This window comes from Aegilops tauschii, chromosome 6 (assembly GCF_002575655.3).
Source record: "Aegilops tauschii subsp. strangulata cultivar AL8/78 chromosome 6, Aet v6.0, whole genome shotgun sequence".
In the NCBI taxonomy this organism is placed as follows: Eukaryota; Viridiplantae; Streptophyta; class Magnoliopsida; order Poales; family Poaceae; genus Aegilops; species Aegilops tauschii.
This window is the reverse complement of record NC_053040.3, coordinates 380443911-380515999: the sequence shown is the minus strand read 5'-3', so window position 1 is coordinate 380515999 and position 72089 is coordinate 380443911. Positions and strand designations below refer to the sequence as shown.

At 45.0% G+C, this 72089-nt stretch overlaps 2 protein-coding genes across 3 annotated transcripts; one reads left to right on the top strand and one right to left on the bottom strand.

The window, feature by feature from the left end:
• Positions 1 to 20222: 20222 nt before the first annotated feature.
• On the top strand, positions 20223 to 28833 carry LOC109744848 (dual specificity protein kinase YAK1 homolog). Of its 2 annotated transcripts, none has more exons than XM_020303991.4 (18): positions 20223 to 20960; positions 21756 to 21955; positions 22308 to 22461; positions 22536 to 22645; positions 22745 to 22814; positions 22900 to 22982; positions 23083 to 23164; positions 23261 to 23301; positions 23416 to 23538; positions 23722 to 23866; positions 23973 to 24081; positions 24735 to 24823; positions 25013 to 25087; positions 25464 to 25538; positions 25623 to 26422; positions 26501 to 26641; positions 27770 to 28032; positions 28546 to 28833. In XM_020303991.4, the coding sequence occupies exons 1-18, from the start codon at positions 20784 to 20786 to the stop codon at positions 28623 to 28625; spliced, it is 2817 nt and encodes a 938-aa protein (XP_020159580.1). In that variant the 5' UTR covers positions 20223 to 20783; the 3' UTR covers positions 28626 to 28833. The 2 variants fall into 2 exon arrangements, with proteins under 2 accessions (XP_020159580.1, XP_020159579.1); XM_020303990.4 differs by having other exon boundaries at positions 25464 to 25541.
• A 255-nt stretch (positions 28834 to 29088) lies between these two features.
• On the bottom strand, positions 29089 to 33114 carry LOC109744849 (pectin acetylesterase 8). Its single transcript, XM_020303994.4, has 12 exons — positions 32596 to 33114; positions 32430 to 32512; positions 32205 to 32334; positions 31959 to 32038; positions 31640 to 31726; positions 31422 to 31546; positions 30466 to 30526; positions 30167 to 30220; positions 29989 to 30066; positions 29793 to 29892; positions 29563 to 29708; positions 29089 to 29460 (listed from the first exon to the last, which is right to left on the bottom strand). The coding sequence occupies exons 1-12, from the start codon at positions 32798 to 32800 to the stop codon at positions 29362 to 29364; spliced, it is 1248 nt and encodes a 415-aa protein (XP_020159583.1). The 5' UTR covers positions 32801 to 33114; the 3' UTR covers positions 29089 to 29361.
• Positions 33115 to 72089: the final 38975 nt, after the last annotated feature.

The window sequence follows — 72089 nt, the reverse complement described above, 5'->3', positions numbered from 1 at the left end:
CTATTGCTCAACTCAACTTGGCCACTAGACTGAGGATGATAAGGTGATGCAATTCTATAGTTGACATCATATTTAGCAAGGAGTTGACGGAAAGCACCATGAATAAAATGTGAACCACCATCAGTCATTAAATATCTAGGGACTCCAAACCTCGGGAAAATAACTTCTTTAGGCATTTTGATAGATGTGTTATGATCAACACTACTAGTTGGAATAGCTTCTACCCACTTAGTAATGTAATCAATATCAACTAGAATATGAATATACCCATTAGAGGAAGAAAAAGGTCCCATATAATCAAATCCCCAAACATCAAATGGTTCAATAACAAGTGAATAATTCATAGGCATTTCCTGACGTCTACTGATATTACCAATTCTTTGACATTCATCACATGATAAGAAAAACTTACGTGCATCCTTGAAGAGAGTAGGCCAATAAAAACCAGATTGTAATACCCTATTGATGTTGCTTGATACTGCGTCGGTATTTCCCCAAAGAGGAAGGGATGATGCAGTACAACTACGATAGGTATTTCCCTCAGTTATGAAAGCAAGGTAGCAATCCAGTAGGAGAACCAAGCAACACTATGTAAACAGTACCTACACACAAAGAACAAATCATGCAACCCGACGCTTATGAGGGGTTGTCAATCCCTCCACGGGTAACGACGCCAGAAATTGTCAAGTTGACGGGATAAAAATTATGTAGAATGGATAAATAGATCTCGATAAAACGCAAAATAAAATAAGTAATAAAAAAGTGCAGCAAGGTATTTTTGGGTTTTTGGAATAATAGATCTGAAAACAAAAGCAAACAAAAATAGATCTCAAAGCAAATATGATAAAGAATAGACCCGGGGGCCGTAGATTTCACTAGTGGCTTCTCTCGAGAAAATGGCATACGGTGGGTAAACAAATTACTGTTGGGCAATTAATAGAACCTCAAATAATTATGAATATATCCAGGCAATGATCATTATATAGGCATCACGTCCAAGATTAGTAGACTGACTCCTGCCTGCATCTGCTACTATTACTCCACACATCGACCGCTATCCAACATTCATCTTGTGTATTAAGTTCATGGAGAAATAGAGTAATGCAATAAGAATGATGACATGATGTAGACAAGATCTATTCATGTAGGAATAGCCCCCATCTTGTTATCCTTAATAGCAAGGATACATACGTGTCTTGCAGCCCCTTCTGTCACTGGGAAAGAGCACCGCATGATCGAACCCATCACAAAGCACCTCTTCCCATGGCAAGAAAAATCGATCTAGTTGGCCTAATTAAACTAAAGATCCGAAGAAGAAATATGAGGCTATAAGTAATCATGCATATAAGAGATCAAAGAAGACTCAAATAACTTTCATGGATATAGATCTGATCATAAACTCAAAGTTCATCCGATCCCAACAAACACACCGCAAAAAGAGTTACATCAAATAGACCTCCAAGAGACCACTGTATTGAGAATCAAAAAGAGAGAAGAAGACATCTAGCTACTGCCTACAGACCCATAAGTCTATGATGAACTACTCACGCATCACGGAGAGGCACCAATGAGGATGATGAACCCCTCCGTGATGGTGTCTAGATTGGATCTCGTGGTTCTAGAACTTGCGATGGCTGGAATTGTGTTTCGTCGACTCCCTGGGGTTTCTGGAATATTTGGGTATTTATAGGGCGAAGAGGTGGTGCCCTAGGCCTCCAGGCGTGCCCTGGTGGGTTGTGCCCCCCTCGGGGCTCCCCTTTGGTACTTCTTTGGCCCATCTTGTGTCTTCTGGTCCAAACAAATTCTCCAAAAAGTTTTGCTGCGTTTGGACTCTGTTTGGTACCGATATTCTGTGAAGTAAAAAAAGAGCAAAAAACAACAATTGGCACTGGGCACTATGTCAATAGGTTAGTCCCAAAAAATAATATGAAGTTGCTATAAAATGATTGTAAAACATCCAAGAATGATAATATAACAGCATGGAACAATCAAAAATTATAGATACGTTGGAGATGTATCAGCATCCACAAGCTTAATTCCTGCTTGTCCTCGAGTAGGTAAATGATAAAAACAATTTTTTTGATGTGGAATGCTGCCTAACATGTTCATCACATATTCTTTTCTTTTATAGCATGGATATTTGGACTTTTATATGATTCAAAGCAATAGTCTAGTTTTGACATGAAGATTTCAATACTCAAGCATATCACAAGCAACCATGTCTTTCAAAATATCAACACTAAAGAAAGTTATCCCTAGCCCATCATGCTCAATCATTGATCCATTCATGAAACACATTCGCATATTAGCTACATCGAATGCTCAAGTATGATCATAGTGCCCCTTAGTTTGTGCTTTATAAGAGAAGATGGAGACTCAAATAAAAATAAAAATTGCATAAAATAAATAGATAGGCCCTTCGCAGAGGGAAGTAGGGATTTGTAGAGGTGCTAGAGCTCAAAGCAAAAATTAAGAGATAAAACATTTTGAGAGGCATACTTTTCCCGTCAGCGAAAACGACCGACTAATTCCCAACACTTTCCATGCTAGATATATCATAGGCGGTTCCCAAACAGAAAATAAAGTTTATTCCTTTTTCCACCATTCTTTCACAATCCATGGCTAGCCGTATCCACAGGTGCCTTCCATACCAACCTTTCCAAGGAATTTATTATTTGACAACATAAGTAAATTCATTTTTCACTTCGGGATTGGGCATCTCTATTACCGTCATACTCTCATGCAATGAAAAGTGAATAAACACTCATCTTAAGAATAACACATCTAGCAGGAAAAATATTAGCCACCCCCTGCCGCTTCATGAGCGGTACGAGCACACTAAAAGGAAATTTATTTTGAAAATTAGAGGTGGCACATACAAATTTGCTTATAACAACACGAAAATACCGCATATAGGTAGGTATGGTGGACTCATGTGGCAACACTTGTTTTAAGGGTTTTGGATGCACAAGTAGTATTTCTACTTAGTACAAGTGGAGGCTAGCAAAAGATTGAGAAGCAACCAACCAAGAAACGAAAAATCACATAAGCGAGCATTAAGCATAACTAACATCGAATAATGCACCACAAGTAGGATGTAATTTCGTTGCATAACTATTGACATTCGTGCTTGCATAGGGAATCACAAACATTAACACCAATATTCTTACTAAAGCATAATTACTCACCAACACGACTCACATATCACTATCATCATATCTCAAAACTATTACAATGAATCAAGTTTAATTTGTCCAATGATCTTCATGAAAGTTTTTATTATATCCCTCTTGAAAGTCCTTAATATCAACCATACATGCGTGTCTTGCTGCCCCTTCTGTCACTGGGAAAGAGCACCGCATGATCGAACCCATCACAAAGCACCTTTTCCCATGGCAAGAAAAATCGATCTAGTTGGCCTTAGTAAACCAAAGATTCAAAGAAGAAATACGAGGCTATAATTAATCATTCATATAAGAGATCAAAGAAGACTCAAATAAATTTCGTGGATATAGATCTGATCATAAACTCAAAGTTCATCGGATCCCAACAAACACACCGCAAAAAGAGTTACATCAAATATATCTCCAAGAGACCATTGTATTGAGAATCAAAAAGAGAAAAGAAGCCATCTAGCTACTGCCTACAGACTCGTAGGTCTATGATGAACTACTCACGCATCATCGGAGAGGCACCAATGAGGATGATGAACCCCTCCATGATGGTGTCTAGATTGGATATTGTGGTTCTGAAACTTGCGGCGGCTGGAATTGTGTTTCGTCGACTCCCCTAGGGTTTCTTGAATATTTGGGTATTTATAGGGCGAAGAGGCGGTGCGGGAGGCCACCAAGGGGGGCACAACCCACCAAGGTATGGGGTAATGATCTTTTGTAGTAGCTTTGTTTAATTTTCTAAAATCAATTACTATCCTATAACGAGTTACAATTCTTTGTGGGATAAGCTCATTTTATCATTAGGAACAACGGTAATGCCTCCTTTTTTAGGGAATGAACATGATTTACCCATCTACTATCAGCTATGGGATAGATTATACATGCTTCAAGGAGCTTTAATATTTCTGTTCTTACCACTTCCTTCATCTTAGGATTTAATAGTCGTTGATGATCGACAACTGGTTTAGCATAAGTCTCCATATTAATTTTGTGCTGACATAAAGTGGGACTAATGCCCTTAAGATCATCAAGAGTATATCCAATAGCAGCACGGTGCTTCCTTAGAATTTTTAGTAATCTCTTTTCTTCATGCTCTCAAAGGTTAGCACTAATAATAACAGGATATATCTTCTTTTCATCGAGATAAGCATATTTCAGTGTATCAGGCAATTGTTTTAATTCAAACACAGGACCACCTTTAGGTGGAGGAGGACCTCCAAGAGTTTCAACTGCCAAATTATGTTTCAGGATAGGTGGTTGATCAAAGAACATCTTATCTATTTCATTCCTTTCATTCATATGGATATCATTTTCGTGGTCTAGCCTGTACAACATGAAAAGTAAATAGAATGCACCTGATATTTGCTATGATGTTTTTTAGTAAATAGATCTCACCTGAAATCGCCCCTGTTTCACGCTGCTGCAGCCCATGCGTGACTTCGCCCTTCAACCGTGGCGTGCAGCTTCGCCGTACCCTCACAGTCACGCTCACCTTGTCGTAGCATCGTAGCAACGTTCACCTCGCCGTGTCGGCTTCTCGACTCGCCGGGGGAGGGAACCTCGTGACGGTGGATAGAGCAAAATTTGTAGTGTATGCATAATTCCTTTTGCCTCACGATATATGTTATCAATCTCAAGGAGAGTACTTGCCATCCTTGTTGTGCAGTTCGACCTAGGGGCGGCCCTAGAGACACACAAAAATGTGGCTAAGCTAGGCCAAGGGGTGTTGGGTTGCACATAGTTCTCTAGTATGCCCCGAATAATGTGTGTGTGTGTGTGTCTTTGAGCAGTTAGGTTGGACCAGACCTAGAGACCTCCTAGGATTGGGCCTAGGCCCGCCCTAACGCTATCTTTGGGATAGAACCATATCTTGTACGTTTGCGGTCAAGTCATCGATCCTTCTATCTCTTGCATCGTCATGTCGTTTACCTTTTTTTTACGTGAAGGGCGTTGCAAAGTTCAACTCTAGGTTAGATGTGATGACATAGATACATATCAGGAGGCATAGTTATCGATGTACATAGCAACCGTCGATAATGACTCCCATGTATCCTATATCTTACAATGCATTAGTATGACCCAACAATCTTCTAATTTACGGTGCCAATTCGTTATTTACCTATTTATGACACGGGTGGCAAGCGAAAGTCTACTCTAGGCGCCATCGACTCATCGTGGATGATGTCAGTGTCAAAACCGGCAGATCCCGAGTAGGGGGTCCCAAACTGTGCGTCTGAGGATCAATGGTAACAAGGGACGATGGGACACAATGTTTACCCAGGTTCGGGCCCTCTTAAAGGAGGTAAAACCCTACGTCATGCTTGATTGTATTCGATGAGTATAGGGGTTACAAGAGTTGATGTACCTTGAGATCGTAATGGCTAAACCCTAGCTGTCTAGCCTATGAGAATTCTGATAATCTCTATGGACTAACCCCTCCGGTTTATATACTCACCGGAGAAGCCTAGGGTTTGTACAAATTCGGTTTGCACAGGAAGGAAATACACCCGAACACAAAAACATGCCCTTCACGCATACAGGAGCCCTACCCGGACATGGGGAATAATCTTCGGCTTCTATCTTCATGGCACATTAGTCCGGCCCATATTAAATAGGCCGGGCACCCGAGGACCCCCTAAACCAGGACTCCCTCTGTAGCCCCCGAACTTTCCTTTAACTATGATGTAGTATCCGGCTTTGTGTCTTCGGCTTTGCAAGGTAGGTTCTTCATCATACTTCGGACGGATGACAGTCCGGCCCTGACCTTCACATTCTGCCTTTATGACTCCTTCCCTGTCGTCGCCTTGATTTTCACGCATCGGGCGAATGCGAATGGTCCATAATAACTTTTTACAAATACACCCCTGACCACACAGGGACAACGCCTATATAAAGAGGCTAGATCCCCAAATGCCATCCACATCGTGCACAGAACATGAGGACCAGCCACAAAAAACTTCAAAACATGGCCAGCGCCCCTAACTCTTCTTCGCGTCCTCATGTCCCTCAAGAGGGTGATTGGCGGAGCTGCTCAGTGTCTCATCTTCGGTTGAGTCGACTTGAGACGCAGGGATATCTCCCTCTCGCAGATCTAGTCTCTGTGCGAGCGGTATTAGCCTCGATCGGCAATGATGTGTTAGCAGAAAATTTCCCCAACCCCAACAAAGAGGAGAGAGTGTGCTTCGTTTCGTTTCTTCTGCGGGGCTTAGGATTCCCGATCCACCCCTTTCTCAGGGGCATGTTAGAGTTCTACGGGATCCAGCTGCACAATCTCACTCCAGGTTCTATTCTGCACATCTCGGGTTTTGTCGCTCTTTGTGAACTATTTCTGAGTTGCGAGGCTCATTTTGAACTATGGAGAAAGTTCTTTTGCCTCATTCGTCGTCATCAGGGAGGTTCCATATTTGAAGTGGGAGGCGCCGAAGTATGGCGTATAGCCGGATCGGGCTACCTTATTGGAACTCCCAAGGAGGTATATGAAGAATGGTCTTCAAAATGGTTTTACATTGAGGACGTTTCCCTTCCGGACCCAGTTCGGCGCGGTCTACCTGAATTCTCCAGTGCTCCTTTGAAGAAACGCCTCAATTGGCGCCCCCGGAGTCCCAAGGAAGAAGACAGTGCAGAAGTGATGAGGTTGGTTAGCAAGGTCAGATTACTTGCTCATTCCGAGCTCTCGATAATTGAAGTCATGGCCATCTCGATAAAGCGATGTATTCAGCCCCTTCAGTCCAGAGTGACTCCTTTATGGTGTTACAACGGAGAGGATGACACATCTCATTATAGACGCAAGGGTTCGGATACCCCAGCCGAACTGGCCATAATCCTGACCGATCTGTATAAGGGGGATAAAGAAGACTTCCTTCGCTTAAACTGCCGAGAAGGGTTTTCCATGTACAACCCTATTGAATGGGTAAGCTTTTGATTATCATCACTGTTTTACCTTGTTTACCGAGGCATGCTAATCAAATTACTCTTATTGTCTTAGAACAGTCACGGAGGAAGGTGGTCGAGAACATTCATTGTCCCTCCCCACAGCCAGAGGATCACGCTCGCCACGAAGACCCCGGCTTCTGCGAGGATCCGGATATATACATAAAATTTGATGATGGAGTATTTTATCAGGCGAGCCTTGACGGCTCGGAAGTGGCAATTACGACCGACTACCCCCGCCTTTACCCTTTCTCCATTATAAGTATTCAAAAAGCTTACTCAAGAAGAAACCCCTACTTGCACCTCATCCAGTACACTAAACTGTACTTCATAGGATCGGTGCTCGGCAAGGCGCACTCCCTCGAGAGCGGCCTTTACGCAGGGCGATCATTTAAAACGAAAGGAAACCGGGAGCACTGTCGAGCCTCGTCCTTCTTCAAAGAGGTATGTCCTTTGATATATGCCTAAGCATGGGATCAGATTGTTAAATTTCTCCTCTACCTCTATTTCAGGAGGAGCACGCGGCAAACCATGGGAAAACGCCCTGCTAGCCGAATGTCAGCTAATCCGGCACCGGACTCGTTAACTAGGACGAGGGCTGATGCAGTGCCGGATCCGCCCCCTCAAGAGGATTCAGATGACGTATCTGTAGAGAGCATGATGAATCATCGTCGACTGAAAGAGGCCATGCGCGCTCCAGTTTTCACTGAACAAGAATTTACCGCACTCAGCTCTGTGGATGCATATATCCGAGTCGCCCGGGACGGACTTGCTGGAGTTACTCAACTGTTTTCAAAGGATATGCAGGTAATAGTTTGTGCAAATTTAATAGATATATGCCAGTAGCCCCTGAGACTTGAAGCGGTTAGGCCAACCGATTTAAGGATCATTATAACCTACAGGTTCTTTGGGAGAAGAACAACACGCTGTCCTAGGAGCCGAAAAAACCCAGACAAAGCTGAATGCCGCCACCACAGATCTTGCGGAGATGAAAAAGGCCACAATGACCACTGATCAGAAGAACAAAGCTTGAGGAGAAAAGGATAAACAAGCCGAAGAGATAAAGAGCTTAAAGGCTCAGTTATCAATCGCGCAAAAAGAGAATAAGAAGTTGAAAGGCGGCATATTCGGTATGGCCTTTTGAACCATCCAAGGGACTCATAGTATCCCATAGTTCGGATTATCACAACTCTGTTGTTGCAGGTCTCTTAACCGGCAGGCCTGAAGAGGAAGTGTCCGGATTTCGAGGTGACGTGCTTAAAGAGCTGTCTGCGGTGCATGAACGGGCCCAGAAAGCTATGAGAAACATGGATAAGGCCCTATGGCCATCCGATGCCCCTCCAGAAAGTATGGAGGGGTTGGCGAACCTGTTCAAAGGTGCCCGGCGCCGTTTCGAGCTATGGAAGGCATCTGCATGCCGAGAAGGTGCACGAGAGGCGTGGGCGATGGTGAAGACGCGCTACATCGGACTTGATCTGAATCATATGGCTCGAGTTGGACCTCGGGAACCAGACGGATAACAGATACCCGTGAACTTGGTATATGACCAAGTCATGATAGCTACTAAATATTCGCAAGAAGAATGTAGTTTAGACAATCTTATAGATGGCATAGATAAAGAGTAGGCGTTCGATTCTATGTATCAATGTATTTTTATCATCGAACTTATCTCCAACCGAACATGTTAAAATTTGTCATCGCGGGCCTTTGGCTTCAACCTCCAAACCAGAATGGTGGAGTGTTTCCGGATACCATGTCGGAATGTAAGAAACATTAATTATGTCCGGAAACCAGGCAACCCAGCCATATTGCTCAAACAGACAAAATTTTGTTTAGGGAGTTATGTTATATTACTTATTTAACGTAAGAAACATCTTCCAAGGAAAATAGTTCCGTTAAGGGTTCCTTTCCTTGGGTTAGCATGCTTAATAATGCGTGCCTAGGCTTCGATCCGAATTACGGGGAGCCTATCCCGTATATTTTTTAGAAGAGTTAAAGAAACATAAACCATCTGTCGTTGCTTGCCGACCAATTATTCCCTTAAGAATGCTAGCTTTCGGCTTCACCCGTCTAAGGTACAGGTCCAGATTACCCGGTTGTAACAATCGCAGAGGTGCTCCCTTTACACCCTAGCCGAACAATCGGGAACGTAGAGTATAAACACAGGAGCGAGGCAACCCAACTTGGCAAAAACTTAAGTCATACAGGTGCATATAATGGCAGAAAATTGTATATAACAAACGACATAGACAATGTAAGCCCAGAGCTTTTAGTAATAAGCTTGGTTAAAGAAGCCCCCAGTCATAGTGGGGTGTACATATTTAAAGATGTGTACCCCGAACAGTTCGGCGGATCCGAACATACCCTGGGATTAGGGCTGCAAACGAGTCGAGTTTGAGCGAGTTGGAGTTGGCTCAGCTCAACTCATATTAAAATTCGAGCGAGCTCAAACTGAGTGAAGCTCAAGATCGAGCTCTAGAACATGACTCGTGCTCAGCTTGTAACGATCTCGAGTCGATCTCGAGCTAGTTTCGAGCTAAATGAGATGGTAAAAATTATAAATCTATAGTGGTTATTCCAACTAGATAAGGACACAACACGGCACAACTTTGTAGGGCAAGAGCTCATCTTGGTCTCTTGGCGAACTAGCAATAGATGGTGGTCTTCGTGGATGAAAAAAAGAAAACAAAGGTGCATATGCTGGGAAATTTTTGTCCAAAACAACAAGAAATTTAAGATGTAGTCAACCACGTACCATAACTAAACCTAAATCTTCTCTACACTTAATTAAGCTTCCATGTTTGCTGGTAAATAAAATATGGAGAAAAATCACGCACACCATATATGGTAGTAACAAATTATCTTATTTCCATTTAATATATGGCGTCATCATTTAACATAATGGTATTATGTCGAGCTATCGAGCTAAAATCGAGCGAGTCAGTATTGGCTCAAGATCGGCAAGGTTCTCGGTCGAGCTACATAAAGTGTTCAAACTAAGCTCATTTCTTTTCGAGTCGACCTCGAGCCGAGCCAAAAAACAAGTCGATCTCGAGCGGCTCACGAGCCTCGAACTTTTCTTGCAGCCCTACCTGGGATGTATGTAAAAAGGAAAAGCTAAAAAAGAAGAGGAGAGAGAAAAAAAGGAAACTAGAAAAAGCAAGAAAGGATGCGGCCGAACTATCTGTAGAATCGTCGGAGCCGAGCAGCGTTCCATGGATTCGACTCAAGGCGATTATCAGATGCATTACGAAGGCGATAGGCTCCTCCTGTGAGAACTTCATCTATAATGAAGGGGCCCTCCCATTTTGGTTTGAGCTTATCCTCCTTCTTCTCTGGGAGGCGCAAAATGAGTTCGCCGATGTTATAAGTCTTGGCCCGCACTTCTCTGCTTTGGTATCGCCTAGCCTGTTGTTGATAAAATGTGGAACGAGCTCGTGCAATGTCACGCTCCTCTTCAAGGCCGTCTAGGTCGTCCTGCCGATCGAGCTCGGCTTCTCTCTCTTCGTACATGCGCACTCGAGGTGAGTCATGAATAATGTCGCAGGGCAAGACAGCTTCTGCGCCGTACACCATGAAGAAAGGTGTGTATCCGGTCGTTCGATTAGGCGTACTCCGCAACCCCCAGAGTACGAAATCGAGTTCCTTCACCTGATGCTTATCTGACTCCCGTAGGGAGCGCACTAGTCTAGGTTTAATACCACTCATTATCAGGCCATTGGCCCGTTCAACGTGACCGTTTGTTTGAGGGTGGTAGACGGATGCATAGTCAAGCTTAATGCCCAAGTTAGCACACCAGTTTTTCACCTCGTCGGCTGTAGAATTGGAGCCATTATCAGTGATGATGCTGTGCGGGACACAGTAACGGTGTACCAGCCGGATATAAAGTCGATCACTGGCCCTGCTTCAGCCGTTTTTACTGGTTTGGCCTCTATCCACTTAGTGAATTTATCCACCATAACCAGTAAATATTTCTTCTTGTGGCTTCCCCCTTTAAGGGGTCCGACCATGTTTAGCCCCTAGACTGCAAAAGGCCAAGTGATGGGGATTGTTCGTAAGGCAGTGGGAGGCATGTGACTTTCATTGGCGAAAAACTGACATCCCACGCAGCGTTGCACAAGGGCTTGTGTGTCTGCTCGGGCCATTGGCCAGAAGAAACCTGTATGGAAGGCCTTGCTTACGAGGGCCCGAGCTGCGGCGTGAGGGCCGCCTAGACCAGCATGTATTTCAGCCAAGAGTTGTCGTCCCTCTTGTTCGGAGATGCACCTTTGAAGGACTCCAGTAGTGCTTTTCTTGTACAGTTCACCTTCGTGAACTTTATAGGCTTTAGAACGTCGAACTATGCGACGGGCATCATTTTGATCATCAGGAAGCTCCTGCCTATTAAGGTAGGCTAGGAAGGTTTCGGTCCATGGAGCAATAACGACCATGATTTCATGGGCGGAGGCTGTTATTTCGGTACCCGAACCCCCGATGATATTTGTATTGTGTTCGGCTGCTGGGGGCATGATCAGGTCCGGACTAGTGTTTCCACTCTCGTCCTGCCACACCACGGATGGCTTAAAGAGCCTTTCCACAAAGGTATTAGGCGAGACGGGATCGCGCTTGGCGCCCATTCGAGCAAGGATGTCCGTTGCCTGGTTACTGTCTTGAGCAACATGATGAAACTCGAGCCCCTCGAACCGAGCCGATATTTGTGATACGGCGTTTCGATATGCCACCATTTTTGGATATTTTGCATCGAACTCTCCATTTATCTGGGATATTGCAAGGTTTGAATCACCGCGCACCTCTAGGCGTTATATGCCCATGGAGATAGCCATTCGGAGACCATGTAGAAGTGCCTCGTATTCGGCTGCGTTATTAGAGTCCGTATACATGATTTGCAGCACGTAGCGGACTATGCCCCCCATGCGGGATGTCAAGATGACACTAGTGAAGGAAATATGCCCTAGAGGCAATAATAAAGTTGTTATTTATATTTCCTTATATCATGATAAATGTTTATTATTCAAGCTAGAATTGTATTAACCGGAAACTTAGCACATGTGTGAATACATAGACAAAACTAAGTGTCCCTAGTATGCCTCTACTTGACTAGCTCGTTAATCAAAGATGGTTAAGTTTCCTAACCATAGCCATGTGTTGTCATTTGATGAACGGGATCACATCATTAGAGAATTATGTGATGGACAAGAGCGATCTGTTAGCTTAGCATAATGATCATTTAGTTTTATTGCTATTGCTTTCTTCATGACTTATACATGTTCCTCTGACTATGAGATTATGCAACTCCCGAATACCGGAGGAACACCTTGTGTGCTATCAAACATCACAACGTAACTGTGTGATTATAAAGATGCTCTACAGATGTCTGTGAAGGTGTTTGTTGAGTTGGCATAGATCGAGATTAGGATTTGTAACTCCGTGTATCGGAGAGGTTTCTCTGGGCCCTCTCGGTAATGCACATCACTATAAGCCTTGCAAGCAATGTGACTAATGATTTAGTTACGGGGTGATGCATTACGGAACGAGTAAAGAGACTTGCCAGTAACGAGATTGAACTAGGTATGATGATACCGACGATCGTATCTCGGGCAAGTAACATACCGATGACAAAGGGAATAATGTATGTTGTTATGCGGTTTGACCGATAAAGATCTTCATAGAATATGTATGAGCCAATATGAGCATCCAGGTTCCGCTATTGGTTATTGACCAGAGATGTGTCTCGGTCATGTCTACATAGTTCTCGAACCCGTAGGGTCCGCACGCTTAACGTTTGATAACGATTTGTATTATGAGTTATGTGTTTTGGTGACTGAAGTTTGTTCGGAGTCCCGGATGAGATCACGGACATGACAAGGAGTATCGAAATGGCCGAGAGGTAAAGATTGATATATTGGAAGGTTATATACGGATACCGGAATGGTTCCGATAAGGTTCGGGGATTTTTCGGAGTACCGGGAGGCTACCGGAACCCCCCGGGAAACTTAATGGGCCTATTGGGCCATAGTGGAGGAGAGGAGGCAGGCCGCGGGAGGTGGCGCGCGCCCCCCCTTGTCCAATCCGAATTGGACAAGGAGAGAGGGCGCGGACCCCCTCTTTCCTTCTCCCTCTCCCTCCTTTCCCCTTTTCCCCCTCTCCGTTGGAAGGAAAAGGGGGGGGGGCGAATCCTACTAGGAACAAAGTCCTAGTAGGACTCCCCCCTTGGTGCGCCCCCCCTTGGGCCGGCCTCCTCCTCCCCCTCCTTTATATACGTGGGCGGGGGCACCCCAAAGGCACAACAGTTGTTTCTTAGCCGTGTGCGGTGCCCCCCTCCACAGTTTACCACCTTGGTCATATTATCGTAGTGCTTAGGCGAAGCCCTGCGCAGATCACATCACCAACACCGTTGCCATGCCGTCGTGCTGACGGAACTCTCCCTCGACCCTCTACTAGATCAAGAGCTCGAGGGACGTCATCGTGCTGAACGTGTGCTGAACACGGAGGTGCCGTACGTTCGGTACTTGGATCGGTTGGATCGTGAAGACGTCCGACTACATCAACCGCGTTAACTAACGCTTCTGCTTTCGGTCTACGAGGGTACGTGGACACACACTCCCCGCTCATTTCTATGCTTCTCCTAGATAGATCTTGCGTGATCATAAGATTTTTTTTTGAATTACTACGTTCCCCTACAACCAGCCCCAGTCCGGCTAGCATTTTAGAGCGGTCGAAGTACATGATCCAGTTGGAGTATGAACTGTACTCTTTAGGGAGCTCGGCTTCCGTCCACTCGGCGACGAAGTCGGCCAGCACCTGAGATTTAATAGCCCGGCGCGGCTTGTATGTTATTTCAAATGGTAAGAGCTCAATGGCCCATTTAGCTATGCGGCCGGTGGCATCCCTATTATTTATAATGTCATTGAGTGGTACCTCAGATGCCACCGTGATCGAGCACTCTTGAAAATAGTGCCGGAGCTTGCGGGATGCCATAAAGACCATGTAAGCTATCTTTTGATAGTGAGGGTATCGGGATTTGCATGGTGTAAGGATCGCTGATACATAGTATACTAGTTTCTGGATGGGGAATTAATGTCCCTCTTCCTCTCGCTCGACGACGAGTACGGCGCTCACTACCTGGTGAGTCGCGGATATATAAAGCAACATAGGCTCGCCAACACTTGGGGTGGCTAGGATTGGGTTGCCTGCTAATAAGGTTTTTACTTCTTCCAATCCGGTTGTAGCCGCATGTGTCCATTCGAAGTGATCGGTGCGTCGGAGCAGTCGATAAAAGCGGTAATGCCTTTTCTCCTAATCTGGAGATGAAGCGGCTCAAAGCTGCCACGCACCCTGCTAGTTTTTGGACCTGCTTTAAGTCTGTTGGCATGGCCAATTGTGACAAGGCTCGGATTTTGGCTGGGTTCGCTTCAATTCCTCTATTGGAGACAATGAACCCTAGCAGATTTCCGGCTGGAACACCGAAAACACATTTTTTCCGGATTAAGCCGTATGTCATATGTTCGGAGGTTGTCAAATGTGAGGCGGAGATCGTCCACCAATGATTCGACGTGTTTAGTCTTGATGACCATGTCGTCCACATATGCTTCCACTGTCTGGCCGATTTGTTTTTCCAAACATGTTTGAATCATGCGTTGGTAAGTGGCACCAGTGTTTTCAAGCCCAAAAGGCATAGTGTTGAAACAAAAAGGCCCGTACGGGGTAATAAACGCCGTTGCGGCCTGGTCGGACTCCTTCATCTTAATCCGATGGTATCCGGAGTAAGCATCGAGGAAACACAATGAGTCGTGTCCTGCGGTTGCATTGATAATCTGGTCAATGCGGGGCAACGGGAAAGGGTCTTTGGGGCAAGCCTTGTTGAGGTCTTTGAAATCGACACAAAGGCGCCAGGATTTATTCTTCTTTGGCACCATGACCAAGTTGGCTAGCCAATCCGGGTGCTTGATTTCTCTGATGAACCCGTCCTCGGGTAGTTTAGCTAGCTCCTCCCCCATAGCTTGTCGTTTGGGTTTGGAAAATCGCCGTAGCGTTTGCTTGACTGGTTTGAACCCCTTGATTATGTTGAGGCTATGTTCGGCTAGTCTACGTGGGATCCCAGGCATGTCCGAAGGGTACCAAGCAAAGATATCCCAATTTTCGCGCAGGAACGCTCGTAGGGCGGCATCGACCGTCAGATCCAGTTGTGCTCCGATGGATGCTGTTTTGTTCGGATCCGTCGGGTGCACTTGAAATTTAACTATTTCATCTACTGGTTTGAAATAGGTGGACTTAGGCCTCTTATCAAGAATCACATCATCCTTGTCCACCGTGGATTGCAGGGTGGTTAGTTCTTCGGCCGCAAGGGCTTCGGATAGTGCCTCGAGGGCCAAGGATGCAGTTTTGTTTTCGGCGTGGAGTGCTTTGTCCGGATCACTTGTAATTGTGATTATTCCATTGGGCCCTGGCATTTTAAGCTTCATGTACCCGTAATGGGGTATGACTTGGAATCGTGAGAACGTGCCCTGCCCCAAAAGGGCGTGATATCCGCTGTTGAAGGGAGCCACGTGGAAGAGCAACTCTTTGGACCTGTAATTCCCAGGCGCGCCGAATACTACATCAAGTTTGATTTTCCCCGAACATCGTGCTTCTCGACTGGGGATGATGCCTTGAAAGGTGGTATTGCTTTGCTCGATGCGTGCTCTGTCAATATCCATTTTGTCGAGCGTGTCCTCATAGATGAGGTTGAGCCCGCTACTGTTGTCCATGAGCACTTTGGTAAGTCGGAACCGTCCACAATTGGGTTTAAGACCAAGGCGGCGGGTGCTCGGACTGATCGGGTCTTTGGTTCGTCGTCGGCGGTGAAAGTTATTGTCGCGTCGTTCCATGGACTTATTGCGGCTACTTAGTTAATTTCGGCGAGGTCGCGAAATGCCTTTTTGCGCCGATTATTTGAAGAGAAGGTCTCGAAGACCATAAATACGTTGAGATCGTCATCCTCCGGAGAATACGTCTCTGGAGTAGCGGTGGTGAGGATAGCCTCGCCGCTTTTAGCCACCTGCCAGAGTACCCAACATGCCCAAAGGCTGTGACTTGGTTCGGTGCTCGACGTTGCATGTATCTGACAGGGTTTGTCCAGGAGTTCATCAAGAACGGACCTGTGTCCCGCAAAGTGTTTGTTTTTCTTGCCGACGGGCTTATGATCGGATGCCTCGTAAGGGTGTACCCATTTTTCCCGGGCAGTGTACTGCTTAAAGGCAGCGGGTTCCAATTGGGTTTTTTGGGCCTTCCATGTGCTTTCCATCGTGCAATACTTCTGTACTACGTGCGATAGCTCCGTGAAGTTCTGTATGCGACGGCGGTTGAGGGCATTCCGAATTCCCTTATCGGTGCAATTGTGATGAAAAACCGAGACATCATTGTCGTCGCAGCAATCTTTAATCTTGTTTTTAACAAGTAGAAATCTGGCCCAAAAGTGATGGACCGTCTCCTGAGGTTGCTGCCGTACATACATCAGGTCTTATATGTCTGGAGGGCCTGAATTGCTTGGAGAGTATTGATTGTGGTGGGCGGGTGGGCTAAAACTTGAATCCCGGCCCAAAATTGTGTTCGGAGCTTGTAAAATCTCCGAGGTCACCGGTTCGGGTCTGGGAAGATCTAAGTGTTCCCCGGACCCTAAGTCTGACCCTGAGTTTGGGGGACGCGAGATCTCCTCAGAAGGAAGAGTATCCGGTTCGATGGGTTCGAAGATCTGAACATAGCTGGTTTTTAACATAGGGGAAGACGTGTTCTTGTCTCGTTCCTCGACGACCGCCACCAGGTGAGTGATCGATGGGAGATTGATTTCCCTCTGGTCAGGTTTAAGCCTGATCCGATCATAGTCTGCTGAAATCCCTAGGGCGGCGATGCGATCTAGCAGCTCGTTAAGGACGAGATGTCTGTCGGATCCATCTTTTTGGAGTGTTCGAGACCGATGCGGAGGTGATGCCTGGCGATCTTGGGGGGCGCCGTCGGCTTGATGGCCGCGTGGGCGCCCATGGTGAAACCGCCGAGCTGGAGGACCCGTCCCGAAGTTAGGCTCCTCCCAGAAGTGATATCATTGTTGATGACAAGGCGAGCCATCGATCCTTCTATCGACAACACAATGGAACTCTCAATGAAAGCACCAATGTCGGTATCAAAACCGGCAGATCCCGGGTAGGGGGTCCCGAACTGTGCGTCTGAGGATCAATGGTATCAAGGGACGATGGGACACAATGTTTACCCAGGTTCGGGCCCTCTTAAAGGAGGTAAAACCCTACGTCCTGCTTGATTGTATTCGATGAGTATATGGCTTACAAGAGTTGATCTACCTTGAGATCGTAATGGCTAAACCCTAGCTGTCTAGCCTATGAGAATCTGATAATCTCTAGGGACTAACCCCTCCGGTTTATATACTCACCGGAGAAGCCTAGGGTTTGTACAAAGTCGGTTTGCAGAGGAAGGGAATACATCCGGACACAAAAACTTGCCCTTCACGCATATAGGAGCCCTACCCGAACACGGGGGATAATCTTCGGCTTCTATCTTCATGGCCCATATTAAATAGGCCGGGCACCCGAGGACCCCCTAATCCAGGACTCTCTCAGATGACGTGAATGTGACTCAAAGCTTAGTGACTGATGGACCTAGTCACTTTCCATCTACCCATCTATCACGAAGACTCGCCATTACACATATTGTAACGCATCCCTGTTTGTCTATCCATCTATCCTAAAGACTTGATCATTAAACTTCTAGTAACGCTTTCGAGAATTACTTCGCACCTATCCATCTATCTTGAGGATCCAGCCATTACACATCCTATAACGCACCCGGAAATCCCTTCTCATCTATCCATGTATCTTGAAGGATCGGCAACACCACATCTTGTAACGCACCCGGGAATTACTTCTCGTCTATCCATCTATCCTAATGGCCCGATCATTACACATCTTGTAACGCATCTGTGAATTACTTCTTGTCTATCCATCTATCATGAACATTTAGCCATCTGGAAATCCCTTTTCATCTATCCATCTATCTCGAAGAACCGACCATTACACATCTTGTAACGCACCCGAAAATTGCTTCTGGTCTATCCATCCATCTTGATGACTCTATCATTGCACTTCTCCAGAAAATGTGCTGGCCTAACATACGCGTTTCCCAATATTTCGCCATTTATTGTTCATCGGTTACTTATTTACGTGACCGGCAGCCCACCAACACCGAGTCATACTATATATATATATATCTATCTTTTAGCGTAGCACTTTCAGCAGCAAATAAATGGAACATATATTATTTCTCGACCATTTAGAGCCGCACGATGGACAGATCGGACGGCCACACTCACATTAGTATAGTGACGTTCCACTGCCTAACACACGATGACAGCGGTGCTTAGCACGGTGACGTTGATGATTGTGGGTCGTTGTCACTGGACTGTGTTTATAATTCTATTGCTTAACTACAGTAATTAAATTCCAGGAATTACTTCTCGTCTACCATATATCTTGAAGATTCAGCCTTTACACAGATCTTGTAAGCATCCAGAAATCCCTTTTTGATCCACCCATCTCGAAGAATCGGCCATTACACATCTCGTAACGCACCCGGAAATTGCTTCACGCCTATCCATCTATCTTGATGGCTCGATCATTGCACATCTTCAGAAAATGCGCCGGCCTAACATACGCGTTTCCCGATCTTTCACAATTCATTGATTGACAGTTACTTGTTTACGTGACCGCCAGCCCACCGACGGCGAGTCATACCAGATACATATGAATATCTTTCAGCGCAGCCCTTTCGGTGGAAATAAATGGAACATATATTATTTCTCGACCATTTAGCCGCACGATGGACAGATCGGACGGCCACACTCGCATTAGTATAGTGACGTTCCACTGCCTAACACACGATGGCAGCGGTGCTTAGCATGGTGACGTTCATGATTGTGGGTCGTTGTCACTGGACTGTGTTTATAATTCCATTGCTTAACTGCAGTAATTAAAATTCAAGAATTACTTCCCGTCTATCCATCTATCTTGAAGATTCAGCCATTACACGATCTTGTAAGCATTCGGAAATCCCTTTTCCATCCATCTATCTTGAAGAACCAACCATTACACATCTCGTAACGCACCCGGAAAATGCTTCAGGTCTATCCATCTATCTTGATGGCTCGATCATTGCACAATCTTCACAAAATGCGCCGGCCCAACATATGCGTTTCCCGATCTTTCGCCATTCATTGCTCGCCAGTTACTTGTTTACGTGACCGCCAGCCCACCGACGGCGAGTCATACCAGATACATATGAATATCTTTCAGTGCAGCCCTTTCGGCGGAAATAAATGGGACATATATTATTTCTCGATCATTTAGAGCCGCACGATGGACAGATCGGACGGCCACAGTGACGTTCCACTGCCTAACACACGATGACAGTGGTGCTTAGCATGGCGATGTTGATGATTGTGGGTCGTTGTCACTGGACTGTGTTTATAATTCCATTGCTTAACTGCAGTAATTAAAATCCATGAATTACTCCTCGGCTATCCATCTATCTTGAAGATTCAACCATCACACGATCTTGTAAGCATCCGAAAATCCCTTTTCAATCCATCTATCTTGAAGAATCGACCATTACACATCTCGTAACGCACCCGGAAATTGCTCCACGCCTATCCATCTATCTTGATGGCTCGATCAATGCACATCCTCAGAAAATGCGCCGGCCCAACATATATTTTTCCCAATCTTTCGCCATTCATTGCTCGCCAGTTACTTGTTTACGTGACCGCCAGCCCACCGACGCGAGTCATACCAGATAGATATACATGAATATCTTTCAGCGCAGTCCTTTCGGCGGAAATAAATGAAACATATATTGTTTCTCGACCATTTAGAGCCGCACGATGGACAGATCGGACGGCCACGCTCGCACTAGCACAGTGACGTTGCGCGGCCTAGCACGCGATGACAGCGGTGCTCAGCGTGGCGACGTTGATAATTGCAGGCCGTTGCCACTGGGACCGTGTTACAACTCCACTGCTTAACCGCAGTAATTAAAATCCAGACGTGTGTATATATATTAGCTGGAAAGAAGGCGAGCGGAAAAAAACCCACAGAGTCGAGGGGAGGTGACGGAGACGAGGAAGGAAAGGAAGAAAAGAGACGAAAGAGGGAGGAGGAGGAGGAGGGGATTGGGACTCGCCGCCCCGCTCCAAATTCCCCACTGCTCCACCACCTCCGCCTCCACTTCCCCGCCGCCGCCGCCCCGAGTACGGCGGGCACGAGCAGCCGGCCGTCCTCGGCCCAAAACCCTACCCGCCCAATTCGGCCCGGCTCCGAGCCGTTGGCCCCGCCCGGGGCAGTCCCGAGCGGCGAGAGGAGGAGGCGGAGGGCCGGGGAGATCGGATCGGCGGGGCCGCGGGCCGGAGTAGCATTGGGCGATGGCCGCTTCATAGGATGCAGCTTTACTCCGCCGGCGGCCGCTTAGTCTGCTGCTGCCGCTGCTGCTGCCGCTTCTGCTTCGGAGTGCGCTGCCGTGATCCCAACAGGAGCCTGGGCTGGTGCGGGTTGGGCTGACGTGTTGTTGTTGCTGTTGTTGTTGGGCACTTGATCTCTGCGGGCGCTTTGCGCCTGCCTGCTGGGAGGTGGTTGCGTGAGGCGAATGGAGGAGACTGGGAGGGAGAGGAAGGCGGCGGGGCCGCCGTGGGCGCCGACCAAGTCCACGGTGTTCCGGTCCTACGCTGCTGCGGTAGTGGGCGACCGGGCGGAAGCGCCGTCCGCCCGGGGCAATGGGGTTGCCGCCCGTTCAAGCAATCTACGCGCCGTCAGGAAGAGGCCTGTACGTTTCCTACACCTTCCCCTCTCACGGGGCTAACAAAAGATGCTTCCTTGCTTTCCCTTTTGGAGCTATTCTCGGGCTCACCGTGCTGAATTTGAACTGTCAATTGGATTGAGCGATTCTCAGAGGTCGTCGTAGCTGGAAATTAATTATAATGAAATGCTAGTAAGAAACCGTTACAGCTTAAGAAACCAGCAAGTACATCTTAAACTTTGGTGACTTGAACTACTCGAATCAGCACCGTTCCTGCTGATGCCTTCTTCCTGATGCCTGGACGCACGGTTCAGGCAACTAAAGTTTGACCAGCTGGAGCAGTGTGGTCTACTCAAATTGTCTTTTGATTAATCAGAGGCAAACCTCATTTCTGACTACAATTAGCATTCCCATTCATTATCCACACCTATTTTTTCTGCAACAATCATTCAGTGTTGAGTTATATATAATATACATGTTCTGTTTGCTTGACTTGCTATTCCAATCCATCATGAGTGTAAAGAGATTCCAAGTATAAGTGATTTGGAAATATTACGCAAGTGCACAACTAAAAGTGTGTCAGGATCCTAGTTGTAGTTGATATCTCTTTTAGAAAATATGGATCATTGGACAATGCAAACCTGCCTATACCATCCAACGAATAGTGCAATGTTATAAGAACATCCTTTAACACTGTTGCTGATCTCAATTAGTGCGTTATGGGACAGAAGATGGAGCGCATTTATAATTCAGTTTGTTACCATTGTTCATATGCACCACATGCCCATATACCTCTGATATACCAACTGTTTATTCCTGCAGATTGTTGCAAGATTGACCAGAGACATCGTCCAAACTTTTGAAAAATGCAATCCCGAGTTTAATTACGTAGATTCACTAAATCCCAAGCACTTCCTCACCAGTCCTGCAGTTCCTGTTCACAATGATGGCCTTGATAATGCAAATTCTGACCTAATCTTGTATGTCAACTTGGAATTGGTTAATAAGAAGTCAGACCGGAGGTTAGTTTAGTTATTTTCCAGTGTACCAGCTTTAACATTTTTGTTTCTCGTTGGTTACTTCATACACTTTTAGCACACAAATTCACTTTTGCAAGAAGTTGATTTTTGTAAGTTAGAAATATCTATGAATACTTGAGGGCCCCATTATTTATGAGAATTAAGAAGTCAAGGTATGTGAAAGAAGAAATATATCCGAAGATCTGTCGCAATATTTGGTTTCTTCTTTCAATTTGTAGAACTTGTGTGGTAGATCTAGCCGGTTCAACTTTTTTTCCACAACTGCTCATCCGAGGGTTCAGATTGTTTAAGTTATGCTTCATCATTTCATTTGGCAATTTTTTTTGGTAATAAGGTACATTGTCGAAGAAATGCTTGGCCAAGGTACCTTTGGGCAGGTTGCTAAATGCTGGGATGCAGAAACCAACAGTTATGTTGCAGTGAAGGTTATAAAAAACCAGCCTGCCTTTTATCAGCAGGCTATCATGGAAGTCTCACTGTTGAGCATGGTATGGTAATTTACTTAGATTTACTTATTTTGTTGAAATATTGGCATCACAACACTGGTTTCATGTATTTGCAGCTAAATGAAAAATTTGATCCTGATGATCAGCACCACATTGTCCGGATGCTGGATTTTTTTCCATGGAAAAATCATTTGTGCATCACATTTGAAATGCTTGGTCATAACCTGTAAGTTACTTCCATTAAACCTGCCTTTACTATTATATTTTATAAATATGCCCCGTGTTAGTTTCGATTCATGTGGTAACATAAAATCCAACTTTGCAGGTACGAGCTGTTGAAAAAGAACAACTTAAGAGGTTTGCAACTGCAATTTGTCCGTACTTTCTCAAGACAGGTAGGTGTCCTTTTCTTATCCTGCATGTATTTCATATGTGTTTGTTGCTATTGTTGCCATATTAACTATTATGTGTTACTTTTAGATACTGGATGCATTGATTGTCATGAAAGGTGCTGGAATTATTCATTGTGATCTAAAACCGGAAAATATCCTCATAACACCGAAGTGAGTTGCTTCCCATGAAAATAAGCACTTTGTTTGTACGCCTTCTGTGTACTACCACTTTCAACAATGCTAAGTTTGATGACTGAGGTGACCTTTGCAGAGTAAACTCAGCAGCTGGAGTTAAAGTAATTGATTTTGGATCAGCGTGCATGGAGGGTAAAACGATTTACTCATATATCCAGGTTTTATTCGAACTCACTCATCAGTCTGAAGTTCATTTTACTAATATGAATCGGTATGAATTATGAGGTCAAGCTTGTATTTTTTTCCTTTTCCAGAGCCGTTATTACAGGTCGCCTGAAGTGCTTCTTGGCTATCCGTATCCTATTGAACATCTCTAATAGCAAATATATTTAACATTAGTCACACAAACATCTTACAATGCATAGTTTGTGATTTTAGCTTGTGGGCTTGTACACTTAACAAGTGCTAGATACACTACCGCCATTGATATGTGGTCATTTGGCTGCATAGTTGCTGAACTTTATATAGGTCTACCTTTATTTCCTGGAGCATCAGAATACGATGTCCTTAGCCGTATGATTGAGATTGTCGGGTAAGTTCTTTTTTATTGAAAATCTTAATCTCCTGCTTTCTTATTTTCCCACCAGCTGTTTGCAGATAAATTCTTTATACGATATTAGGTGTTTACGTGTTAGCTGGTTGAGCTGTTTCACTTCAGTTAGTAGGTGTTCAATAATGGTATAATACTTTATTTACCAATATTCAACATGTACAGTGGGCAACCACCAGATGATCTTCTTAGGGAGGCTAAAAACACCAGGAAGTTTTTTAAACATGTTGGAAGCATTTATCCTGGTAATGAAGCACATAATGGTCTTCGCAGTTCATACAGAATACTAACAGAAGACGAGGTTGAAGCAGTAAGTTCTGTGGTTTTTCCTTGGAAGTTATTCTGAAGACTACTTCTATGTCATGCTTTATACATATACTGTGTTATTCATACCCTGTCTAAATCCTGCAACACAGAGGGATTCCAAGAAGCCAAAAATAGGGAAATGGTATTTCCCTCGTGGGAGGCTTGACAGACTCATATTCGCGTACCCTTGGAAGAATTTAAATGAGGGTAATCTGCCAGGTTTGTTCAGTGATGCTTTTATTTATTATTAATAGGGGTGGCTTTACCCCTGTTTATAAATTTTAGGGTTGATCTACCGCAATAATGTTCAATACAATATAGCACTTACTGTTTCTATTTCTATATTACTGTCTCTGTGTGGTGGTCTTTGAACGTCAAGTGGCTTCTTAGCATGAATAAATTCTTGGTTTTCTTACTCTGTTTCTAGGGATAGCCTGGAATTAGGCCAATATAGAAAATGGTTAGCTTACTCTTGCAGTATCAGTGAAATACACACCTATGCAGATTATATGAAGAGCTTGTAACACACCCACCCACACACACACACAAACAAACAAACATTCGATATATCCTTTCAACCATTTAATCCGATGTTTGTAATTTGAGTCCAGTACCTTTCAGGGAAAGTAACATGGTCGCTTTAACAGTTATTCATATTTCACGCTGTAATTCATATGTCATCATATGGGCATATTTGGTTAATAGACAACTAATCCAGGCTTATACACGCAGCATACAAATGTACAGTTCTTTAGTGACGAGGCATGGGTATTTATTTCATATGGAGCGGTAGTTTTTACTACATGATAAAATACAGTGGTCCTTACAATAAAGTTGCTAATGCAATCATATATATGTTAATTTTTACGCAGAGACTGAAAAGGAAGATTGCTTAGCATTGGTTGATTTTTTGAGAGGACTTGTTGAGTTTGATCCTAATAAGCGATGGTCACCATTGCAGGTATTGGCTAATGATAAAGTTAGATATTATTTGTCTGGTTTGTGTACTTGAAGTTACATTCATTTCGCCTCTGGAATTTGTTTGATATCCTTACGAAGTTTAGAGTTGTTTGATTTTCTGTGAGCGCTAACTTGTGTTCTTGAAGAATCATCAATGGAAGTGCTTCACACTTTTGAAAATCTATTTCAGGCTTCATATCATCCATTCATAACTGGTGAAGCCTTCACTGGTCCTTATGAGCCTTTCCGGGAGACCCCCGTAATTGTAAGTATGGTCCTATTCCAGACACCTTGCTGCATATCCTTCTTGTGAACAACCTGTGACGTGAAATCACCATTAGCTGTAGCAAACAACTTTTTTGTTTGCTTCAGTCAACAGGATAGATGCATCTCGATTTAGATATCCCGTCTTCACCTGGTCACACGTACATGCAACATTGTTTCTTCCCATCAATCTTGAAAAGTTTATTGTATTTACACCCTTTAGACGTCATGTCTTTTATGGTTATAGTTTCTTTATGGTTTTAGTGGCATTATACCAGAATGGTTTGGGTGGGTAACTCGTAAATTTGGACCTCAAGAGCTACCTTTTCCATACAGTTCTAGTTTATAAGTCAAGCTTTATGCCTTTTTTGTTGTAGCCCGTTGGTCGTGCTGCAACAGTTGATCACAATCCTGGAGGAGGTCACTGGCTAGCGGCTGGCCTTTCCCCTCAGGTTGTAAGTATGTCCTCTCATGCTTCTATTCAGTAGAAACCTTGCAAGAATACATCCATAATATATTATTTATATTTTTTCTAGGTTGGAAGCATTAACAGATCCCTACCATTCAATAACGTTTTTCCGCCAAAGATGCCCTTTTCATATGGAAGCAGCTGCGGCAGCTTCGGTAGCCGTGGTAGCTTTAATGATAACGTAGGTCCTGCTAGCAGCTATGGAAGCTATGATGTCAATAACGTTAACATGTATCATTCACCACTAGGCCCTTCTGGATTCAATTTACAGTCACAAGCTGGAGGAACATTTCTAGGATTTAGTCCAGATATTAGAAGAAGGCCTCATCTCTCTCATGGTGTTGGCATTCGACTAAGTCCTGGTGGTCCAGGTCCTATGTCTCTTGGGGCCAGTCCATCACAATTTACTCCTCCAAATTCCCAAGCGCAAATGCCAACTAGCGCTACTGCTAAGTATGTTGCCACTTCTCCTGCAAGGGGCAGTCATGGTTCCTCATTAGGAAAAGCTGCTGTGGTAGGCCAATACAATAGGAGAAGGAATCTTGGTCACCCTCCTATGTCAATGCCACCACATGAGTATACATCTCAGCTAATCCAGGGACCTCATGGAGATGGTGTCAGTTCAGCATTTGCTCGAGGACATTCTGGCTATTCATATGGTGCACTTCCTAATTCTGGTCATTATAATTGGAGGCCCCAGATAGGTGTTAGCACTGGTTTATCCACAAACTCTTCTTCCAATCATGGTTATGTTCAACCATCTGGTTACAATGATTTCCGTCCTTTGCACTCATCCAATGTGCCAGCTGATACATCAACCTCCACTTCATCAGTACCAGATCCAGCTGATTGGGATCCCAACTATAGGTAATCATGCATATTAAAGTTACTTATTTTAAAATAATCTAGCCTATGGATTAGCTTTTCATTCGATTTTATGTGCAGCGATGAGTCACTCCTGCAAGAAGATAATTCACTATCAGCTGAGTTAGGCAGTCTTCACCTGAGAGATGCAAGTGGTCGAACAATCCAGTCTGGCAGATTGCCCAATATCCAAAGCCATGATATCGCAGGCTCGAATCAAAGGTATTGTAGCATGATGAGATCTCGATATTTCGTTGCTGCAATGGGGTCTTCCTTAAACGTTGTTGGGTTTGAATACCAGAAACACGCTATGCTTGCTAGATCATAGGGTAGATGAGACTAGGCTCGAAAGAGAAACTAAACTATGTGAAGGACAAGTACTTGTTTAATTGATTGCTTCGCGCATAATGGATGTAGCTCATTTCTTTATATAGAGATGGTTAGCCCAGGTGATAGGATCTAATGACTCCCAAAAAAAGGGACTGCCTTCTACAGCAGGTGACTGAGAAATAGCAAATGCAACAGAAAATCTAATCTAAACCAAGTGATACTACTTTCCTAACAGTAAGATGGTACTCCCTCTCTAAACAAATATAAGACCTTTGAGTATTATTTACTAATAAGATACTCTTTTAATTAATGAGATACTACCCCTTATTTGATGAGATAGGTCTGTCTGCCCCCGTGTCCCAATATCTGTAATGCACATTCATTGTTTTTTCACCCTGTGCCATGCTGCTCATGACTGTTTCATGTGATCTTGCACATCATAACACTTAGTTTCAACAAGCTCCACTCGTAAGTTATTAATTGAAGATATCGCAATTAACTAGCGACCATTGAAACAAATGGAATTGATGCTTCACGTAGGGAGGTAACAATATGATTTGTCCAGTCCTTTCAATTTGTATACATGCCCCAGTAGTTGGAGGTAAACAGGTGCACCTTTTAACGCACATATCCTATTCCTATGGAAATGGATGGAATGATGCTTCATACAGAGTTTAGGAAATGGTTTCTCAGGTTTTCTCATTTTAGCTAGCCCCCAGGGTTTGACACTATACAGATGCATATTTTACCAGGCATATCCCATTATGATTGAGAGTTTGAGATGGTTTTGTCAGTTAGAAACATCCATACTATGGAACATCATTGTGCACTAGTTCATGGGACGTATTGGTTTTAATGCATTTCATGCACCCTAACAGTTTTATGCTTCAATATTTTGTTTTCTGATTTGTCAGCCAATTAAAGATAATTAATACCGCTGTGATTTTTTTTCCAATTCTGGATGCTACTGCTCCTGCATTAAGTATATTCACTGATTCTTTGTTCATGTTTCTGCTGTAGAAATGACTTCCTATTTCATGCACCGTCTCTCAGAGAGAGTGGCCATTCAACAGGCCACGTCAACTATGATAGTTACAACCATGCCAATTATTCCCAGCGAAATTTCCCTGGTCGTCACGGACAACCATTTCAGCGGCACAACCATATGAGTTCCACCTCTATACGCCCGACGGGGAATCTCCAGAATGTTCAATCTGCCTGGTCCAAATATGGCATGCCAGATTCTACTTCGCCCCCTCGGATGGTTGAAGGGATGCCTTGGGGTAACGAATGATTTCACTGTTGTACACTTGGTGGTTTTTTATTGATTATGTTGTTGACATTGCCATGGCTATTATATTCCTGCCACTTGCAGAGCAGGAGTTCTGTAATAATGCTATGTATGAACTTGTTCTATTCCAGTATTAGATGATATCATCGTTGCAAACTTGTAACATCTTGAAGTCTTGCTATTAATCTTCAGGACAGTGATAATGTTTAGGACTACAGATAACAAAAAGACACTTGATAATATACTCCACCAGCATATGATTTCTGTCGATGCACAAAACTGTAGCTGTTAAGCTTCAAACCTTGTATGACAATGTATGAGCTATTGACTGAGGGTCTGTTGATCAACCTATAATTGGGTCCTCTTATCCTACAACCAAAGCTTTGAAGTTATTAGTACAATTTTATTTTCCTTCCATGATCTGTTTGGGAACCGGAGAAAGAGGCTTGTGTGCATCTATGTCTTTCAAGCATAATACTGATTAAAACGAACTATCTGTGTGCAGGAGGAAGCGCTGGTCACTCCCTTGCAACAAGCGGGCTGCCGCCGTCCTTTGGGAGAAAGGATTTCGGGAGGATCTTCTAGCCCTTGCCTTGGATCTGGAGGAATGCCGTCCAATTGATGGCGTAAATTGTTTGTGTTTGCAATTCTTTGTTGCGCTGGTTACGTGCTGTTGATTTTGCGACTCATAGCGTTCCTCCGACTGTTGTCCTGTTGTGGTACTTGGATTCATGAAGCATAGGCTATAATTACAGCAGTTGTTTGGTGGTGGTTGTTGCTTCAGTTTCTTTAACGGTTCTTTGTCATTGTGGGATGCCAGTTTTTTTGCATGTGAGAAGTTGTGCTGCCATGAATCTGCCATGAACATGGTTACTGAGCGTTGCGCTGCATTGGTGCTGCCTTTTATTTTTAGACATGCTGGGTGGCGATGGAGGCACGGAGCCGGTCTGGTCTACCGGGTGTTGTGCTTGCTGTCTACGGTCACACATGCCTGGTTTGGGGGAGATGAACCAGAGCTGGGGATAAATTCAGGGCGGATCTCGAGTACAGCGGACAAAATATTAGTATTCCCTCTGTTCCAAAATATTTGTCGTGGTTGATTTTAGTTCAAATTTGGAATGGAGGGAATACGTACATAAATTTGACAACATCGCAATGGAACATCGGAACCACTGATGAATAATAGCCTAGACTTGTAAACTAATGTTCGAAGCCGGCACTTGCACCTTTTATTCCTGTAATAATGTATAAATAGAACCAAGGCCATTGGTTGGTTGCGAGCACGGACGGACCAGGCACCACTAGTGGTGGTGGTGGTGCATCAATTAGTGTAGCAGGTGGAGTCACAAGGGTAGGGGCAGTCCGTCTTCTGAAACCCGCTGCGGCTGTAGAACCAGTCCCCAACCGCGTCCGCTATTCTCTGCGACAGAGACATGGAAGGAAGCTCTCGTCAGATAAACACACACCAGGACAGGATGAAACTCAACTAAAGGGCGCGAGATGAAGGAAGAGGGTGGTTTACTCTGTCCCCGAGCGCCGGGGAAGCGGGCGCGAACCAGATGTCCTGCGTCTCGGACTGGCAGTGCGCGAAGCACGAGTTGACGAACAGCCCTCTGGATCCGGCGGACGCGCTCGCCCCCAGCGCCGCCAGGAAATCGTCCCTGAACCCTGCGTCAGCCAACCACCGTGCGTTCTCCGGTGAGTATACGTAACGTATAGCTGACCGACCAAGTATGTAAAATGCCTACGTACCCTGCAGGGTCTCGAGCTGCTTCGTGGAGCACTGGGTTATGTCGTCCCTGCAGCCTCGCCACTCAGGATCGGAGCCCTCTGGCACCAGGATGTGCCGTACCTGCATGCGACGCGGGCACGTGGAAACAGAAGCAAAAATATGAATGCCTTGCTTGATGGACGCGAGTGTCAAGCGAGATTTCTACCGGATGATAACCTGCCATGAGTCGTATGCTGCATTTAGAATGAACAGAGGCGTCTGGATCTGCTGCACCTCGTTCTGAGGAAAAAAGCACTGCGTCCAAGGAAGAAGCAACTTGTTTTTGTAAGGGGCCGTGGTCTGATCTCTAGATGTGCAATTGTGGTAGCCATTGCAAGTATTAGTATTATCTTACCACGCCTGCGGGCAACTTGGAAGTGCACGAAGATGGTAAGTTCTTTGCCGAGCCCTGTACACGGTATTTGCACACAATGCGATCAGGTACAAGAAGAGACAACGTAAAAAATAGGCGCAAACCATTTTTGTTGTTGCTGCTGCAAAATGATACGTATACTATATATTTTAATGATGCCTTTTTAATTCTTATATTGTCACTCCGTTCAAGTTCGAGTCCAACTCGGAAATTTCATATCATGCCACAGTTTGTTATATCTACATAATAATCAGGTGAAGAGAGGAGTCAAACGTGCATACATGTGTTGCAACTACATCATTGAAAAATGCCTCAGCGTGGTTGGCTCCGGTAATGTCCTTCCTGTAAGAGCAGAGATGACAAGTGTTAAACGAGGAACTAATCATTCAGAAAGGCAACGCACTTTCTTCTCTCTCCATATATATTGCAATGCCTAGTAATAATATCTACAAAGTGGCAAAAACAGATAGTAGCATGCTTTTGCTCTTCTGCCTTCAAACCTGAGAATGGTTATTAAAAAACTAGGTGAAACGGTTCGGTTCTTACTTTGGGTTTGATTGGTTCAGGTTTTATTGGGCTGAATCTTTTTTAGTTTGGTTTTGGTTTGGGTATGTGAAGAAACCAATTTGGGTATAGTTGGTTATGGGCTTAAACAATTGGGTTATTAACAACTATAAACTATGGGTCCAAACCGGTTTCTAGGCATTGGTTATGTGCAATAAGCAAGGACGCATCGACAACGAGTATCTTTGATCCGCGTACATGCCGCGATGCACTATGTAATTTTGTATTATGGGGAAACACAACATGCAAATCGAATGTGTTTGCTTGTGCTTTAGCTAAGCAATTGGTTTTAATACACTTGTCAGTGAGCTTTTCAGTTGTGGGCATTGTCTTTTTGACTCTTGCTGTGTGTTGACCGTATCTCAACGATAACTTTGCTCCCTAACTGTTGTAGATGCACTTATGCCTTTTCTATGTCATTTGCTTCTTAACATGTCGATTTGTGCAATCATATATACATTGAAGCAAACCCATAGCTATGTATTGGGTTTAAACCCACGGTTATGTATTGGGTTTAAATTGGTTTGGGTGGAAAAAATAGAGGGTTTAGTTTTGGTTGGGCTGAAAATGGCATTAAATGGGTATGGTTCAAGTATGGTTTTGAGAGATACATGTACGTGTATGGTTCAAGTACGGTTTAAGTATGAAACCATTTCAGATTTATCTGCCTTACACGTTGATGAAGAAACCAGCATCTGAAAGGCATTTAACATTGGCATCCGCTGGCAGGAGCTGATGAAACCTGTCGCAGTGCAGTATCGAAGTTAGTCCACCAGCAGAACATCCTGAAATCAGAGCCTGCCACGTCCTTGGAAAAGGAGGAAATTAGCGCCTGCCACAGTTTCGTTGTTAGGAACATGCCAGGCATATTGTGCTGATAAGAATGCATACATTTTTAGCTTTGTTCATTCCTTTGGCGAGCAGATCTTCTATAACTGCTTGCCACACCCTCGCACCTCTGTAGTGTACATTTGTGCTCTGTCCATATTTAAAAAAATCGGTAAAGAGTAATTTTTTTAAAGGAGGTTAAACACCCGACCTCTGCATCAATCGATGCATACAACCATCTTTAAAAATCAAGTAGTGACACCGAGGATGCACACACCCAACTGATTTTCAGATTGCAAAAATAAAACAAAGACTTTACGCAGACTGGTACTAATGCCGGTAGCAGCAGAAAAATCAAGAAAAGCATGAAGCACGGGCTCACAGGATCAACTTCTTCCTTGTCGCCGGTGAAAGACGAGCCGTCGCAGTACCGAACCTTGACCTTATTCCAGTTGTAGAAGTCTGGTTTTGACAAATTGCGCACTCATTATTGAGCGCATAAATTCCGACTAAAAAAAGCACATATTGAACCTAGGCAATCGCAGACTAGAACTGCTGCTAGAAACCTGGTAAAAAAAGCAGAGCACAAAACATGATTGGATGGCCAGGTGGTGAAGCTGAAGTGTACCAGGGTTGTAATCCGACGCGTTGCTCAAGATCCCGGTGAAAGCAGCCTGCCTGGCCATCTCCTTGGACGACCCCAACGGGGTGCGCGACCGGTGCAGGCAGGTCGTCGCGTTGTTGCACCACGCTCCTCCCTGCCGCCGCCACAGAATCGAGCTCAACATTTTTCTTGGTATGCACTGAATTCTGTAGCAAGTGCTACGGCGACGAGTGAATTTGACGTACTGACCTCGAAATGAACCAACCAGCTGCTCACCCCGGAGCCGGAGCCCGGGGCGAGATGGTACGCCGGGGGGCTCCCGTCCAGACACACTAGCAGCACGATTCACAAGATCACACACGTCAGGCTAGGACAACTGAGATGCTGAGAAGCTAGCAACGATGGTGAGACTGACCTGCTCCCTTGGCCACGGCGCTCTCGACGTAGGTAATGTCGACGAGATGGTCGTCGTCCCCGCGTGCCCCGAGGAACGCCAGCGCGCAGGCGAACGCCGAGCACCAGAGCCGGAGCTTGCTTCCGCTCCCCATGGAGTCCGCCGCAGGGAAGGAGCGAGCGTGAGGAGGAAGAGATGGTGGAGGGTCAGGGAAGGACACACGCATACGTACATATATGCCCGGCCAGCGAGGGGCCGGCCAGCCATGGACTGGACCATGGTGGCGGTAAGAGGGAGGCCGGAAATTACCTGGTGGAAAGCATGGTGGCCGGAGGGCGACCGGAACGTGGACCTGCTGGAACGGACGGAAGACGCCGTCTCGTGCCAACCTCGCAGCCACGGGATGGTCTCTCCGTTCCTCTTGTGCAGTAGGGACAAAAAGGCAAGACCGAGGACTGGGGCGGAACAGACGTCGCTGCTGCCTCGAGCTTCCCAATGCGAGCTGCTCCGGGGGCTCCCTTGGTCCTGCTCCTTGTCCTGCCGTGCGTGCCGGCCTACGTTTGTTTTCCATGGATGAAGGGGATGGCAATGGGTATCCATTCCTCATATACCCGTCGAGTAAAAATCTAATCTCTACTTCTATAAAAATGCGAGTTGGTGGTGATGGCGTGTCTGCCTTCACGCCATCTATGCCGCCCGATCGGCAATGTATGGCTGAGATCGAGACAAGCCATGTGTCACTTGCACTTTTGCAAAAACACCCTCTGCTTAGACAGAATTTTAGAGCAGGGACAACCTATACAGTCTGGATGTTCTCAGGTAAAAGAACAGGCTGGAGTCCATTCTCCTTCTCTCGAAAAGGATATCGAGTCTTCTAGAGCGCTCCCAAATTCCTCGCCACCGACCCTCACCTCTCTTTCGACAGCCGGATTTGAATTGGACGAAGATCCCTCCCCACCCGAGCTCGGAGCTCCCGCAACCATAGCCGCCCGTAGACAGAGCTCGGAGCTCCCGCAGCCATGGCCACCCGTAGACAGAGCTCGGAGCTCCCGCAACCATGGCCGCCCATAGACAGAGCTCCGCCGCCTGGATCTCGCGTCACCGCTCTCCTCCACTGCCTCTCGGATTTCCCTCGCTCTGGATCAAGTCCACCAAGAGCCCAGCCTCGCCGTCAAGTCCATTGCCGGCCATCTCCTCCGCCCCCTTTGCCCGTCTCTTCCGGCGCCGACCTCGGCAAGCACATACGCCGCCGACGTCGCCCGTCCGCCGACTCGTCCTCCTCTTGTGCCGCAGCACAATCGCCCAGCATCTCCACCACGACGCCCTCTTCCGCGTCATCCCCTACACCCCTCCCCCATCTCCTACGGTTCCAATGCCCGCAAGTACGTGTTGGGGAACGTAGCAATAATTCAAAATTTTCCTACGTGTCACCAAGATCAATCTAGGAGATGCTAGCAACGAGAGAGAGGGAGTGCATCTTCATACCCTTGAAGATCGCTAAGCGAAAGCGTTACAAGAACGCGGTTGATGAAGTCGTACTCACGGCGATTCAAATCGCGGAAGATCCGATCTAGCGCCGAACGGACGGCGCCTCCGCGTTCAACACACGTACAGCCCGGGGACGTCTCCTCCTTCTTGATCCAGCAAGGGGAGAGGAGAAGTTGAGGGAGAACTCCAGCAGCACGACGACATGGTGGCAATGGAGCTCGTGGTTCTCCGGCACAGCTTCGCTAAGCACTACGGAGGAGGAGGAGGAGTTGGAGGAGGAGAGGGCTGCGCCAGGCAAGGGCTGTGGCTGCCCTCCCACCCCCTCACTATATATAGGGGGAAGGGGAGAGGGGGCCGGCCCCTCTAGATGGATCTAGAGGAGGAGGCGGCGGCCAGGGGAAACCCTAGATGGGTTTGGGCGCCCCCACCCCCTAGGAAACTTGCCCCCCCAAGCCGGGAGGGGCGGCTGCCCTAGGGGTGGTGCCCCCACCTCTCCTGGTTACGTGAGAGGGGTTGGGAGGGGCGCACAGCCCCTTGGTGGGCTGGTTTGCCCCTTCCCCTTGGCCCATAAGGCCCCCCAACGCTTGCCGGGGCCTCCGAAACCCCTTTCGGACATGCTGGCCATAGCCTGGTACCCCCGGAACAATTCCGGACTCCAATACCCTTCGTCCAATATACCGATCTTCACCTCCGGACCATTTCGAAGCTCCTCGTCATGTCCGGGATCTCATCCGGGACTCCGAACAACCTTCGGTAACCACATACTATTTCCCATAACAACTCTAGCGTCACCGAACCTTAAGTGTGTAGACCCTATGGGTTCGGGAACCATGCAGACATGACCGAGACGTTCTCCGGCCAATAACCAACAGCGGGATCTGGATACCCATGTTGGCTCCCACATGTTCCACGATGATCTCATCGGATGAACCACGATGTCGGGGATTCAATCAATCCCGTATACAATTCCCTTTATCCATCGGTATGTTACTTGCCCAAGATTCGATCGTCGGTATCCCAATACCTCGTTCAATCTCATTACCGGCAAGTCTCTTTACTCGTTCCGTAACGCATGATCCTGTGGCTAACCCATTAGTCACACTGAGCTCATTATGATGATGCATTACCGAGTGGGCCCAGAGATACCTCTCCGTCATACGGAGTGACAAATCCCAGTCTCGGTTCGTGCCAACCCACCAGACACTTTCGGAGATACCTGTAGTGCACCTTTATAGCCACCCAGTTACGTTGTGACGTTTGGTACACCCAAAGCATTCCTACAGTATCCGGGAGTTGCACAATCTCATGGTCTAAGGAAACGATACTTGACATTAGAAAAGCTCTAGCAAACGAACTACACGATCTTGTGCTATGCTTAGGATTGGGTCTTGTCCATCACATCATTCTCCTAATGATGTGATCCCGTTATCAATGACATCCAATGTCCATGGTCAGGAAACCATAACCATCTATTGATCAACGAGCTAGTCAACTAGAGTCTCACTAGGGACATGTTGTGGTCTATGTATTCACACATGTATTACGGTTTCCAGTTAATACAATTATAGCATGAACAATAGACAATTATCATGAACAAGGAAATACAATAATAACCATTTTACTATTGCCTCTAGGGCATATTTCCAACAGTACGCCGCTACCGCCGTCCGTGCCCTGACGCCTCTCTTGCTTCCTCCCTTTCTTGTTGCAGTAGCCCCACCACGCACCGGCACCACCTCATCCTCCTCATCGCCATCTCTTCCGCCCGCTCCCCGTATCCTCCGACGTCGACCTCCAGAAGTACGCCGCCGGCTGCGCGGCCACCTACTGCTACCCGCCGGAGGATTTCGGCTGGTGGCAAACTACTCGTTCCCGGCTGCCGGTGCCAACTACCTCAAGCCACTGTGTTTATTCCCAATCCCAACCACGTTCATCCCTCCATAAGTTTTGTGTTTCTCTATCAGACCCAAAGAAGTTTGTCAGTGATTTGTGCAACTATGTGATTGAAACCATTGCCTCTCCTAAATATGTTTAAAAACTAATTGGTCGTGGATCTGCGAAGTACCTCGAGAACTGCAGATTTATCCTTGGGGAAATTACTGAGAACCATCCCCTCGGGTTGTTACTAGATTTTCTATTCAATATTCAGATTTTTTTCCCATTGTGATCTGTGTCAGATTTATTGCTCAAGGAAAATGGAGCAGTGTTATCAAGCATTGCTAAATGTCTTCTTAAGTGGAGAAGATCTCAAGAGCTACTTACAAGGAAGAAAGCTAAGCTTTTCCACTTTCTTGTATCAAGTAATTTTACTTCCTGTATATTAATTATTGTGTATTGAACGGAATCTGAGTAATCCTTTTTTACAAAACAGCATATATACACTTGTGTAGTTGTATGAGATTAATGGAGCAAGAATGGCATGCAGTATTGTCTTCGTCGCATCCACTAGCAGAAGATTTCTATTTGGAAATGCTAATTGAAAAAGGTATGCAGCATTAGTAATATCCTTCTAATATGTGGTCTGAGAGAGATGCCCGATAATGAGTGTTGTGTTGCTTGTAGATAGATTTTTCACGACTTCAACATGTGCCTTCCTTCTCATCGTGTGTTACCCTAAACCCCTATGAGTTCATATATCAGTTTTAATTCTCCGCAAGTAAAATTTGATATTCTATAACGTCTGTATGATTAGAATCCCATGGGAAACTGTGTATTTTTTCCTAAGACAATATATGACTTCAGACTCATATACCTACGTGAACCTGCATAATTTTTAGAATATTTTTTGAACAAGGTATGTGTCATGTTATTTTAATTAGTATTGAAAAACTTTAGTATTGTTTGGTCGGGGCCACATCAGATGCTCGTCTTGAGAAGCTGAATGATAATTTTGAGGTGTCTCATGAAATCTAATCATAACTTGCCTTCTCAAAAGAAAAAGGAATACATCAATTATTTGATTCTTAGCTTTTGGTTAGAACCGTCATGCAAAGTTAACCTCACAAACTGGATTTTCCCCTAGACTAGCTTATTCTTTGTTTTTCTTAAGATTCAGCGATATAAATGTTAGCAAATAAACCAGTGTGGCTTGATTAGTAGTTTGGCAGCGTTTTTCTAGCTGCAGCTTTCGTCAGTAGTTTCAGTTAGCAGTTTTCTTCAGTAGTTTCAGTTAAACTGTTAGCGACGCCTGAGGACGTGGGATGTACGATCCCGAGGCGCGTTTGTAGGCCTGTAAGGACTTGTTCTCGGTCATGGGATGGCACGATCCGGTAAGAGGGCAAGACCTGCGGCATGTTTGTTTTCTGTTAGAGATAATAAAAGTGAAACAGAAAAGCAGCATTCAGAGCGCTGCACAAACCTTCAGTGTTCTTCCTCTATTCTTCTTCCACCTTGGGTGATAGAGAGAGCAGAGAGACTTTGAGGGAATTGTGAGTGCTGACAATAAAGTCGAATATTCAATATGGAGCCAAAGCAGCTCTAGGATGAACGGTGTGAAACAAAAAAAAAGAATAGAAAAGTCTGAACTTTTTGCAACAAACATATTTGTATCTTCTAACAAAATACATTTTTTTCCTGAAGAAACAACATATTTAGTGATTTGTGCTAGAAAAAGTGGTGCCCATGGAAGTGTTTTAAGACTTAAGAGCACCAATTTTTTTCTTCCAGATCACAACATGTTTTGTTTCTTCATTAATATTTACACAGTTATAATGCTTGATATGCTTGAGTGTTTGGCAGGAGGACATGAGAAGAAAGAGGGAAACTGATATCACCATATTGAATTGTCTTCTCAGGGACATGTGATTTCTTTTAATACGGTATTATGTAGTATGCATGGCTACACTAACCTAGGATTGGAACATAGAAAAAAGAGGACGGTTAGAGATGAAGGCACTGATTACTACACTAGAATCTGTGTTGGAGCTCAGTTCTTGCATGTCATGTGTCAGATATTTACATTGTATGAATAAACTTCGGATGACTGGCATTTATGATGTTTTCTATATTGCGGAATCAATTATTCATGTACATGCAACACTTTTGAATTTTAATATACTCTCGTATGTATGCAAATTATGTATAATGTGTTTCCTCTCTGTTGGAAATATGCCCTAGAGGCAATAATAAAATGGTTATTACTGTATTTCCTTGTTCATGATAATTGTCTGTTGTTCATGCTATAATTGTATTAACTGGAAACCGTAATACATGTGTGAATACATAGACCACAACATGTCCCTAGTGAGCCTCTAGTTGACTAGCTCGTTGATCAAAAGATAGTCATGGTTTCCTGACTATGGACATTGGATGTCATTGATAACGGGATCACATCATTAGGAGAATGATGTGATGGACAAGACCCAATCCTAAGCATAGCACAAGATCGTGTAGTTCGTTTGCTAGAGCTTTTCCAAATGTCAAGTATCATTTCCTTAGACCATGAGATTGTGCAACTCCCGGATACCATAGGAGTGCTTTGGGTGTGCCAAACGTCACAACGTAACTGGGTGGCTATAAAGGTGCACTACGGGTATCTCCGAAAGTGTCTGTTGGGTTGGCACGAATCGAGACTGGGATTTGTCACTCCGTATGACGGAGAGGTATCTATGGGCCCACTCGGTAATGCATCATCATAATAAGCTCAATGTGACCAAGTTTTTGGTCACGGGATCATGCATTACGGTACGAGTAAAGTGACTTGCCGGTAACAAGATTGAACAAGGTATTGGGATACCGACGATCGAATCTCGGGCAAGTAACGTACCGATTGACAAAGGGAATTGTATACAGGATTGATTGAATCCTCGACATCGTGGTTCATCCGATGAGATCATCATGGAACATGTGGGAGACAACATGGGTATCCAGATCCCGCTGTTGGTTATTGACCGGAGAGTCGTCTCGGTCATGTCTGCATGTCTCCCGAACCCGTAGGGTCTACACACTTAAGGTTCGGTGACGCTAGAGTTGTAGAGATATTAGTATGCGGTTAACCGAAAGTTGTTCGGAGTCCCGGATGAGATCCCGGACATCACGAGGAGTTCCGGAATGGTCCGGAGGTAAAGATTTATATATGGGAAGTCCTATTTTGGCCACCAGAAAATGTTCGGGATTTTTCGGTATTGTACCGGGAAGGTTCTAGAAGGTTCCGAAGTGGGGCCCACCTGCATGGGGGGACCCACATGAACGTGGGTAGTGGGGGCAAGGCCCCACACCCCTGGTCAAGGCGCACCAAGATCCCACCTTAGAAGGAATAAGATCATATCCCGAAGGGATAAGATCAAGATCCCTAAAAAAGGGGGATAACAATCGGTGGGGAAGGGAAATGATGGGATTTCTTCCCCCCACCTTTGCCAACGCCCCAATGGACTTGGAGGGCAAGAAACCAGCCCCCTCCACCCCTATATATAGTGGGGAGGCGCATGGGAGCAGCACCCCAAGCCCTGGCGCCTCCCTCCCTCCCGTGACACCTCTTCCTCCCCGCTTGCGCTTGGCGAAGCCCTGCCGGGATCCCGCTACTTCCACCACCACGCCATCGTGCTGCTGGATCTCCATCAACTTCTCCTCCCCCTTGCTGGATCAAGAAGGAGGAGACGTCGCTGCTCCGTACGTGTGTTGAACGCGGAGGTGCCGTCGTTCGGCGCTAGGATCATCGGTGATTTGGATCACGACGAGTACGACTCCATCAACCCCGTTCACTTGAACGCTTCCGCTCGCGATCTACAAGGGTATGTAGATGCACTCTTTTCCCTCTCGTTGCTAGAAGACTCCATAGATTGTTCTTGGTGATGCGTAGAAAAATTTGAATTATTGCTACGTTCCCCAACACTCTCATCATGCTGAGTTCTCTTGGATTCGGAGAAAAAGCTGGCAGTGTCGTCCTGATTGCCAAATGTGTGGTCAGATTTTCTATTTGCAGTCAGTAATGAGAGAACTGAGTAAGGACTAAGGAGAACAAAAAGTCTTCCTGCAAGGTCAAGATGGTGAAGAGAAGGTTTGGCTTGGACGAACAGTATATGTAATCTCTAAGGAGACAAGTTCTTATCTTGAATCAAATGGCAATAGATGTGGAATTCCATCAATTTTTGCTCGAAATAGTGTATAGAAATGGGTTCTTTGCAAGAAAGAATGGCTTCTACTAAAAAGGCGGCCGGAAACCATATGTTTGGTTGTGCTCGATGCCTACCTATCAACAATATAACATCATTTGATCAATGTCTAGGAACTTTTTTTTCGGAACATAGCAATGAATTGGATCTTGGAAATAATTTAAATAAACAACAATGTTTCATATGATCTTTTGTGACCCCGTAGCGTAGCACGGGCATCTTACTAGTTAGGATAAAAGTATCTACAACGGGACTTAGCAAATCTGGCCTCTATACGTTCCGAACGGCCCCTCGTATCTCGTGTCAAGCATCTACATATCTCAAATCCGGACTTTTAAATATATGCAAATCCATGCACTTCTATCAATGTCACACGTAAATAAAAAATCTTGGTAACAAAATACATAGTTCTTGCATAAAATTTATTGTAAGTGCACAACTTAAACATTAGCTCTTTGATTTCCATTGTGGGTCCACATATGCTCCACAGGATCACTGGGTAGCTGCGCGTGCAACTGATGATCTCTAAGATTCTGATGCATCTGCAGAGAGTTCATAAGCTCATTTGCATTTTGATCTTCCGGGATTTGAACTTGTTCTTCAGGCGCTTCAAAATCATTGGTTTGACCAACACTATCATCCTCATTCTCGACAATCATATTGTGCAAAAATAACACGACATATCATCAGTTGCCACAAAGTTTCTGTTTCCCACATCATTGCAGCTCCACGAACAATTCCCCAACGAGCTTGAAGCACTCCGAAATGCCCTCTCCACATCCTTTCTAGATGCTTCCTGCATTGATGCAACGTGGTTTTGTTTGTTGTCATGTGGTTATATGGTCTTCACAAACGCCCCCCACTGAGGATAGATGCCATTGGCAAGGTAGTATCCCATGCTATAGTCACGGACATTGACAGTGTAGTTGCACGGCGACGATTCCCCATTACAAAGCCTCCTGAACACGGGAGATCGTTGAAGCACATTGACGTCGTTATGAGAACCTGACATTCCAAAGAAAGCTTGTCAAATCCATAAGTCATGTGGTGCCACTTCCAGTATGATGGTGGCCTCTTTGGTGTGACCTTGATACATTCACTGCAAACCTTTGGGCAGTTCTTCCATTGTCAATGCATGCGATCAATTGATTCAGACATTCTTGAAAACCCTCTGGCCTCTCCAATAGCCAACAACTTTTCTATGTCCCGCACATTTGGTTCTCTCAGATACTCTTCCCCAGACACCTGCACCTGTTGGGGAACGTAGTAATTTCAAAAAAATTCCTACGCACACGCAAGATCATGGTGATGCATAGCAACGAGAGGGGAGAGTGTTATCCACGTACCCTCGTAGACCGATAGCGGAAGCGTTATCACAACGCGGTTGATGTAGTCGTACGTCTTCACGATCCGACCGATCAAGTACCGAACGTACGGCACCTCCGAGTTCTACACACGTTCAGCTCGATGACGTCCCTCGAACTCCGATCCAGCCGAGTGTTGAGGGAGAGTTTCGTCAGCACGACGGCGTGGTGACGATGATGATGTTCCACCGACGCAGGGCTTCGCCTAAGCTCCGCAACGGTATTATCGAGGTGTAATATGGTGGAGGGGGGCACCGCACACGGCTAAGAGATCTCAAGGATCAATTGTTGTGCCTTTGGGGTGCCCCCTGCCCCCGTATATAAAGGAGCAAGGGAGGAGGAGGCCGGCCCTAGGAGGGGGCGCACCAAGTGTGGAGTCCTACTAGGACTCCCTAGTCCTAGTAGGATTCCACCTCCCATATGGAATAGGAAAAGAGGAAGGGAAAAAGAGAAGGAAGGAAGGGGGCGCCCCCTTTCCCTAGTCCAATTCGGACCAGACCAAGGGGAGGGGTGCGGCCACCCTTGAGGCCCTTTTCCTTCTTTCCCGTATGGCCCAATAAGGCCCAATACGTATTCCCGTAACTCTCCGGTACTCCGAAAAATACCCGAATCACTCGGAACCTTTCCGAAGTCCGAATATAGTCGTCCAATATATCAATTTTTATGTCTCGACCATTTCGAGACTCCTCGTCATATCCCCGATCTCATCCGGGACTCCGAACTCCTTCGGTACATCAAAACTCAATAAAACTGTCATCGTAACGTTAAGCGTGCGGACCCTACGGGTTCGAGAACTATGTAGACATGACCGAGACACGTCTCCGGTCAATAACCAATAGCGGGACCTGGATGCCCATATTGGCTCCCACATATTCTACGAAGATCTTTATCGGTCAGACCGCATAACAACATACGTTGTTCCCTTTGTCATCGGTATGTTACTTGCTCGAGATTCGATCGTCGGTATCTCGATACCTAGTTCAATCTCGTTACCGGCAAGTCTCTTTACTCGTTCCGTAATACATCATCCCGCAACTAACTCATTAGTCACAATGCTTGCAAGGCTTATAGTGATGTGCATTACCGAGTGGGCCCAGAGATACCTCTCCGATTGTTGGAGTGACAAATCCTAATCTCGAAATACGCCAACCCAACAAGTACCTTTGGAGACACCTGTAGAGCACCTTTATAATCACCCATTTACGTTGTGACGTTTGGTAGCACATAAAGTGTTCCTCCGGTAAACGGGAGTTGCATAATCTCATAGTCATAGGAACATGTATAAGTCATGAAGAAAGCAATAGCAACATACTAAACGATCGAGTGCTAAGCTAACGGAATGGGTCAAGTCAATCACGTCATTCTCCTAATGAGGTGATCTCGTTACTCAAATGACAACTTATGTCTATGGCTAGGAAACATAACCATCTTTGATTAACGAGCTAGTCAAGTAGAGGCATACTAGTGACACTCTGTTTGTCTATATATTCACACATGTATTATGTTTCCGTTTAATACAATTCTAGCATGAATAATAAACATTTATCATGATACAAGGAAATAAATAATACTTTATTATTGCCTCTAGGGCATATTTCCTCCAGTCTCCCACTTGTATTAGAGTCAATAATCTAGTTCACATCGCCATGTGATTTAACATCAATAATTCACATCACCATGTGATTAACACCCATAGTTCACATCTCTATGTGACCAACACTCAAAGGGTTTACTAGAGTCAATAATCTAGTTCACATCGCTATGTGATTAACACCCAAAGAGTACTAAGGTGTGATCATGTTTTGATTGTGAGATAATTTTAGTCAACGGGTCTGTCACATTCAGATCCGTAAGGATTTTGCAAATTTCTATGTCTACAATGCTCTGCACGGAGCTACTCTAGCTAATTGCTCCCACTTTCGATATAGATCTAGACCGAGACTTAGAGTCATCTAGATTTAGTGTCAAAACTTGCATCGACGTAACCCTTTACGACGAACCTTTTGTCACTTCCATAATCGAGAAACATTTCCTTATTCCACTAAGGATAATTTTGACCGCTGTCCAGTGATCTACTCCTAGATCACTATTGTACTCCCTTGCCAAAATCAGTGTAGGGTATCCAATAGATCTGGTACACAGCATGGCATACTTTATAGAAGCTATGGCCAAGGCATAGGGAATGACTTTCATTCTCTTTCTATCTTCTGCCGTGGTCGGGCTTTGAGTCTTACTCAATTTCACACCTTGTAACATAGGCAATAACTCTTTCTTTGACTGTTCTATTTTGAACTACTTCAAAATCTTGTTAAGGTATGTACTCATTGAAAAAACTTATCAAGCGTTTTGATCTATCTCTATAGATCTTGATGCTCAATATGTAAGCAGCTTCACCGAGGTCTTTCTTTTGAAAAACTCCTTTCAAACACTCCTTTATGCTTTGCAGAATAATTCTACATTATTTCCGATCAACAATATGTCATTCACATATACTTATCAGAAATGTTGTAGTGCTCCCACTCACTTTCTTGTAAATACAGGCTTCACCGCAAGTCTGTATAACACTATATCCTTTGATCAACTTATCAAAGTGTATATTCCAACTCCCAGATGCTTGCACCAGTCCATAGATGGATCGCTGGAGCTTGCATATTTTGTTAGCACTTTTAGGATTGACAAAACCTCCTGGTTGCATCATATACAACTCTTCTTTAATAAATCCATTAAGGAATGTAGTTTTGTTTATCCATTTGCCATATTTCATAAAATGCGGCAATTGCTAACATGATTCAGACAGACTTAAGCATAGATACGAGTGAGAAACTCTCATCGTAGTCAACACCTTGAACTTGTCGAAAAACCTTTTTGCGACAATTCTAGCTACTGTCAGCGTCCGTCTTCCTCTTGAAGATCCATTTAATCTCAATGACTCGCCGATCATTGGGCAAATCAATCAAAGTCCGTACTTTGTTCTCATACATGGATCTCATCTCAGATTTCATGGCCTCAAGCCATTTTGCGGAATTTGGGCTCACCATTGCTTCTTCATAGTTCGTAGGTTTGTCATGGTCTAGTAACATGATCTTCAGAACAGGATTACCGCACCACTCTGGTGCGGATCTTACTCTGGTTTACCTACGAGGTTTGGTAGTAACTTGATCTGAAGTTACATGTTCATCATCATTAACTTCCTCACTAATTGGTGTAGGAGTCACAGGAACAGATTTCTGTGATGAACTACTTTCCAATAAGGGAGCAGGTACAGTTACCTCATCAAGTTCTACTTTCCTCCCACTCACTTCTTTCGAGAGAAACTCCTTCTCTAGAAAGGATCCATACTAAGCAACGAATGTCTTGCCTTCGGATCTGTGATAGAAGGTTTACCCAACTGTCTCCTTTGGGTATCCTATGAAGACACATTTCTCCGATTTGGGTTTGAGCTTATCAGGATGAAACCTTTTCACATAAGCATCGCAACCCCAAAATTTAAGAAACGACAACTTTGGTTTCTTGCCAAACCACAGTTCATAAGGCGTCGTCTCAACGGATTTTGATGGTGCCCTATTTAACGTGAATGTAGCTGTCTCTAATGCATAACCCCAAAACGATAGTGGTAGATCGGTAAGAGACATCATATATTGCACCATATCTAATAAAGTACGGTTACGATGTTCGGACACACCATTACACTGTGGTGTTCCAGGTGGCGTGAGTAGTGAAACAATTTCACATTGTTTTAACTGAAGGCCAAACTCGTAACTCAAATACTCTTCTCCACGATCAGATCGTAGAAACTTTATTTTCTTGTTACGATGATTTTCCGCTTCACTCTGAAATTATATGAACTTTTCAAATGTTTCAGACTTCTGTTTCATTAAGTAGATATACCCATATCTGCTCAAATCATCTGTGAAGGTCAGAAAATAATGATACCTGCTATGAGCCTCAATATTCATCGGACCACATACATCTGTATGTATGATTTCCAACAAATCTGTTGCTCTCTCCATAGTTTCGGAGAACGGCGTTTCAGTCATCTTGCCCATGAGGCACGGTTCGCAAGCATCAAGTGATTCATAATCAAGTGATTCCAAAATCCCATCAGTATGGAGTTTCTTCATGCGCTTTACACCAATATGACCTAAACGGCAGTGCCACAAATAAGTTGCACTATCATTATTAACTTTGCATCTTTTGGCTTCATTATTATGAATATGTGTATCACTACGATCGAGATCCAACAAACCATTTTCGTTGGTGTGTATGACCATAGAAGGTTTTTATTCATGTAAACAGAACAACAATTGTTCTCTAACTTAAATGAATAACCGTATTGCAATAAATATGATCAAATCATATTCATGCTCAACGCAAACACCAAATAACACTTATTTAGTTTCAACACTAATCCCGAAAGTATAGGGAGTGTGCGATGATGATCATATCAATCTTGGAACTACTTCCAACACACATCGTCACCTCGCCTTTTACTAGTCTCTGTTTATTCTGCAACTCCCGTTTTCGAGTTACTACTCTTTAGCAACTGAACCAGTATCAAATACTGAGGGGTTGCTATAAACATTAGTAAGTACACATCAATAACATGTATATCCAATATACCTTTGTTCACTTTGCCATCCTTCTTATCCACCAAATACTTGGGGCAGTTCCGCCTCCAGTGACCAGTCCCTTTGCAGTAGAAGCACTTAGTCTCAGGCTTAGGTACAGACTTGGGCTTCTTCACTTGAGTAGCAACTTGCTTGCCGTTCTTTTTGAAGTTCCCCTTCTTCCCTTTGCCCTTTTCTTGAAACTAGTTGTCTTGTTAACCATCAACACTTGATGTTTTTCTTGATTTCTACCTTCGTCGATTTCAGCATCACGAAGAGCTCGGGAATTACTTTCGTCATCCCTTGCATATTATAGTTCATCACGAAGTTCTACTAACTTGGTGATGGTGACTAGAGAATTCTGTCAATCACTATTTTATCTGGAAGATTAACTCCCACTTGGTTCAAGCGATTGTAGTACCCAGACAATCTGAGCACATGCTCACTAGTTGAGCGATTCTCCTCCATCTTTTAGCCATAGAACTTGTTGGAGACTTCATATCTCTCAACTCGGGTATTTTCTTGAAATATTAACTTCAACTCCTGGAACATTTTATATGGTCCATGACGTTTAAAACGTCTTTAAAGTCCTGATTCTAAGCCGTTAAGCATGGTGCACTAAACTATCAAGTAGTCATCATATTGAGCTAGCCAAACGTTCATAACGTCTGCATCTGCTCCTGCAATAGGTCTGTCACCTAGCGGTGCATCAAGGACATAATTCTTCTGTGCAGCAATGAGGATAATCCTCAGATCACGGATCCAATCCGCATCTATGCTACTAACATCTTTCAACATAATTTTTCTCTAGGAACATATCAAAAATAAACACAGGGAAGCAACAACGTGAGCTATTGATCTACAACATAATTTGCAAAATACTATCAGGACTAAGTTCATGATAAATTTAAGTTCAATTAATCATATTACTTAAGAACTCCCACTTAGATAGACATCCCTCTAATCCTCTAAGTGATCACGTGATCCATATCAACTAAACCATGTCCGATCATCACATGAGATGGAGTAGTTTCAATGGTGAACATCACTATGTTGATCATATCTACTATATGATTCACGCTCGACCTTTCGGTCTCCGTGTTCCGAGGCCATATCTGTTATATGCTAGGCTCGTCAAGTTTAACCTGAGTATTCCGCGTGTGCAACTGTTTTGCACCCGCTGTATTTGAACGTAGAGCCTATCACACCCGATCATCACGTGGTGTCTCAGCACGAAGAACTTTCGCAACGGTGCATACTCAGGGAGAACACTTATACTTTGATAATTTAGTGAAGGATCATCTTATAATGCTACCGTCAAACAAAGCAAGATAAGATGCATAAAGGATTAACATCACATGCAATCAATATAAGTGATATGATATGGCCATCATCATCTTGTGCTTGTGATCTCCATCTCCGAAGCACCGTGCTTGTGATCTCCATCTCCGAAGCACCGTCATGATCACCATCGTCACCGGCGCGACACCTTGATCTCCATCGTAGCATCGTTGTCGTCTCGTCAATCTTATGCTTCTACGACTATCGCTATCGCTTAGTGATAAAGTAAAGCATTACATGGCGATTGCATTGCATACAATAAAACGACAACCATATGGCTCCTGCCAGTTGCCGATAACTCGGTTACAAAACATGATCATCTCATACAATAAAATATAGCATCATGCCTTGACCATATCACATCACAACATGCCCTGCAAAAACAAGTTAGACGTCCTCTACTTTGTTGTTGCAAGTTTTACGTGGCTGCTACGGGCTGAGCAAGAACCGTTCTTACCTACGCATCAAAACCACAACGATAGTTTGTCAAGTTGGTGTTGTTTTAACCTTCGCAAGGACCGGGCGTAGCCACACTCGGTTCAACTAAAGTTGGAGAAACTGACACCCGCCAGCCACCTCTATGCAAAGCACGTCGGAAGAACCAGTCTCGCGTAAGCGTACGCGTAATGTCGGTCCGGGCCGCTTCATCCAACAATACCGCCGAACCAAAGTATGACATGCTGGTAAGCGGTATGACTTATATCACCCACAACTCACTTGTGTTCTACTCGTGCATATGACATCTACACATAAAACCAGGCTCGGATGCCACTGTTGGGGAACGTAGTAATTTCGAAAAAATTCCCACGCACACGCAAGATCATGGTAATGCATAGCAACGAGAGGGGAGAGTGTTATCCACGTACCCTCGTAGACCGATAGCGGAAGCGTTATCACAACGCGGTTGATGTAGTCGTACGTCTTCACGATCCGACCGATCAAGTACCGAACGTACGGCACCTCCGAGTTCTACACACGTTCAGCTCGATGACGTCCCTCGAACTCCGATCCAGCCGAGTGTTGAGGGAGAGTTTCGTCAGCACGACGGCGTGGTGACGATGATGATGTTCCACCGACGCAGGGCTTCGCCTAAGCTCCGCAACGGTATTATCGAGGTGTAATATGGTGGAGGGGGGCACCGCACACGGCTAAGAGATCTCAAGGATCAATTGTTGTGCCTTTGGGGTGCCCCTGCCCCCGTATATAAAGGAGCAAGGGAGGAGGAGGCCGGCCCTAGGAGGGGGCGCATCAAGTGTGGAGTCCTACTAGGACTCCCTAGTCCTAGTAGGATTCCACCTCCCATATGGAATAGGAAAAGAGGAAGGGAAAAAGAGAAGGAAGGAAGGGGGCGCCCCCTTTCCCTAGTCCAATTCGGACCAGACCAAGGGGAGGGGTGCGGCCACCCTTGAGGCCCTTTTCCTTCTTTCCCGTATGACCCAATAAGGCCCAATACGTATTCCCGTAACTCTTCGGTACTTCGAAAAATACCCGAATCACTCGGAACCTTTCCGAAGTCCGAATATAGCCGTCCAATATATCGATGTTTACGTCTCGACCATTTCGAGACTCCTCGTCATATCCCCGATCTCATCCGGGACTCCGAACTCCTTCGGTACATCAAAACTCAATAAAACTGTCATCTTAACGTTAAGCGTGCGGACCCTACGGGTTCGAGAACTATGTAGACATGACCGAGACACGTCTCCGGTCAATAACCAATAGCGGGACCTGGATGCCCATATTGGCTCCCACATATTCTACGAAGATCTTTATCGGTCAGACCGCATAACAACATACGTTGTTCCCTTTGTCATCGGTATGTTACTTGCTCGAGATTCGATCGTCGGTATCTCGATACCTAGTTCAATCTCGTTACCGGCAAGTCTCTTTACTCGTTCCGTAATACATCATCCCGCAACTAACTCATTAGTCACAATGCTTGCAAGGCTTATAGTGATGTGCATTACCGAGTGGGCCCAAAGATACCTCTCCGACAATTGGAGTGACAAATCCTAATCTCGAAATACGCCAACCCAACAAGTACCTTTGGAGACACCTGTAGAGCACCTTTATAATCACCCATTTACGTTGTGACGTTTGGTAGCACACAAAGTGTTCCTCCGGTAAATGGGAGTTGCATAATCTCATAGTCATAGGAACATGTATAAGTCATGAAGAAAGCAATAGCAACATACTAAACGATCGAGTGCTAAGCTAACGGAATGGGTCAAGTCAATCACGTCATTATCCTAATGAGGTGATCTCGTTACTCAAATGACAACTTATGTCTATGGCTAGGAAACATAACCATCTTTGATTAACGAGCTAGTCAAGTAGAGGCATACTAGTGACACTCTGTTTGTCTATATATTCACACATGTATTATGTTTTCGGTTAATACAATTCTAGCATGAATAATAAACATTTATCATGATACAAGGAAATAAATAATACTTTATTATTGCCTCTAGGGCATATTTCCTTCAGCATCGTGACGCGGGCAAACTTGATAGTAGTCTTCAGACATGTGTTCTCCCACATCCGAACATCTCACCAGCAGCATCTTCGGCGGTACCAAGTGCAAGCATTCTCAAAGTAGCCATGCATTTCTGCTTAGCATAGAAAGAAAGTTGGTCACAACAATCCCTTGGGAGCTTGAAGTAGTCATCTTATGCCTCCACTCCCTCCATAATGCACAAAACTAATGGTTTCTACATGCGAAAATGGCGACGAAACCATGGATCATTTGAGAAAGTTGGGTTTGGAGCAAAGTAGTCCATGGGCAGTAGCCGTGCTCCTAAGGCCCTATCCTGATTGACCACTCTTCTTTCTTTGATTGAGCCCTTGAAGTCGAGAATATTATCCACCGGCCGGTCCATTTCATCTTGCATGCTCATGAGCATGATCATGTCCACTTCTTTGTCGAATCGAAGAACTCATCTTGAATCATTTGATCAAGCTCCATCGATCCATACTCCTTGTCCGACGAAGCAACTGAATTCATCATTTTCCCTATAAACAAATCATAAAACATGGGTCAAACAATGTGTCAAACACATAGAGCGCAAGGGGCAGCCTGAGAGTTGCCGGACGTACCGCGGTGGCGTCCGGGCCGGCAACGACATCCCCGGCAGCGAGCACGAGAGAGAGGACTATTGTACCGACCCTGATGACGCAGGGGGTCAGAACAGCCGCGGAGGAAGGGTGGCGGCGGAGCTGCAAGACATCTGTCGCAGAGGAGGAAGAAGAGAGGAGAGAGCAAATGGCTCCGGTAGGTCGAGAGGGTGGATTTATGTGTCGGGGAACGTAGCATCAATTTCAAGAATTTCCTATGCTCACGCAAGATCTATCTAGGAGATGCATAGCAACGAGAGGGGGAGAGTGTGTCCACGTACCCTCGTAGACCGAAAGCGGAATCGTTTGACAACGCGGTTGATGTAGTCGAACTTCTTCTCGTTCCGACCGATCAAGCATCGAACGTATGGCACCTCCAAGTTCTGCACACGTTCAGCTCGATGACGTCCCTCGAACACTTGATCCAGCAAAGAATCAAGGGAGAGTTCCGTCAGCATGACGGCGTGGTGACGGTGATGCTGAAGTGATCCGCGCAGGGCTTCGCCTAAGCACTACGTGAATATGACCGGAGGCGTAAACTGTGGAGGGGGGCGCCGCACACGGCTGCCAATGTGTTTTGTGTGTTCTAGCGGTGCCCCCCCCACATAAATATAGGTTGGAGGGGAGGAGAGGCAGCCAAGGGGCACCCCAAGTAGGAGGAATCCTACTTGGGGTCCTCCCAATTCGGCCTCCCCCCTTTCCTATTCCTATTTGGAATAGGAAGGGAAGAGGGGGAAGGGGGAATCCTATTCCCTTTTTCCTTTCCTTCTTCCCCTTTCTTTCTCCAATTTGGCCAGCCCATATGGGGGGGGGGGGTGAGGGAGTCCTGGATTAGGGAGTCCTCGGATGGTCGGACTATGTGACATTGGCCGAACTGATGGGCCGTGAAGATACAAGATAGAAGGCTTTCCCCCGTGTCTGGATGGGACTCTCCATTGCGTGGATAGCAAGCTTGGCGGCCAGATGTGTAGTTTCCTTTCTCTGTAAACCGACTTTGTACAACCCTAGCCCCTCCGGTGTCTATATAAACTGGAGGGGTTAGTCCGTAGAGGCTATCACAAATCATACAAGCTAGACATATAGGGTTTAGCCATTACGATCTCGAGGTAGATCAACTCTTGTAACCCCAATACTCATCAAAGTCCATCAAGTAGGAATTAGGGCATTACCTCCATTAAGAGGGCCCAAACCTGGGTAAACATCGTGTCCCCCGTCTCCTGCTACCTTCGATCTTCAGACGCACAGTTCGGGACCCCCTACCCGAGATCCGCCGATTTTGACACCGACATTGGTGCTTTCATTGAGAGTTCCTCTGTGTCGTCGATAGAAGGATCGATGGCTCGCCTTGTCATCAACGATAAAATCACCTCTGGAAGGGCCCTAGCTCCTTGGCAGATCCTCCAGCTCGGCAGTTTTACCATGGGCGCCCGCTCGGCCATTAAGCCAAAGCCGGTCCCCCAAACTACCAAAAATCATCTCCGCATTGGCCTCGAACACTCCGATAAGATGGATCCGGCAAATATCTCGTCTTTGAACGAGCTATTGGATCGCATCGCCGCCCTGGGGTTCGCAACAGACTACGATCGGATCGGGCTTAAACCCGACCAGAGGGAAATCAGGTCCCCACCGATCACCCATATGGTAGGGGTTGTGGTGGAACAAGCCAAAGATACTTCTCCCCCTATGCTGAGGACAAGCTATGTTCGGATCTCCGAGCCCTGGGAGCCGGATACCCATCTTCGGGAAGAGACCCTGATGACCCACAAGTATAGGGGATCTATCGTAGTCCTTTCGATAAGTAAGAGTGTCGAACCCAACGAGGAGCAGAAGGAAATGATAAGCGGTTTTCAGTAAGGTATTCTCTACAAGCACTGAAATTATCGGTAACAGGTAGTTTTGTGATAAGGTAATTTGTAACGGGTAACAAGTAATGAAAGTAAAAAAAGGTGCAGCAAGATGGCCCAATCCTTTTTGTAGCAAAGGACAAGCCTGGACAAACTCTTATATAGAGAAAAGCGCTCCCGAGGACACATGGGAATTATCGTCAAGCTAGTTTTTTTCATCACGCTCGTATGATTCGCGTTCGTTACTTTGATAATTTGGTATGTGGGTGGACCGGTGCTTGGGTGTTGTCCTTTCTTGGACAAGCATCCCACTTATGATTAACCCCTATTGCAAGCATCCGCAACTACAAAAGAAGTATTAAGGTAAACGTAACCATAGCATGAAACATATGGATCCAAATCAGCCCCTTACGAAGCAACTCATAAACTAGGGTTTAAGCTTCTGTCACTCTAGCAACCCATCATCTACTTATTACTTCCCAATGCCTTCCTCTAGGCCCAAACAATGGTGAAGTTTCATGTAGTCGACGTTCACATAACACCACTAGAGGAGAGACAACATACATCTCATCAAAATATCGAACGAATACCAAATTCACATGACTACTTATAGCAAGACTTCTGCCATGTCCTCAGGAACAAACGTAACTACTCACAAATCATATTCATGTTCATAATAAGAGGGATATTAATATGCATAAAGGATCTGAACATATGATCTTCCACCAAATAAACCAACTAGCATCAACTACAAGGAGTAATCAACACTACTAGCAACCCACAGGTACCAATCTGAGGCTTTGGGACAAAGATTGGATACAAGAGATGAACTAGGGTTTGAGAGGAGATGGTGCTGGTGAAGATGTTGATGGAGATTGACCCCCTCCTGATGAGAGGATCGTTGGTGATGACGATGGCGATGATTTCCCCCTTCCGGAGGGAAGTTTCTCCGGCAGAACAGCTCTGCCGGAGCCCTATATTGGTTCCGCCAAGGTTCCGCCTCGTGGCAGCGGAGTTTCTTCCCGAAAGCTTGCTTATGATTTTTTCCAGGGTAAAAGACTTCATATAGCAGAAGATGGGCACCGGAGGCCTGCCAGGGGGCCCACGAGGTAGGGGGGCGCGCCCAGGGGGTAGGGCGCGCCCCCACCCTCGTGGGTAGGGTGTGGGCCCCCTCTGGTACTTTCTTTGCGCAGTATTTTTTATTAATTCCAAAAATGACTTCCATGAAGTTTTAGGACTTATGGAGCTGTGCAGAATAGGTCTCTAATATTTGCTCCTTTTCCAGCCCAGAATTCCAGCTGCCGGCATTCTCCCTCTTCATGTAAACCTTGTAAAATAAGAGAGAATAGGCATAAGTATTGTGACATAACGTGTAATAACAGCCCATAATGCGATAAATATCGATATAAAAGCATGATGCAAAATGGACGTATCAACTCCCCCAAGCTTAGACCTCGCTTGTCCTCAAGCGGAAGCCGATAACAATAAATATGTCCACATGTTTAGAGATAGAGGTGTCGATAAAATAAAATACGGACATGAGGGCATCATGATCATTCTTATAACAGCAACATACATGGATATTGTCATATGATTTCTTATGCTTGAGTAATAATCTATTCACAATGTCAAGTATGAATCAGAAACTTCATTGAAAACCAACAAACTATAATCTCAGTCATTGAAGCAATTGCAATTTATCATAACATCGGAAAGAGTCAATATAAGAGCTTTTCAGCAAGTCCACATACTCAACTATCATTTAGTCTTTCACAATCGGACACAGAGAAAGATAGGGGCTTATAGTGTTGCCTCCCAACCTTTTACCTCAAGGGTAATGTCAACAATAATAATTCATGCTAACTTACATCCGATTGGATATATATATCAGGATCTTTCCAACACAAGGTGCTTGCCAAAGGATAAAATGTAAAAAGGAAAGGTGAAGATCACCATGACTCTTGCATAAGGTAAAAGACAAAAGTAAAAGATAGGCCCTTCGCAGAGGGAAGCAGAGGTTGTCATGTGCTTTTATGGTTGGATGCATGAAATCTTAATGCAAAAGAACGTCACTTTATATTGCCACTTGTGATATGGACCTTTATTATGCAGTCCGTCGCTTTTATTTCTTCCACATCACAAGATTGTATAAAGCTTATTTTCTCCACACTAATAAATCATACATATTTAGAAAGCAATTTTTATTGCACGCAACATGACAACTTACTTGAAGGATCTTACTCAATCCATAGGTAGATATGGTGGACTCTCATGGCAAAACTGGGTTTAAGGATATTCGGAAGCACAAGTAGTATCTCTACTTGGTGCAAAGAATTTGGCTAGCATGAGGGGGGAAGGCAAGCTCAACATGTTGGATGATCCATAACAATATACTTTATTTCGGATATACGAAAACATAACCCATTATGTTGTCTTCTTTGTCCAACATCAACTCTTTAGCATGTCATATTTTAATGAGTGCTCACAATCATAAAACATGTCCAAGATAGTATATTTATATGTGAAAACCTCTCTTTCTTTATTACTTCCTATTAATTGCAACGATGACCAAAACTATGTTTGTCAACTCTCAACAACTTTTATTCATCATACTCTTTATATGTGAAGTCATTACTCTCCATAAGATCAATATGATCTCTTTGTTCTTTTTATTCTTTCTTTTTCTTTTATTCCCTCATGATCATAGCAAAATAATCAAGCCCTTGACTCAACACTAATTTTTATTATATATAGCTCACGGACTCGATTACATAGAAGGATCATAAGGCAAAGCTCAAAATTAGATCATGCTAAAACTTTATTCTACTAGATCAAGATAATACCAAAAGGATCGAACTAAGAAAAACGGTAAAGATAGGAGTGTGATGGTGATACGATACCGAGGCACCTCCCCCAAGCTTAGCAGTTGCCAAGGGGAGTGCCCATACCCATGCGTTCAGTTCTCCTTTGCTGGTGAAGAAGACGGTGGTGATGATGGATAGTCACACATCGAGCGTAGGAGATCCTCCAATTTGCGGATAATGCCCTTGAGTGCGATGATATGCTCCTTCAATAAAATATTTTCACGTGTGAGATACTTGTTTTGTATACGAGCTAACTCAATCATCTTGAAAGCTTCGATATTAGTTGGGGTAAGAAGATTGTGATGAAGTTGAAGGATGTCTTCTTCTTCTGCTGCCGGGGCTTGATCCTCCGTGGCTCTCTTGACCCCATCATCCTTGTTGATCTCCATGGGTTCTTCCCTCTTCAGCTCTATCTTCATTAGCCAAGCATCGTTGTCACCATTGTTGGAGGAGGGCGACAACATGATGCCTGGCCTTGACAACTCTGGCAGAAAACAGCTTGAAACAAGAACAGAGGATATTTGTGTGGTACGGTGGTCAAAACCTTCAGGAGATTATATAATGAATTTTTACCGACCAAAAGAAGTATCGTGCAAGAAAACGGAGTCCGGAGAGCACACGAGGTGCCCACGAGGCAGGGGGGCACGCCCTCCACCCTCGTGGATGCCTCGTGTCCTTCCCAGACTACTTCTTATTTTTCTATTTTCTTAAATATTCCAAAACGGAGAAAAATTGCCATTAGATCTGTTTTGGAGTTGGTTTACTTAACGTATGATACGTCTCCGTCGTATCTACTTTTCCAAACACTTTTGCCCTTGTTTTGGACTCTAACTTGCATGATTTGAATGGAACTAACCCGGACTGACGCCGTTTTCAGCAGACTTTCCATGGTGTTATTTATGTGCAGAAACAAAAGTTCTCGGAATGACCTGAAACTCCACGGAACATCTTTTTGGAAAATATTAAAAATACTAGAAGAAAAATCCACGTCAGAGGGCCCACACCCTGTCCACGAGGGCGGGGGGGGGGGGGGCGCCTGCCCCCCAGGGCGCGCCCCCTACCTCGTGGGCCCCCTGACGCTCCACTGACCTCAACTCCAACTCCATATATTCACTTTCGGGGAGAAAAAAAATCAGAGAGAAGGATTCATCGCGTTTTACGATACGGAACCGCCGCCAAGCCCTAAAACCTCTCGGGAGGGCTGATCTGGAGTCCGTTCGGGGCTCCGGAGAGGGGGATTCGTCGCCGTCGTCATCATCAACCATCCTCCATCACCAATTTCATGATGCTCACCGCCGTGCGTGAGTAATTCCATCGTAGGCTTGCTGGACGGTGATGGGTTGGATGAGATCTATCATGTAATCGAGTTAGTTTTGTTAGGGTTTGATCCCTAGTATCCACTATGTTCTGAGATGATGTTGCTATGACTTTGCTATGCTTAATGCTTGTCACTAGGGCCCGAGTGCCATGATTTCAGATCTGAACCTATTATGTTTTCATGAATATATGTGAGTTCTTGATCCTATCTTGCAAGTCTATAGTCACCTACTATGTGTTATGATCCGGCAACCCCGAAGTGACAATAATCAGGACCACTCCCGGTGATGACCGTAGTTTGAGGAGTTCATGTATTCACTATGTGTTAATGCTTTGTTCCGGTACTCTTTTAAAAGGAGGCCTTAATATCCCTTAGTTTCCATTAGGACCCCGCTGCCATGGGAGGGTAGGACAAAAGATGTCATGCAAGTTCTTTTCCATAAGCACGTATGACTATATTCGGAATACATGCCTACATTACATTGATGAATTGGAGCTAGTTCTGTGTCACCCTATGTTATGATTGTTACATGATGAACCGCATCCGGCATAATTCTCCATCACCGATCCAATGCCTATGAGCTTTCACATATTGTTCTTCACTTATATACTTTTCCGTTGCTACTATTACAATCACTACAAAACACCAAAAATATTACTTTTGCCACAGTTACTTTTGTTACCGTTACCACTACTATCATATTACTTTGCTACTATATACTTTGCTGCAGATACTAAGTTATCCAGGTGTGGTTGAATTGACAACTCAGCTGCTAATACTTGAGAATATTCTTTGGCTCCCCTTGTGTCGAATCAATAAATTTGGGTTGAATACTCTACCCTCGAAAACTGTTGCGATCCCCTATACTTGTGGGATATCACTATTTTCTGGCGCCGTTGCCGGGGAGCATAACTCTGTTCTTTGAGTCACTTGGGATTTATATCTGCTGGTCACTATGAAGAACTTGAAAGACGCTAAGACAACAATTTATCCCTCAACTACGAGGGGAGGTAAGGAACTGCCATCTAGCTCTGCACTTGATTCACCTTCTGTTTTGAGTAAGCTTGCGACACCGAAACCTGCTTCTGCTACTCATTCTGATATGTCGCATGTTATTGATGATGCCACTTCTGCTATGCATGATACTTATGATGAAACTGCTACTATGCTTGATACTACTGTGCCACTTGGTGAATTTCTTGATGAACAACTTGCTAGGGTTAGAGAGAATGAAATTATTGAAACTGATAATATTGATGAAAGTGATGATGAAGACTCTCCCCCTAATAAATATGAATCGCCTATTATTCCTGAGGGTTATGTTTTTGAAAAAGAAGCTGCTTTAGCTATTTTAGCTTGCAAAGATAGATACGAGCTCAAGAGGTTATTAGCTAATTGGAAGCAGCAATCTCTTAATGCTAGAATGAAACCTGACCCTGCTTTTGCTACTTCACCTATCTGTGTTACTGATAAGGATTATGAATTCTCTGTTGATCCTGATATAATTACTTTGGTTGAATCTGATCCTTTCCATGGCTATGAATCTGAAACTGTTGTGGCACATCTTACTAAATTAAATGATATAGCCACCCTTTTCACTAATGATGAGAAATCTCGCTATCTATATATCCTTAAAATATTTCCGTTCTCATTAAAGGGTGATGCTAAGATATGGTTTAATTCTCTTGATCCTGGTTGTGTGCGTAGTCCCCAGGATATGATTTATTACTTCTCTGCTAAATATTTCCCTGCTCATAAGAAACAAGCTGCTTTAAGGGATATATATAATTTTGTGCAAATTGTAGAAGAGAGTCTCCCACAAGCTTGGGGGAGGCTTCTCCAATTACTTAATGCTTTGCCTGATCATCCTCTCAAGAAAAATGAAATTCTTGATATCTTTTATAATGGACTAACCGATGCTTCCAGAGATTACCTGGATAGGTTTGCTGGTTCTGTTTTCAGGGAAAGAACACCGGATGAAGCTGAAATTCTATCGAATAATATGTTGACAAATGAAAATAATTGGACACTTACTGAGCCAGCTCCTGAGCCAATTCCTGAGCCAATTCCTAAACCAACTCCGAAGAAGAGAGGTGTTCTATTTCTCAGTCCTGAAGATATGCAAGAGGCAAAGAAATCTATGAAAGAAAAGGGTATTAAAGCTGAAGATGTTAAGAATTTACCACCTATTGAAGAACTACATGGTCTTAATTTACCGCCTGATGAAGAAAATTATGGTCTTAATCCATTACCTATTGAAGAAACTCACGGTCTTGATAACCCGACACAGGTAGTAAAGGTAAATTCTCTCTATAGATTTGATGAAGGTGATATTCCTCACTATAAGTCTGCTAGACAATGCTTAGAAGAGTTTGATAATTTTATTGTCAAACAAGAAAACTTCAATGCTTATTTTGGTAGACAATTGAAATACAATTCCGATAAGCTTGAACACTTGGGTGATTATATGTCTAGAGTTAAAGGTGAACTTAAACTCATTAGTAAACATGCTTCTATGGTTACCACTCAAGTAGGACAAGTACTTAAAGCTCAAAATGATTTGCTCAATGAATTGAATAGTAAGAAAAATGATTATGCTGTTAGAGTGGCTACTAGAACTGGTAAAATTACTCAGGAACCTTTGTATCCTGAAGGCCACCCTAAGAGAATTGAGCAAGATTCTCAGAGAAATAATATTGATGCACCTAGTCCTTCTAAAAAGAAGAAAAAGAAAAATGATAGGACTTTGCATGCTTCTAGTGAACCTATTGCTGAAACACCTAAGAATCCAAATGATATCTCTATTTCTGATGCTGAAACACAATCTGGTAATGAACATGAACCTAGTAATAATGTTAGTGATGATGTTCATGATGATGCTCAACCTAGCAATGACAATGATGTAGAAATTGAACCTGTTGTTGATCTTGATAACCCACAACCAAAGAATCAACGTTATGATAAGAGAGACGTTGTTGCTAGGAAACATGGTAAAGAAAGAGAACCTTGGGTTCAGAAACCCATGCCTTTTCCTCCCAAACCATCCAAGAAAAAGGATGATGAGGATTTTGAGCGCTTTGCTGAAATGATTAGACCTATCTTTTTGCGCATGCGATTAACTGATATGCTCAAAATGAATCCTTATGCTAAGTATATGAAAGATATTGTTACTAATAAAAGAAAGATACCGGAAGCTGAAATTTCCACCATGCTTGCTAATTACACTTTTAAGGGTGGAATACCTAAGAAACTAGGAGATCCAGGAGTACCAACTATACCATGCTCCATTAAAAGAAATTATGTTAAAACTGCTTTATGTGATCTTGGAGCCGGTGTTAGTGTTATGCCTCTCTGTTTATATTGTAGACCACCCTTACATCCGTCGGAACAACAATCTTGCCTATCTATTAAAAAGAAGTGAATTAGCGCCAGCAGATTTAGTAATGTGCCAGGAAAAATTGGTACAAGAAGCTGTGGATACACTTCTTGATAGTGGGTCCCGCGGGCAACCGACGAGGGATGGTCACAATAGAGTGCTACGGACGGGTTGATGAGAGGAATGGAAGTGATTGACACGGGAGCTCCTCTCAGTGTTCCGGTCGGTGGAGCTACTCTCGGACGGCTGTTTTCTTGATTTACCCTATTGGTCAAGGAAGCTTTTCTGATGGTATGCCTTTAGGAATCTCTGGTACTTTCAACTTTATGATTGTATTCCAGGCAGAGCACAACATCCTTATGCATCCATTCCACATGTTAGGTGTAGCTGGTGTATTCGGCGGTTCCTAGCTTTCGTGCTAGCTTCATCGATGTTACCCACCAAATAAAAAGCCTGTTCAGGTAGGCCGTCTAATTCTCCGGAAAGGATTAGTTGAAATCCCTTACTATTTTAACGAACTTTGTTATTCTTGATATTCCCGAGGACGATAGTATGTCTATTATTCTTGGAAGACCCTTTTTGAATACTGCAGGGGCTGTTATTGATTGCAACAAAGGCAATGTCACTTTTCATGTTAATGGTAATGAGCATATGGTACACTTTCCGAGGAAACAACCTCAAGTTCATAGTATCAACTCTATTGGAAAAATTCCATCGATTATTTTTGGAGGTTTTGAATTTCCTCTTCCTACTGTCAAGAAGAAATATGACATTCTTATTATTGGGGATGTGCATATCCCCGTTGAGGTAACATAGTGTTATTCGAAATTTCTCCGGTTCCATGTTATCCGGAATGAGTTTGTTAACAAGACTTGATCAACCTTGTTAGTGGATTCCTTTTGATGAGCATGAGATGGATGAAACTAGAAGGCACAACCTTCTGTACCCTCTTTCTACTTTCTGTTATTTAGTTGAAATAAAGTAAAAATAATATTTCTCTGTCTGTTTTCTGATTATCCGTGCAATATAAAAATACCCCGAAAATAAAAGTTCTCCAAATGCCCTGAAAATGGAATATGATTTTTTCTGGAATATTTGAGAATATCTGGCACTGAGAACACAGCATGAGGGGCAATCACCTGGCCACGAGGGTGGAGGGCGCGCCCCCTGCCTTGTGGCCTATGGTGGCTCCCCTCCACTTATTCCTGCACCCACACACTTCTTCTTCCTCCCAAAAAAATCACCATCCAGCTCAAGCACGAGTTCTAGCTCATTTTGTTGCGATTTTCGATCTCCTTGCTCAAAGCACCTCTCACAAAACAGCTTGGGGGGATTGTTCCTTGGTACGTGACTCCTCCATTGGTCCAATTAGTTTTTGTTCTAGTGCTCTATTCATTGCAAATTTGTGCTGCCTAGGTGACCATGTTCTTGAGCTTGCATGTCAAATTTATATAACAGACATGCTCGATTTCGGCTCCGAAGACATCGACGGTACGGACGATGATGCAGGAGACGAACAGGAACCATCGCCCACAGGGCGCTAGACAGCCACTTCATCACATGATATATACATGGTGGATACACCCAAAGAAGACAATGATGAGGAACGGAAGGATGCAGCGAAGGATAGTTCCCTCGAGAAGCAATCAAAGCGACGGCGTAGGCGCCGCTCCAAATCCCGCCTCGGCAAAAACAGCGATAACAGCGCAAGAAAGAATAATACCCCGGTTGACTCCAGAGGAAACGGCGACCACACCGACCCAGCGATAGAGCAGGATGAGCCAGCGGACGGCGAACATAGTACAAAGCCGCTGTCTGATAACGGCGACGCCGAGCGTCAAGCTAATCAACCTGTCTCCGGAGAGGAGAATAGTCCGGACGACGATGCACACATCATACTGGAAAGACACTTGGAACAAGAGAACCTCCATAGAAGGCTTATTGCCACCGCGAGGAGTCTGAAGAAGCAGAAGCAAAGGCTTAAGGTCGCGCAGAATACGCTCAACAGTAGATGGAACAAAGTGCTCGACAATGAAGAAAAGTATGGTGGCAGTCGCCACACAAAGAGCTATCCAAAGTGCAAGCTGTTGCCTGAGTTCGATGATGAGGCCGTAGAGCCTACACAGCCAAAGAATAAAACGGCCGATCAGCCGGATCGACCACCTCGTGGCCGCGATAGGGCGGCTAACGATGTCGCACATAAGTCAACACACAATTTACGTGAGAACTTGCGCCAAAAATCCGGTTTGACCAGGTCCATCTATGGATCTAGGAAGCGTGCTCCGGCACAAAATCAAAACCGAACACTACAACCGTCCGAACGCCATGATATATCCAAATACAGGGGTGCCGCACACCCCCTATGCTTCACCGATGAGGTACTTGATCATGAATTTCTAGAGGGATTCAAGCCCGTGAACATAGAGGCGTATGACGGAACGACAGACCCTGGGGTTTGGATTGAGGACTTCATCCTTCATATCCATATGCCTCGCGGAGATGATCTCCACGCCGTCAAATACTTGCCCCTCAAGCTGAAAGGACCAGCTCGGCACTGGCTGAAAAGCCTCCCCGAAAATTCAATTGGAAGTTGGGAGGAGCTTGAGGATGCTTTTAGGGCTAACTTTCAAGGGACCTATGTCCGACCTCCGGACGCAGACGATTTAAGTCATATAATTCAACAGCCAAGAGAGTCAGCCTAAAAGCTTTGGAACAGATTTCTTACTAAGAAGAATCAAATCATCGATTGCCCGGACGCCGAAGCCTTAGCAGCTTTCAAACACAGCGTCCGAGACGAATGGCTCGCCAGACACCTCGGCCAAGAAAAACCGAGGACAATGGCAGCCCTAACAAGCCTCATGACCCGCTTTTGCACGGGCGAAGATAGCTGGCTGGCTCGTAGTAGCACCAGTGACCCAGGCACATCCAAAGTCAGGGATGGTAATGGAAAACCACGACGCAGTAAAAGCAAGCGTCGAAATAACGAAGACAGCCCAGACAACACGGCGGTAAACGCCAGATTTAGGGGCTCTCGACCCGGTCAGCGGAAAAAGCCTTTCAAAGGCAGCAGAGATGGACCGTCCAGCCTAAACAAGATTCTAGACAAATTATGTCAGATTCATGGCACCTTCGGTAAACATGCAAATCACACCCACAGAGAATGCTGGGTCTTCAAGCAGGCCGGTAAGTTAAACACCGAACACAAGGGGAGGGAAACACCAAGTGAAGACGAGGATGAGCCTCACCAGCAAAGCACTGGGGGACAGAAAAATTCCCACCAGAGGTCAAAACAGTGAACATGATTCACGTAACAGAAAGGAGAAAACATGCACTCCGAGACATATGCGCCTTAGAGCCCGTCACCCCTAAGTTCAACCCTTGGTCGGCCTACCCGATCACCTTTGATCGCAGGGATCACCTGACAAGTATCCGACATGGAGGATTGGCTGCCTTGGTGCTAGACCCAATTATCGACGGATACCATCTCACCCAAGTCCTCATGGACGGAGGCAGTAGTCTTAATCTGATATATCAGGACACAGTCCGCAAAATGGGGATAGACCCGACAAGAATCAGCCAAAGCAATACTACCTTTAAAGGAGTAATGCCAGGCCCAGAGGCCCGCTGTACGGGCTCTCTAGTACTAGAGGTTGTATTCGGTTCTCCCGACAACTTCCGAAGTGAAAAGTTAACCTTCGACATCGCTCCATTCCGAAGCGGCTATCAAGCACTACTCGGAAGAACAGCTTTCGCTCATTGTAATGCAGTACCGCATTACGCTTCTCTTAAGCTTAAGATGCTCGGTCCACGAGGCATCATCACAGTTAGCAGAAATATTGAGCGTTCCTTACGTGTGGAAGAACGTGTGGCGGCTTTAGCAGCCGAACACTAAACGGCCTTTCCAACCAGAATAAATGATCGGTCGTCAAGACCACGGACACGGCTAGACGAGTCCGGCGCATCACTAGCTGTAACAGCTTAGATAAACCTGAGATTGGTTCGATGGTTATACCCCCATAGGTGGTACCGGGGGCTTCCCACATGTAAAAAGGACTACAGTTCGGCTCGACCTTACTTATCTTGAATTTTAATGGTTTATTGAGAATAACCAATTTTTCGCACGACAAACTTTCACCTAAATTTTTCTCTTTTACAGATGATAATCGTGCTACACCCTTCCAGGATACGGCACAACGGAGACACAGGCGCAGACGTGCAGCAGGGCCCCGCTCAAAGGTTTCTTTTTAGATTAAGACCCTGTGTAAACCTTTTTTACTGTCTCTTGTTGCTTCACATCCTTCGGATACTCAGTATAACCGAGAGGGATGCTGACGTTATTGGCATTTCGCCACATCAGAATAATGCACGTACCTGGACACTCGGGGTTCATTATCAAGGGCGTTACTCAGCCCGGTATATGTTGTAAAGACCGAATACCTTAGGGAGTGTTCGGCGTCGCAAGTTTGGCCTTATATGCATCAGCTCCGAATCATGTCTTTGGTCAAATGTTGGGTTTGCCCGGCTCCCGTGTTTTGCTACCTTACGTTCCGCTCTGTCGGCTAAGGTGGCACCGGGAGAACTACTGCAATTGTGCCCTGGTTCATCTGGACGAGCACCTCAGTAGAGAAAGCCGAAAACTGACTGTCATGATAAAGCGTGAGACTGGTCAACCACTCGATGACTCATCGGAATCTTCGGGATTCCTCCGCATTAACGAAGGACCGGTTTTCCCGGTCATGTACGTACGCGCACCGTATTCGGATAGACGCGGAAATACCAGGGGCTATATAGTAGCCCCACCGTCAAACTCCTATGGTTAAGTGAAAGTGTTAAAGCAATATAGTCCGATTGCCTCGTTCGCCGCGCTACCACCTCCTTAATGGACCAAGACGTTGGATCAAGTGTGAACACGCGCTTTCGCGAACACCCCGGCATTATATGCGTGGGGGCTGAAGCCGACGACCGCAAACTTTCAGGTTTTATATATATATATAATATACACACATAAACGACCGCACAGGAGGCATAATAATACTTTCAGGCAAAAGTATAAATAAAGCCTTTATAATTCAAAATAACATTGTTCTTACAATTGGGATACATGTCACTAGAACATGATACCCTTCGAGCACTGAGCCTCTATTAAACGAGCGCCTTCTAGGACTTCTTCAAAATAGTGCCCGGTCGATACCCGGCCTACGACCGAACTCTGGGTTGCGATAGCGGTGGCCTCCATCTCTGCCCAGTATGTCTTGACACGGGCAAGAGCCATCCATGCACCCTCTATGCACGCCGACCTCTTCATAGCGTCGATATGCGGCACAACACCAAGGAATCGTTGCACTAGGCCAAAATAACTATTCGGCCTTGGTCCTTCCGGCCAAAGATGATCCACAATAGACCTCATGGCAAGCCCGGACAACCTATGGAGCTCGGCCCACTCGGCCATTTGATCATTTAACAGCAGCGGACGCGCCGGAGCATTGAACTGCGACCAGAACAACTTTTCCACTTTGTGATCTTTCTGATCTTTGAAAAACTTGGTCGCATCAGCAGCACTCGCTACCAAATCCAGGTACGCGTCCGCAGAACTCCATAATTGATCCAGACGGGCATACTTAGGATCTCCGAACTTCGTCCGCAACAAGAAGGGCTTCCCAGCCGTGATATTTCTGGCTTGACGTAGCTCCTCCTTTGCCGCTCTGATTTTAGAGCGGGCCTCCTTGGCTGCTACCATGGCTTTCTCCAGGTCCGCCGTCTTTGTTTGGCTTTCCTTTTCAAGAAGCTCATAACGGTCGGCGGCATCTTTCAACTCAACAGCCATCTTGGCTATTTTCTCTTTGCTCTGACAATGCACAGCCTGTTCGGCTCTTAGCTCTTCGACCGCCTTTAGGGCGGCCGCATCACTCCTCCTGGCTTGTTCCTTGGCCCGGGCAAGTTCTGCCCGAAGGGTCTCCACGGCGGCAGCTCCATCTGCAGTCACAACATATTATAGATACTAGCATTATGCTCCTCTTAATATGTGTTGATCACCGGAGAAAATACATACCCTGTGCCTCGTCAAGCCACTTGTTTACAAGCACGATGTCGGCATCTGCCGCATCAAGTTGCCGCTTTAGTTCGGCAAACTCACCAGTCCGGCTAGCCACCGGACCTTCAGCCACCTGCACATGAAGGTGGCATGATTATTACCTGGGACTATGATCCTCTGTTTGCCGCCTTTTTCGACAGCAACCAGAGTCTCAGGGGCTACTATCTGCATAGGGCACACCTAGCGTGTGCGGTACCGTCAAAAAATATATTACTTTGCGTACCTCAAAGCCTCTCAGCAGGCTCATAAAAGCTTCATGCAACCCACTTTCGGCGAATGAAATCCTCTCAACCACCGTACCCATTAGCGTACGATGCGCTTCTGAGATAGCCGCTTGCTCCTGAAGATCCATCAGTGCGTCTGGTCGCACACCAGACAGTCCCGGACTCTTTCCGTTGCTCTCCTTAGGAGCCGAATACTCCGGACTTCGGGTGGCCGAAGGGTTACCCTCCGGCCTTGGCGGATCAGGAGAAATCCTCCGTGACGACACCTCAGGATCGTCCGCTTCACGAGGCGGGGAGGCATGGGGAGGTGTTTCGCTCTCCATCATCTCCGGAAGAAGATCCCCCGAAGACGAACTCTGTCAAGAAGGGCTACGATCCGAACTACAGGACATACGTCTCGGTTATTGTCCTCGGAAATAAAGCAGGATATATTTACTATAGAGTACTTTTGTTTACTTACAGCTCGGTGGAGGGCTGATCCCCTTGCGGGCACTGTGTGGTAAGGATACCCTCCGGGGTAGGACCCCCTGATGAAGATTTCTTCCCTCGTTTGGAAACCATTGTTTCCAAGCCTTCAGAGGCGGTCCTCTTCCTTCCTTGAGGAGAAGGGATTTTAGATTCTCCTCCCCGGTTATCCTCCTTCACGGAGGTACTAATTCCCCCGGTCTGGATGAATAATGAGTGCGGCCCGCTTTCGGCTGCTTTATTCCCCCCTTTATCTTCCCCTGATGGCGCTTGATAAGGCGCAAGCATTCTGGCCAGTACTGGATATGTTGAGCCTTCGGGAAGGGGGGCCGAACACCTGATCATCTTCGCCTTTTTTACCCAGTCCTGGTCAAAGAGCGAGTTTTCAGAATGATGTTGTGATAAATAAAGAGACAGCATGTTCGGCCGAAGAATTACTTACTTGGGTATCTGGACGATTGCAGCTCAGACCCGCATCCTCGGCGGTGTCCGGACACTTTATTTGTGATCCGAAGAACAATCCATACATCTCTTCGTGCGCCATGCCGAAGAAGTGCTGAATAGTTTGCGGTCCTTCCGGGTTGAACTCCCACATACGGAGAGGTCGACGTTTGCAGGGCAGGGCTCGACGAACTAGCATGACTTGCATTACCTTGACAAGGCTGACATTTCTCTCAAGGAGATCTCGGATGCGACTCTGCAATGTCGGCACATCATTTACTGGCCCCCAGTCCAGCCCCTTGTTGACCCATGACGCCAGTTGTGGTGGGGGCCCCGAGCGGAAGGCAGGGGCGGCTACCCACTTAGTACCACGGGGAGCTGTGATGTAAAACCACTCCTGTTGCCATAAGCTGGACACCTCCGGGAAGGAACCCTTTGGCCATAGAGCATTGGCGCCTTTGCTTATTATGGCACCTCCGCACTCTGCGTGTCGCCCATTATTCATCTTAGGCTTCACATTAAAGGTCTTGAGCCAAGTGTGGGGTGACGTGGAGGAAGGCCTCACACACGACGATGAATGACGAGATGTGAAGGATGGAATCCGGGGCGAGATCATGGAAATCAAGCCCGTAATAGAACATGAGCCCTCTTACAAAGGGATCTAGACTAAGGCCTAGCCCTCGGAGGAAGTGGGAGACGAATACGACACTCTTGCCGGGTTCGGGAGTGGGAATGACCTGCCCTCGAGCAGGCAGCTTGTGCGAGATTTCGGCGGTCAGATACCTAGCTTCTCTTAGCTTCTTGATGTCCTCCTCTGTGACAGAGGAGGGCATCCACCGACCTTGAAGGTTGGATCCGGACATGATTGAAGGTCCGAAGCGCCTAGCCTGAGCCTTGGGTGTTGGAACTCAAGGTGGGGGGAAGGATTCGATTGAGCGCGAGAAGAAAAGGACATGCCTTGGCCCCTTTATAAAGAGGGTGAATATCAAGCGTCCCCCGCGTGGTCGTTTGGAACTTGCCTAAAATCGAGGAGTCATACCAACAGGCACGACTGGGTTACCCATACCCGTATTGATGAGAATCCCATGATAAGGGGAACACGATCTCTGCTTTGACAAGACGTGCCAATAAAACTGCCTCGCGAAACGTGCAGTGGCAGGCTGGGAGAAACGGTTCAAATAATGACCGGGCCATGGTGTGATGCCACGTTATGAAAAGTTGTCAGCAGATTAGATTTGTGGAAATATTATTCTCTCTACGGTGGTATGTGGAATTTGTTTTGCAGAGCCGGACACTGTCCTTGTGTTCAAAATCTTCTATGGAATATTCGGAGGAGGAACCCGCCTTGCAATGCTGAAGACAATCTGCGCGCCGGACTCATCATCATTGAAGCCTAGTTCAGGGGCTACTGAGGGAGTCCTGGATTAGGGGGTCCTCGGACAGCCGGACTATATCCCTTAGCCGGACTGTTGGACTATGAAGATACAAGATTGAAGACTTCGTCCCGTGTCCGGATGGGACTCTCCTTGGCGTGGAAGGCAAGCTTGGCAATACGGATATGTAGATCTCCTCCCTTGTAACCGACTCTGTGTAACTCTAGCCCCCTCCGGTGTCTATATAAACCGGAGGGTTTAGTCCGTAGGACAACAACAATCATACCATAGGCTATCTTCTAGGGTTTAGCCTCTACGATCTCGTGGTAGATCAACTCTTGTAATACTCATATCATCAAGATCAATCAAGCAGGAAGTAGGGTATTACCTCCATCGAGAGGGCCCGAACCTAGGTAAACATCGTGTCCCCCGCCTCCTGTTACCATCCGCCTTAGACGCACAGTTCGGGACCCCCTACCCGAGATCCGCCGGTTTTGACACCGACAATGGTTCCAAGTAGTTCTAATGCATGATATAGGCTCTAGGCACTTGTAGGAGTAGTTGCTACCAATTTTGTTGAGCTTGGTTCACTCTTATTCGAAGTTACTAAAAATTTCAGAATTTTTCTGAAAATAATGAAGAGATTTTTGAGGGGCTCATCGAGCCGAAGCTCGAAGGAAAAGCAAAATGAAGAAGCACAGAGGCCCAAATATAATTTGCCTCGCACCGCGGAGGTTCGGCCGTGTGAATGGCCTTCCGATGATTTCTTGAGAGAAGCCGGGATTTACAATGATTTTTATGAATTGGCTGAGAATGCAGGCCTCACCGACTTCCTCCGCGATCAACGCAACCAGTATCTCTTACTCACCAATACTTTTGTGCAAAACTTCTACTATTATCCTAAGGAAACACCTCCTTCAGTAGAGTTTCATTTATATGATGTTGTTAAGAAGATGCCACTAGATGAATTTTGCAAGGTTTGCAAAATACCTTTTGAGGGTAGTTTAGATGAACCACATCGTAAAGATGTGGATGGGTTTATTGACACTATTACTGTAGGGGAAACTAGGAAGGTTTCCGATGCAAGAATCACTAGCATACATTTTCCTGTTTTACGCTACTTTGCCATATTTGCTAGTCGTTGCTTAATTGGTCGCGGAAACTGTGGAAACCTTAGTGTTCCTGATATTATCATTTTGTTCCATGGTTTATACTGCGATAACACTGTTAGTATGGGCGGTATTATTGCTAAACGGTGAAGTTTGAACCGTACAAAGGGCCCCATCTTTGGAGGTATTTATGCTTCACGCCTTGCTGCACATTATAACATACCTATTAGGCACTATGAAAAAGAAGAAAAATTGCTGCCCAATGCTTATTTAGATTATAAGAGTATGATAGCGCATGACTTTATTGTTAAGAATAGGGAAGGGGCTCTTAAATACAAATTGTTCTTTGATAAACATCACCCTGAGACTATTACCTTGCCTGCTCCCTCCTTGTTTAATTTATCTACAGGACCGTATCTTGTTCCGTTGGCGGCCATCTACGCCTACCAGAACCCTACACCAGCCACGGAGCCGGAACCACAATTTGAGCCTCCACGATAGTCTAACTACCAGTGGGATCCGAAGATGGTTTCCAACCAGTGGAAATCAGAGCCTTATTCATCTCAGTACAACCCCGGCTACAACTACGGATATCCGCCAGGCCATCCGTGGCAATAAACCAACTTAGGCCAAAAGCCTAAGCTTGGGGGAGTACGTATTTCCCACCGACATTACATTCATGTTTACACACACTCATTGCTAGATGTCGGTGCTCATACTCTTTCACTGTAATATCGATGCTAGTTTATTTTCCTTTTTCTTGCTTTCTTCTTGTGAGTTTAATAAACCTTAAGAAAAACAAAAAACAAAAATAGTAGTAGCTTTTAGTTAGTTTACCTTTCTTGTTGTAGTAGTAATAATTAAAGAAAACCCAAAAAGATTTCCCGTTCTTCTTTTGCTTGTTGGGAGCTTTCCCGTGTAAATAGTTTTATTTCTTTTCTTTTCTTTGGGGGTCGATAGGAGAAGACCATAATTAAATTGTTGAAGTGGCTCTTATATGCATTATTGTTGATCTAACCAAGAGCCCATATTGCCTTGTCTTCTCTTGTTTATTGAATGCTCGTAGATTCCAGCTTAGTCCAATCCACGTGCACTCTTATTATTTTCACATCGTTCGGTCGTGCAAGTGAAAGGCAATTATGACAATATATGATGGACTGACTGAGATGAGAAAAGCTGGTATGAACTCGATCTCTCTTGCTTTTGTAAATATGATTAGTTCATCGTTCCTGATTCAGCCTATTATGAATAAACATGTTTGCAATGACAATTAGAGATCATAGTTGCTCGTGCCATGCTTGATTAGCTATGAATTATAATGGTTTACCTTGCGTGCCAACATGCTATTAAAATGGTTGTGATGTGGTATAGTGGGGTGGCATCCTCCTTTGAATGATTTAAGTGACTCAACTTGGCACATGTTCACACATGTAGTTGAAACAAATCAACATCGCCTTCATGATATTTATGTTCATGGTGGATTATATCCTACTCATGCTTGTACTCAATGTTTATTAATTTTAATGCATGTTCATGACTGTTGTCGCTCTCTAGTTGGTCGCTTCCCAGTCTTTTGCTAGCCTTCACTTGTACTAAGCGGGAATACTGCTTGTGCATCCAATCCCTTAAACCCCAAAGTTATTCCATATGAGTCCACTATACCTTCCTATATGCGGTATCTACCTGCCATTCCAAGTAAATTTGTATGTGCCAAACTCTAAACTTTCAAATGAAATTCTGTTTTGTATGCTCGAATAGCTCATGTACCAACTAGGGATGTCCGTATCTTCCATGCTAGGCGGGTTATTCTCAAGAGGAGTGGACTCCGCTCCTCACTCACGAGAAAATGGCTGGTCACCGGGATGCCCAGTCCCATGCTTTATGCAAACTAAATCAAAATAATTGCAAACAAAACTCCCCCTGGGACTGTTGCTAGTTGGAGGCACTCGTTCTTTAGAGCAAGCCATGGATTGATGCTTGTTGGTGGAGGGGGAGTATAAACTTTACCATTCTGTTTGGGAACCGCCTATAATGTGTGTAGCATGGAAGATATCGCCATCTCTTGGTTGTTATGTTGACAATGAAAGTATGCCGCTCAAAATATTATTTATCTCTATTTCAAAACCGAGCTCTGGCACCTCTACAAATCCCTGCTTCCCTCTGTGAAGGGCCTATCTATTTACTTTTATGTTGAGTCATCACCCTCTTATTAAAGAGCACTAGTTGGAGAGCGCAGCTGTCATTTGCATCCATTACTATTAATTTATATTGGGTATGACTATGACTGGATCTCTTTTACCATGAATTACAATGTCTAGTCAGTCCTTGATCTTTAAAGGTGCTCTGCATTTATGTTTTGCGGTCTCAGAAAGGGCTAGCGAGATAC

Excerpts from the sequence above, each read along its gene's own strand:
- LOC109744849 (XM_020303994.4), bottom strand. The coding sequence starts at position 32,800 with ATGCGTGTGTCCTTCCCTGACCCTCCACCATCTCTTCCTCCTCACGCT. Across the intron at positions 29,709-29,792 it reads GCAGCTCGAGACCCTGCAGG|GGTTCAGGGACGATTTCCTG; the intron begins GTACGTAGGCAT and ends TGGCTGACGCAG. Across the intron at positions 29,461-29,562 it reads CCCCGGCGCTCGGGGACAGA|AGAATAGCGGACGCGGTTGG; the intron begins GTAAACCACCCT and ends TCTCTGTCGCAG.
- LOC109744848 (XM_020303990.4), top strand. The coding sequence starts at position 20,784 with ATGGAGGAGACTGGGAGGGAGAGGAAGGCGGCGGGGCCGCCGTGGGCG. Across the intron at positions 23,867-23,972 it reads CAGAAGACGAGGTTGAAGCA|AGGGATTCCAAGAAGCCAAA; the intron begins GTAAGTTCTGTG and ends CCTGCAACACAG. Across the intron at positions 25,088-25,463 it reads TCCGGGAGACCCCCGTAATT|CCCGTTGGTCGTGCTGCAAC; the intron begins GTAAGTATGGTC and ends TTTTTGTTGTAG.